Source organism: Esox lucius, chromosome 11, assembly GCF_011004845.1.
Source record: "Esox lucius isolate fEsoLuc1 chromosome 11, fEsoLuc1.pri, whole genome shotgun sequence".
NCBI classification, from domain to species: domain Eukaryota; kingdom Metazoa; phylum Chordata; class Actinopteri; order Esociformes; family Esocidae; genus Esox; species Esox lucius.
The window spans coordinates 4,160,788-4,232,876 of record NC_047579.1 but is presented as its reverse complement, the minus strand read 5'-3'; the positions used below and the strand labels follow the sequence as shown (position 1 = coordinate 4,232,876).

Genomic DNA, 72,089 nt, shown 5'->3' with positions numbered 1-72,089 from the left:
TGGTGTGCTTGAGAGGCAAGTTAGCTAAGTTAAAGTAGCTAGTAGGGGTGGAGCCGAACCCGAATACACAGGCTGGTCCACACATCTCCATTCTCCACACAGCAACAGAGAGCGCTCGGCTGAGCAAAAAAACATAACTGTGTCACAATTTTGTTTAATCGATTTTTGTACCTTAACTGGGTTCCAAAGACAATTTATAACTTTCAGGAAGCAGAGTTTGATCGGGATATTATTTCATTACGCTGCAATCGGGTGAACCAGCCCTAACGCAAAAAAACCCCCGAATTTTACTCCTATTTTGAATTTTATTCGAATACAAATACTTTCCCCCCCTTAACAAATACAAATACAGATACAAATACTGGCTGCTTTGCACACCCCTACTAGCTAGCATAAAAAGTAGCACAATCTAAGGTTTATTTAAACTTTCTTTAATAAAATTTAGATTTTTGGAAGCGATTTTTACTTTACCTGTTGTTTTTTAATGCACAATTGCTGAAGGAGGAGAAGAAATTGATTTGGTGGTGGAGTTACTTGTAAAGCATTTTTGAGAAGGACCTTTCAAAGAAATGCTGGACATTTTGAGGAAGGGTCAACCAACACCCCATCTAGCAGCCCTGTCCCAGTCAGGGAAAGGATTTATGCGTCACTTTTAATCCAGTAACTAAGAAAAGTACACCTGGCTTACAGCATCAAATGTAGTACCTTTTCATGTTTTGGGATTACATTATTAGCTAAATAGTATATAATTTCTATACATTCGACTGACTTGTGGTCCTCTATTCCTAATTTGTTAAGTTTGACTGATCGGGTTCAAATCTAACTTGGACATGTAAATGCTTACGCAATGTATGTTAGATTGAGTCGGATAAAACAGACATGCAGGTCTTTGACTTTGCATTCTTTCTTTTTTGGGTAATTTATGTGAATGTATTTTGAGTGCCGAATAGTCAGCTGTTGGATTGTGTGGCAATTAATGTTATATTATTCAACTTGTTGAATAAAGCAGAGTATGAAAGATTTAGGATTGTGTCAATATGAAATGTGCAGAACATTTGACTTTACTGAATGCAGACAACGACCACTTTAAAATGTTATAGTAATGTCTTATGGTGTATTATGTTGGTGTGATTAGACATTTTATCACTTTACCTAAAGCAATCAAAGATGACTTTATAGTGGCTTATAAATGTGCTATAACACACCATGAAAAAGATTATGCTGCACTAATAGTGCTGCTCATTTGCTGCTCATTGACCCCTTCATTTAGATGAATCACAGTGTTGATAATTATAATGCAGTATGATCCTTGAGGAAAGATTTCCCAGTTATTGTGAAGCACTATGCTTCTGTACATTATAGTTCATTATAATGAAACATATATTGCGTTATGTATATTTGTGTACAACATCACAAATCTTCATGAGTCTTTACGAGTGTCTGTAACTATGCTTATACTACATTATTACTGTATTATATTGCATTATGAGTACATGTATAATGCTGTATAATGCATTATGCATATGGCCTTTAAACAAAGTGTTACCTTGAATTTTTTTCTAACCATAACCCAAACCTTAACTCCACTGCTGTGATACCTAAACCTAACGAAACCTTAACCTAACCTTTTTCGTTTTCTAACCTTACCCCAAACTATAACCCTAACCTTTACCCCAGTGCTGTGATACCTAACCTTAATCCAAACCTTAAGCCTAACCTTAACACCAGTGTTGTTATACCTAACATGAACTGTAACCAGCACTTAAGATAAAAAAAGATTCTCACCAGCCACTGTGGCTAATGGCTTTCCAAAGTTACTAGCCACTCACCATTTTCACTAGCCACTATTTTGTTGTTGGGAAATTATGTTTCATTTCATTAAAGTTGACTATGATGTGGTACATCGTAGTCTATCTTGTTCACGCTGTCGGTCACTGGCACACAAGGCAATAGGCCTAGCACAAATAGACCAGAATCAAACACTGTATGCAGATAGTGCTCATGGGAGTTGTAGGGATGTAGCTCGTAGTAGCACTCACATTGCAGTGAGTTTGTTATTCCAGATATTTTTGAGAAGAAAATGTGAAAGTGTGTGTGTGTGTATATATATATATAAACACCGGACACCCCCCTCTGTGAAATACTCTATATAAAATGTGGCTACACACTTGAAAAACAACTATTTCAGTGTTAAATCTAACCTGTTGTCCATTTGAGCTAATGCACGCTACAATGTCCTCCCTAATAGCAACCAAAATATACAAGCAATACATTTATTCTTAACATAGGCCTATTAACATGTCATTTAAAAAGAAAAATGTCATCACTCGTCAGCTTTATACACTGAACAAAATTATAAACGCAACACTTTTGTTTTTGCCCCCATTTATCATGAGCTGAACTCAAAGATATAAGACTTTTTCTATGAACACAAAAGGCCTATTTCTCTCAAATATTGTTCACAAATCTGTCTAAATCTGTGTTAGTGAGCACTTCTCCTTTGCCGAGATAATCCATCCACCTCACAGGTGTGGCATATCATATATATATATATATATATATATAAACCAGCTGATTAGACAGCATGATTATTGCACAGGTGTGCCTTAGGCTGGCCACAATATAAGGCCACTCTAAAATGTGCAGTTTCATCACACAGCACAATGCCACAGATGTTGCAAGTGTTGAGGGAGCGTGCTGACTGCAGGAATGTCCACCAGAATATCCGAATATTTGTCAGCACAATATCCAGCAACTTCGCACAACCATTGAAGAGGAGTTGACCAACATTCCACAGGCCACAATCAACAACCTGATCAACTCTATGCGAAGGAGATGTGTTGCACTGCGTGAGGCAAATGGTGGTCACACCAGATACTGACTGGTTTTTGGAACCTCGCTGTAAAACTGCACATTTTAGAGTGGCCTTTTATTGTGGCCAGCCTGTGCAATAATTATGCTGTCTAATTAGCATCTTGATATGCCACACCTGTGAGGTGGATGGATTATCTCGGCAAAGGAGAAGTCCTCACTAAAACAGATTTAGACAGATTTGTGAACAATATTTGAGAGAAATAGGCCTTTTGTGTACATAGAAAAAGTTCAGCTCATGATAAATGGGGGCAAAAACAAAAGTAGTGCGTTTATAATTTTGTTCAGTGTAATTAATTGCAGTGAATTTTATTGTTGTCTATTTTCGTTGTCATGCTATGTTCTTGTTAAGATAGCGGTGCATGAAAAAGGAAACAGAGCTGTATATATTACTGTCACGGTCGTGGGGTGGAAAGGACACAGGCGCAGAGTAGAGGTAGGGAAGGTAATCCATGTTTAATCAAACAAAAGAAAGAAAGAAGGACTCCAACAAACAAAAAGGCAGCAACCAGTGACGTGGGTCTTCCTTACACAGGATACACAAAACCAAAATGAACCACGCCTTGGGGCCTAACAAACTAAACTTAAATAGGGTCCCCAATTGGAGGCAATAACTAACACCTGCCTCCAATTGGGGAAACCAAAAAAAGGAGTAGAGGTGGCTAAATGCCACCTCCTGTCCTGTCCCGGCTATGCCCCGAGCCCAGCGCAGAGATGGCTAGGGGCACAGCCGGGACGTGACAATTACAGCCTTGTCACGTTATTTATTTTCCCATCCTTGCCTTGATGTGACATGGTTTATCTCCCTCTCTCGACTTCCTTCAGCTGCACTTGGCTCTGCTGCTATTGCCGATCCAACGTCTTCAAGTTCATATATTTATATTGTTAGTGACTTAAATATGTTAATTGTATATTTCTTTACACAGTATATTGCATTAATAGCCTAATGTTTTTTGATGACATTACATACCCTGATCTGATGGTCTTTTTACCAGTCATCTTTATTTGTCTTATATCTATAATTCTAGGCTACTAGAAGTCACTTGAAATGGTAAAAAATTTTTTGCAGATTGGATGTAGTTTGAGGTTGTTACATTTTATCTTGGGTGCAAAAAAATAATAATCCATTTGTTTTTCCAACTTTACTCATCTCCGCGATCACCAGTGTGGTCCTGTATGCAAGGTTGACAGATTTCATTGTCAGTAAACTGCAGTTCTCCCATAGACTCCAGAGAAAATCGACCCGCCCAAGCCCACTAAAAAATCCCAATTGTGTGTTCAAAACCCCCCATCTGGCAACACTGCCGAAATGGAAAATGTTTCCTCCTACCAACAAATTAGCTGCAGTGTTATGCTGGTATTTTATTTATGAGCACAATGGTTTTACCTTGGCTGTGCCAGATTTTGGGAAGGCTGTCAGCTTTGAGTTTTGAATGCAGGAAAAACCCTGCTGTATAGATATATAGAATTCCACCCGCCAAAGTGGCTAGTAAGAGTGACTGCGTTACACGCCACAGCCAAATTCCACCCGTATTTGGTGGGTGGGCAGGTGCTAATGTCAAGCCATGACTGTAACCTTAAAATGCATTGGTAACATATTGTAGTGACCTTGGTAAGGCCATTAGTCATCCCTCTAAATCAGATATCCCTGTATGGAGAAGTGGGTAGGAAGCCTGTCTGCAGAGTGGTGCCGGTTTGAGACATGGCCTGCATATTTTCTTGCAAATTCTGAATATATTATACGTTTTGGTAGCATACGTAACATATGAAACGTTTGTCTAGCTTTCGTAACATATATGTTTTGCTAGCGTTTGTAACATATGGTATATTGCACATTGTATTGTAACCTAACGTATTGTAACATATCATACGATATCGGGTGCCATAGATTTACGTAAAATATATTCCATATTCCAATGAGCCCAGGTTGGTTCATCTGGGTATACACAGCCAACCAGAGCTAGAAAGTCCAGATGTGTTTGTTCGAGCCATGTCAGACAGTTGTTCACACAGAATTTGACTCCTGCTCTTGGGGTGAACTCAGTGACATTGTCCTGGTGAAGCTGAATCACAGTGCCTGCTTGTCCCAACTGATTATGCCTGTAAAACAACCTGGACCGGAAGATATCTTTGGCCATGAATCTGAGTGGTGGTTGACTGGCTGGGGTAATATCGACATGGATGGTAAAATATTGCATCAACAATACAGAGAGAATTTGAACAGAATATGATGGTCTCCAAACACAATTTTTTAATTCAATTTCAATGTCTGTAAATCTTAATATTACTCTTTTGGAATTATTGCTCATTATTTATAAACAGTCTGAGACAAATTTCTGAAGCAATCCAAAAGAACACAATCTGTATGAATTGAAGAAAAAGAACACACATAGTTAAATGAAAAGTTATTTCTTATCTATGCAACCATGGGTACAGCTATAAGACGCTGTGATAAGAGTGTCTGATAAATGACTAAAATGTCAATATAATTCAGAACAGCATGAATTGGGTAGGCTAAACAAATATCACTGAAGCTCGTTTGTTATGGCGTCACATCAGTCTCAAAACTCATGTGCACACAAAATAGAGTTGAGAGAGTAGAAACACAAGCTGCGCGTGCGGAGGACCATACTCGCACACACGCCGGTACCACTTCAAGAAGAAAGAAATCAGTAGAGAGAGCAGAAACACAAGCCGCGTGACCGAAGGACCAGTCACGCAAGACTTTAAACATTGTGAGAGCACAGACATGGTGGAGTGGAATTTCTCTGCGACTTCACCTGAGCCTTCTCGAAACCCCCTGCTCTCAAAACCCCCTGATTTCTTCATAATTCCCTCCAACCTCACAAGGGCCCGGGTCAAGCTGAAGAAAAACAGCCCCAAAGTATGATGCTGCCACCACCATGATTCACTGTGGGTATGGTGTTCTTTGGGTGATGTGCAGTGTTGTTTTTGCGCCAAACATACCTTTTGGAATTCTGGCCAAAATGTTCAACCTTAGTTTCATCAGACCATAACACATTTTCCCACATGCTTTTGGGGGACTTGATGTTTGTTGTTGCAAACTTTATCCGGGCTTGGATGTTTTTCTTTGTAAGAAAAGGCTTCTGTCTGGCCACCCGACCCCATAGCCCATTCATATGAAGAATATGGGAGATTGTTGTCACATGTAGCACACAGCCAGTACTTGCCAGAAATTCCTGCAGTTCCTTCAATGTTGCTGTAGGCCTCTTGGAAGCCTCCCTGACCAGTTTTCTTCTTGTCTTTTCATCAACTTTGGAGGGACGTCCAGTTCTTGGTAATGTCTCAGTGGTGGCATATTTTCTCCACTTGATGATGACTGTCTTCACTGTGTTCCATGGTATATCTAATGCTTTGGGAATTCTTTTTTACCCTTCTCCTGACTGATATCTTTCAACAACGAGATCCCTCTGATGCTTTAGAAGCTCTCTGAGGACCATGGCTTTTGCTCTGAGATGCAACTAAGAAAATGTCAGGAAAATCCTACTAGAACAGCTGTACTTTGTTTGTTATTAATCAGAGTCACTTTAAATGATGGCAGGTGTGTAATGACTTCAATTTCACATGAGTGTGAATGTTTTTGGTTAATTCTGAACACAGCCAGATCCCCAGTTTATAAGAGGGTGTGCGCACTTATGCAACCAGGTTATTGTAAGGGTTCCCCCTCAAAGATTTTTTTTTCAATTGAATTGTTCACATTATAGGTCACATAAAAAGTGGAAAAAAGTTCTGACATGATTTATCTTTGTCTCGTTCTTTTACAGCACAAAAACCTGGGGTGTGTAGACTTTTTATATCCACTGTAGCGAGCTCCACAACAAGTAAGCTACTTGTTATTATTTCTGCTGTGATGTGTCACACTGTGATTATTACCTAAAACCTACTGGTAACATACTGAAGCGTTCCAGCTTGCAGTGCAGCTGCAACTCTGCTTCAATCGAATTGACAGTGGGTGAGGCTCCAGCAGAGGGTGGTACATGAGGCTTAAGCCAGCTCTTGTCAATTAGGGTACGTTATAACTAGTTAAAGATGCATGATGCACATGTCACTCTATGCAAGAAGGCAAGATCCATTTATTTTGTAGCTTCATATACACTATGTTGTCATGATTTAGAAATGTAAACAACATAATAATTTGCCATGGCCATCGTCTATGCAGTGGTGTAAAAATAGTATTTGGCTGTGTTCACCAGTTTTGTGAAGTTGCTAAGGATGAGCTAAATTACCAAAACAGAGTTCATAACTAACCATTGACCTTAATTTACACTCTTCCTTTAATTGTATTGATCACTGGTTAGTTTTAAACTCCCTTTACCTGGTTACATTGATCTAAATTAGATATGTCCCTAAAGTGGTGAACACAGCCGAACCCAGTTGAGTACTTTTACTTTGTACTTTGTACACCTCTACTTTTATGTGATTGTTGTGATCTTTCATTTCAGTTCCCAAGATGTGTTGTTGACCTGGGGGATACTGTTCCCTGGGTTAATGCCAACATGGGCCACTTCTGAGACTGGGTCCTCACCCCTGAATGATGAGGAAATACAGGGTGCTGTGCAGATGCTCAGAAGAGGAACAATAAGCTCTCTCCCCATTCATGTTGTTGTTTGATAATTTTGAAGACATTCATGGACAAAATAGACAAAAGAGGACTTAGTGATGAGCTTCTTTGAGCTTCTTTGTTAATTATTTTTGTTGATGAGGATACCTATTAGTAATGTAATGTTTAGAATATTTAATGGGATAATAAAATGTTTGATTGTCTAAGTGGCATATCATTTAATTTAGTATTTTTAGGTAATGCCATTAACTTTAAGATTTTGGGCTACATTAATTGACTTTCAATAATATCTGTTGTGCTCTTTGGGACCTGCTCTACTTTTAATTTATCTTATTGAATCAGCTTTTAGGATAAGGGTTAAATTAGGCCTCAGGTAATCAATTCCAAGACATGTAACACTTATATTCCTCCCAACAATGTTTTTAAGTCCATAACAACGTCATTACTCAAGAAATATAAATGTGCTTGTTCCAGACATCCCTGGATTTTGTATTTTTTTTATGCAAACAGATGTTGACCTTAACTCTACATGATGCAAATTGAAACTTGCCACCTTTCTGCATCAGGCTACAGAAAATTCCACACTTCCAGTTAACAGTTAAATTGAACAGTGCAAGTCAAAGGAGGGAGAAACCATTACAATGATTTTCATGAAAATTGTTCAGATCTACACAACAGAACCCACAGGTCTCGGCATAGGACTTTCAGAACAGTTTAGCTGACCCTGAAGTTGCTCACAGGTCCACCGCACAATATAACTTACACAGCATGTTCACATTCGTCTAATACGTTGAATCATGGAAAATGCATGAATGGTAATCCTGTATAAACATTTGCAAAAGGGAGGCCTGGATTGGAAAATACCATTTCATTTTACATAATTAGTACAAGCATAATTAGCCTAGAGTGCTTTTTCAACATGTAGTCAAAGCAAATACACTGTTGTTTTCTATATCAGTGCTTAAACTGCTTGAACCTAGTGATATATCTTGACAAAGGATATTGAATGAAATCACATGGACTCTGAGATAAAGTTGTAACTTTAGTTTACATTTCTTCCTCTATTAGTACACTCAACCTAATGACATCATACCAGTACATGACACCTAGCACGTGTCAAAAACGTGTCAAACCAGGATGTCCAAAACTGACCAAGAATGTCCAAAACTAACTTGCATTTATGGATGCAGCGGCATACTGTGTTCACAAAAAATGATTTTCGAAGGTGTTCCTGAGCCCATGCAAGGATTTCCACTACAGAATTGTATCTGTTTGTAATGCAGTGGCCCAAGGATTTTTTATTCCATGAGGGCCCAATGACCATCCAATATTGGTTTTCGGCCTTGTCCATTGCGTAAAGAGGTTTCTCCAGATTCTCTGAATATTTTAATGATATTATGTATTGTAATTTATGAGATCCCCAAACTCTTCAAAACTGTACATTGAGAACATTTTTCTTAAATAACAGTCTTTCACATAGTTGTGAACCACTCCCCATATTTTCTTCTGAAACACTCATCTTCTCTGTTATGCTTTTTTAAAATTCCCAATCATGTTACTGAACTGTTGCCAATTGACCTAATTAATTGTGAGATGTTCCACCAGATTTCTTTTTTGCATTACACAACTTTTCCAGTCTTTTATTGCCCCGGTCCCAGCTTTTTTTAATGTGTTACTGGCATGAAATAGAAAGCATATATCTTTCAGGGAACAATAAAATTATTCAGTTTCAAAATAGTTTTCTATTGAATATAGGGTTTAAATGATTTGCACATCTTTGCATTTATTTTATTTGTTTTTATTTCATTTTACACAGCGTCCCAACATTTTGGGAAATGGGGTTGTAGTTTCAGATTGAAAATATTTTTGGTATTGAAGCTGTGCTGAATTCAGATGTATTGAAGATAATGTGATATGCATAAAGGCAGACATGGCATCTCTCTAAATAACCTTGGGTTGATGGGTTTCCAATAGAATATTATTAATGTTTAACAAAATCCTAGGCAGCACATCTCCAATTGAAACCCTTCATTTCAGACGCCAATTGCACAATTTCACTTTTACCAAAAGTCTACAATTAGAGTTAACAGTATAAAGACCTTCCCAGCACTGGGATTCAACTTAGCAATGCTTTGCCCACTTGCCGGATGCTGGTTACCACTAGACTACCTGCCCCTTGTGGAAGATTGTGTAAATGTCTGGTTTTGTTACTTTTCATACCAAATGTAATCTAACATTTGTGATTCATATTATACTAGCGAAATTGATTAATTCTGTGAATATACTTATCTAGGAATGAACAAAACAGCTACATACATGGGTCACCAATGTCTTTTTGATGTCTGCTGATGATGGCATGTGCTCAGTCCTAGGACTCCTGGACCTTAGCGCCACATTCGACACCATTGATCACAACATCCTGTTAGACAGACTGAGGCTCTGGGTGGGGATTTCTGTTACAGCCTACAGAATGGTTTTCATTGTACCTGTCCAACAGGAGGTTCTGTGTTTCTGTGAATAACTATGTTAAATATGGTGTGCCCCAGGGGTCAGTCTTGGGACATGTTTTATTTTCCTTATATATGCTTCCACTTGGACATGTTATTAAGAAACACGGTGTCTCTTTTCATGTTTACGCTGATGACACACAGATGCACCTCCCTGTCAGATGCACCTCCCTGTCAGATGCACCTCCCTGTCAGATGCACCTCCCTGTCAGATGCACATCCCTGTCAGATGCACCTCCCTGTAAGATGCACTGACCCTGGAATGCTGAGTACACATGCCTTTGTCATGTCAAAAATTGGATGTCAAATAATTTCCTCCAGCTGAACTCAATGGGTCATTGGGTCCCTGCAAAATGCAAATACTGCCATCTGCTGGTTCCGAAGTGGAACCCATCAAGCCTGTTGAAAAGAATCTTGGCGTCTGGTTTGACAGTAATTTAAGTTTCGAACAGCACACCACAAAACTTGTGCAAACGTGTTTTTACCATCTTAGAAATATATCAAAGATATGATCACAGTATTAACTTTTAAGGACACTGAGACCATTTTACATGCTTTTACCTCATCACACCTGGATTATTGCAACAGCCTTTTTACTTGTTTGACCCAAAATATATTGATGGACTCCAGACTGTACAGAAATCATCTGCCAGACTTTAACCAGAACCAAGAACCAGAACCATGATCCCATCACCCTTGTTTTTGCTTCGTTACACTAGCTCCCAGTATGTTTTAGAATAGACTTTAACATTTTATTGATAACTTCTAAGCCTCTTCATGGCCTCTCTCCATGTTATGTCTCTGACCTTTTAGTCCCATATGCACCGGCACGTACCTTGAGGTCCTCGGCAGAGGTCTGTTGTCTGTTCCAGAGTCTATCTGAAAACTAAGTCTTGACCTGGGCCCTGGAACAGCCTGCCCAAGGACATCAGGTCGGCTGAGTCAGTGAATCCTTTTAAGTCCCTTCTTAAAACATACTTTAATAGGAGAGGCTTCCTGATTTTAACTGACTTTGTATTTTTACAAAGTCAGTTATATATATATGTTTTTACATTCCTTAAGTCGTTTTTTTCTTTTATCATGTATAGTATCTTGTTATTGGCTTTATGTGTATTTCATTGTCCTTGCATTGTGAAGGACTTTGTAACATGATTTCGAAATGTGCTCTATAAATAAAGATGATTATTATTATTATATTATTATAACAGTTCTGTCATAAGCACATTGTGTGAGAGGATACATATTGATGTCTCATCAGTCAGGCTAGTTGGAGTTGGATTAATTCACCTCAGAATCACAAGACGGGTACTGTGTAGTCAATCAACTAGAGACAAATTCCAATCTATGCTTCGCGGCATTACATTGTAAGACAGAGTGATCTACTCATGGCTCAAGATGATGATTATGGCATGACCTTTGAACCTGTATGCAGACCCTACAGAAGCATCTGTGTAGACAGTTCAGTGGTGGCATGTGATCAGACACACATGGTGAAGGTTAGGCAGGTATGGGTGAGTTGAATTAGACTGGTCAGATAGGCCTCACCAACGAACACAAAAGAGCAGACACAGAGTTTTGTTTTTCATCACACTCAGCTCTGGGTAATACACACGTGCCACAGGTATTTGACCCTGTGCCACCCACATCGAATGTGTTGGCATTCTATTCTGACATCCATGATCACTGCACATTACCTGCAGAAAAGGTTCATAATATGGTAGCCAACAAAATGTAGTTAGTAAGTATCCTTTTTCCATGCAACAAAGCCCTTGAAGTGATGATGTTTCTCCAAAATGTCATGGAGCATAAGACACTAGATTGAAAAAAAACTCACACTGATAACTCATCTGACGTTGTGCCACAGAATTTATCTTATCTGCAAATCTTACTGCATGCATTAAGTACATTTCTACATTAGCTGAGAAAATGTATTAGTTAAACTGATAAGCTTCCTGCTGTTTGTAGGAAAGTGAGTCAGTAGTGCCTTCCCCAGAACTCCCCAGAAGTGCCACTAACCAAAACCATCTTTACGGTTCTGGCCTCACATTTTCAACAGCAATATGTGGTGTTCCTTCAGCTTTTAAGCACCAAAGTGTAACTGAATAAAAACATCAAATATGAGTTACAGTTGTGCTCAAAAGTGTGCATACCCTTGGAGAAATGATAATATATGTACCATTTGTGAAGAAAACATGAGTGAGCAGGCAAAACATGTCTTTCATTTCTTATGGGATTCACAGTCAACTGTAGTTCATAACAGAATGGCACAATCATAAAACAAAACATGGCATCAAAGAAAAAAAGGAATTGACCCCTGTTCAAAAGTCTGCATACCCTTAATTCTTAATATTGTGTATTTCCCCCTTTAGCATCACTTTGTTTTGGCAAAATGCCTCCAGGTCATGCAAAGTCTTTGGTCGTCTTTCATGAACTGCACGTTTGAGATCTCCCCAGAATGGCTTGGTGACATTAAGGTGAGGAAACTGTGATGACTACTCCAGAACCTTCACCTTTTTCTATTGTAACCACTGGAGGGTCAACTTGGCCTCGTGCTTAGGGTTATTGTTGTGCTGGAAAGTCCTAGATCAGGGGTGTCCAAACCGTTCCACGGAGGGCCGAGTGTCTGCATGTTTTTGGTTTTTCCTATAAATTTGTTCCCAGTTCACACCTAAACCACCAGCTGAGGGTAGAAACTAACCAATTAGTAACCTAATTAGTCAATCAAGTACAAGGAGAGAGCGAAAACCTGCAGACACACGGCCCTCCATGGATTAGTTTGGACACCCCTGTCCTAGAGTGTCCCATGCGCAGCTTTCGTGCTGAAAAATGCTAATTGTCTGCCCATATTTTCATGCTGCATTCATCTTGCCATTCATTTTCACAAGATTCCCTTTAGCACTCACACACCCCCAAAACATCAATGAGCCGCCACCATGCTTCACAGTGGGGATGGTATTCTGTTCAATATAGGCCTTGTTGACACCTCTCCAAACATAGCGCTTATGGTTGCGACCATAAAGCTTTAATTTGGTCTCTTCACTCCAAATTACAGTGTGCCAGATGTTGTGAGGCATGTCAAGGTGTTGTCGGGCATATTGTAACCAGGCTTTTTTGTGGCATTGGCGCAGTACAGGCTTCTTTCTGGCAACTTGACCATGCAGCTAACTTGTGTTCAAGTATCGTTGTATTGTGCTCCTTGAAACAACCGCACCATCTTGTTCCAGGGCAGCCTGTATTTCTCCTGAGGCTACCTTTTGGTTTTAATTTGTATTCCAAACAATTCTTCTGGCAGTTTTAGCTGAAATCTTTCATGGTCTACCTGACCTTGGCTTGGTATCAAGAGCTCCCTGAATTTTCCATTTCTTAATAAGTGATTGAACAGTACTGACTGGCATTTGCAAGGTTTGGATATCTTTTAATATCCTTTTCCATCATTTGGTATCAAGGAACCTAACATGCGTCAGGAAAGCGTTCCCTATACTATTACACCATGATGACACCAGGCAGGCTAGGTCCATGTATTCATGTTGCTTATGCCAAATCCTGGCCCGGTCATCAGCAGGATGCAACATGAACTGGGATTCCAGAGATCTGGTATCACATATGATTAGTCTTTTTCCAAAACATATGTGCTTTGCCCTTTAAACCTTCTACAAAAAGCAAGTTTATAAAGTTGTCTATTCCTACAGCCCCTTGTTTTAGCCTCCACACCTCCTGACCTGATTGGGACAGTCTTTTTATTGGCCACTATTTACATTGCCGATGTGCTTTGTTCGTGTTCATTTGTTCTCTTCGCTGAGTCAAGATGCCGTAGAAGGCGAAAAGATGTGTTCAACCTCCCCACATCTCTCGCATGCACCCCAATGTGTTCCACGACCTTCTGAGACCTCCCAAATGGAGCACTGAATGAGAGATTGCCTTTAGACCTCAGAAGATGCCTGAAAAGTGTTTCACTCATTTACAAAATATATATTTTAATCTCCGATGCAAGAACTGTAGCCTATAAACACTCTTAGTGCATTATAATATTCTGTGGGGTTACAGCAACACATAGCCTTCAAATATGTCAATAAGCTAGAAAGTCATACCTTGCCCAGGTTTTTTTTTACAATGCCCCATAACACAGTAAAACAAATCTACGGTTATTTACTCTGTATTCTATACAGTTTTACTGGACATAAAATACATGTCAGTAGTATAAAATTGTAACACTTGATTATAATATACCATCTGTAAAGGGTTTATAAAGGCTTTATAAAGACGCTATTAATGGTTATTTAAGCAATTGCTAATGTATTAAACATAATTTCTAAACCATTATAACACTTTGCTTGAAATAGTGTGAGAGCAGGTTAGTTCTTGGCAAATAGTGAGACAATATTTACTCTCAGTTATTAATCGTTTAAGCATTTACAACTGCTTCTATCACGAACGCCTTTAATCCTGACTGTGAATGTTTGTGGGTGGACTATGCAGTTCTTTGCTGTAATTTTCCTGACTTTTATGTAGGACATGATGGTGTCGTCCTATGGCTTGTTTTTCAACAATGGTCCACTGCACTGTTTTGAGCAATGTGTTACAATATATATGTATATATATATATATATATATATATATATTTTTTTTTTTTATGGTGTATAATACATTAACAAACGTTTAACTAACCATTAATAGTGTCATTATGAAGCCTTTACAAACCCTTTACAAATGGTACCTTATTATAAAGTGTTACCATACATTTACAATTAAAAAAGAGAATTATTACATTTAATTATACTGGGTAACTACACTAGTTCCCAAAAGTTTTACATTTGTTCAAAATCTGCAACACAATTTTATCAGCAATCCAGATAAGTAGCCTACTGTAAAAGGAAATGGTCATTACTTTTTCATGTAATCTGAGGCTTGGTGTGCTTATGAAGTAATTAGGGGGGAAATGTATGGGTGTGCTGGGCTGGATGAAATGATTTGAGCATGCAGTCCCACCAAGATGTATATGCTGTATATGTAAGCCATAATGTGGTCGGATATATGGCCAATATACCACAGCTAAGAGCTGATTTTAGACATGATGCATCGCAATATTTCAGCAATCAGGATTTAAACCACCCAGTTAATAATTATGTATATCCTCCATGGATCTATGCCCACCACTTACATTATCTATCCAAATTTTATTTTTGAGGGAATTGTTTTTATCATGCCTTGTAATCCCATCTAATAAAATTGTTTTGATTTTACTGTACATGCTGACAACGAAAGTGATGCCCTGGGAAACAAGGGTTGTTTGACTTTGCTCAGCAAGTATCAGGCCCAAACATAGCCATATATTAGACTTAGCCCTAACCTATGGTATTGATCTTTTAAAATAACCAATCTCAACTCATAATCCTGTACTCTCAGACCCCTCTTTTAATAATTTTTGAAATTGTGCCGTCAGTCTACGTAAGAGCTAAACCCAAAATGCACATTAGAATCCTCATGAAGTCCTTTCCACCCCAGACATACTGTATATACTATAAAACCCAACCAGCCTACTCCAATTTATGAAATGAGAGATCATTTCCACCATGCTCTAAGAACAGCCTAAATGCATAGATAAAATGGCACCATTTAGAAAACAAGGTGAAGCACTGTGCCTTTAAAACGCTTGGCATTACACCAAGCTTGAGTTATACAGGCTGCCATGGCAGATAGCATCGCAGAGTACAAGCAAGCCCTAGCTTCTGTATACCTTTCTAAAACAATAGATGACAATAAAGATATCCCTAGATCACTTCAACATTGTAGCCAGACTTATGCTTAAGCTGTATTGATTTCATTAGATTTGAAAAAAATCAAAAATTCTGACCAGAGCTTGAGTCTCAACTAACCTATGTCACACACCTTAAACCACTGAGTCAGAGGACAAATACATTAGAGTGTCTAGCCATTTAGGGCCTTAAAAACAAACAATAAAATCTTAAAATCTATTCTAAAACGTACAGGGAGCCAATGTAGGGTGTAAAGAACGGGAGTGATGTGTGCACGTCTAGCTGTGTTAGTTCAAAACCGAGCAGCAGCATTTTGCACAAGTTGAAGGCGTGAGATGGAGGTTTGATTCAAACCAACATAGAGAGCATTACAGTAATCCAACCTTGAACTAATAAAAGCATGGATCGCCTTTTGTAGATCATGCCTGTTAAGGAATGGCTTAACTTTAGCTAGGAGACGGAGCTGGAAAAAGCTCATTCTAACAACATTGCTAATTTGCTTGTCAAATCTCATATTGCATTCAAAAGTAACCCCCAAATTTCTGACAGATGGACCGTTTGTCGTGGCTGAAGTACTGAAGATGATACACTCTGTTTTATCTTCGTTCAAGTTAAGAAAGTTTTGTGACAGCCACATCTTAATATCATTAATACAATTAAGCAAGGAGTGTAGTGCGACACTGTCATTTGGTTTCATAGGCAAATACATTTGCAAATCATCTGCATAACAGTGAAAAGACAAGTTGTGCTTTCCTATAATAGCCCCTAAAGGCAACATATATAAAGAAAACAGGATTGGGCCAAGAATTGAACCCTGGGGTACCCCACAGGAGAGAGGAGCAGTTGACGAGGAGCAGTCACCAATCATAACAGAGAAACTCCTATTCGCCAAATAGGAGCTGAACCATTGAAGTGCCGCACCTCGGATGCCTACGCACTGATCAAGGCAAGAAAGGACGACTGCATGGTCTACCGTATCAAACGCCGCTGTGAGGTCCAGTAGCAATAAAACAGTAGGATTCCCTGCATCTACAGACAGGGCAATATCATTGTGCACTCTAAGCAGTGCAGACTCAGTGCTGTGACGTGATCTGAAGCCAGATTGAAATGTTTCAAGCACAGAGTTAATTTGCAAAAAGGCTTGTAACTGTATAAAACCAACTTTTTCCAAAACCTTTGACAGAAAAGGCAGATGAGAGACTGGTCTAAAATTGGAGAACAAGATTAGCCTTCTTAAGTAGGGGCCTGACCACAGCATGTGGTCAGCTGGGACAGAACCTAAACTAAGACAAGAATTTAAAAAAGCGAGTAGACTCGGCCCAATGGTGTCATTAAAAACCTCCTTCACTCTCCTGGGGGGAACAATGTCTAATGGACAGTGGGTAGGTTTCATGTGTTGCATCTCAGATAGCAATGTCAGAGAAACTGGCTGAAATTCCTCAAACACAGCACAATGCATAGGAGCAGCAGGTATAAACACATTAAAATTAACACTGGCGTATTGCCTGACAGATGCTACTTTGTCAATAAAATAAAAGAGAAACTTCTCACAGGTGCTAGTTGAAACCTCTGTCGGATAAGGTGTGCATGGATTCACAACAGAGTTATTAGTATTTAATAACACTCTAGGTTCATGGCAACTGCTAGCTATGACAGAAGAGAGATGTTGCATCTTCGCCACCTTCACAGCCTTCTGGTATGCTGTTAGAATGTCTCTTAATAAACAGTGATACTTGCAAAATGTCCTTCTTCCACCATCCTTCGTACACAGTTCACTAGGTACACCACCCCACAGGGAGGCCTCATGCAAGCAAATACAAGCAAAATGATGGGGCGTAGAATGACTTAACTGAAAGCACAACTTGCATAATCCGGCCCTCAAAAAGTCTCAAGAGTTTTGCAGATCTGGAATCAGCAACAAACCACACTACTCAATGAAAAAGAAAGGAAAAAAAACATCAGCTTAGAGAGATTACACTACTGAAGGAGATATTTATCTGCAGTATATACCACAGCCAACCTACGTCAGCCAACCCCAGACCCAATCACAAATACCCACACACCCCAGCCCTGTTACATGCACAATTTTCAAATATCAGCATTGAGAGAATACACTACTGAAGGAGACATTTCAGCTAAAGTGAGTAGATAAAATGTAGCGTTTCCAAAAATGGTGAAAAGTTCTCACTACTCAAACCAATATATATTTTACTAATTTATGTATCCAGATTCCATCTTTCAATGGTTATCGTTTTTTATTATCAATGCAAAAGAAACTTCAGAGCCCAGAGATTTCTTTGTAGGTTCCAACCTTACTAGAGAGTTTTTCCTTGCCACTCAGCTTCAATACCTTGTTGTTGTTTGCTTTTTGGGGTTTCAGGCTGGGTGTAAAACCACTTTGTGACCACTGTTTATGTAAAATGGGCTTTATAAAATACAGTAAATTGATTAATTGACTAGACCATCAGTCTGGCCCAGTGTAACCCCGAACACAAAATACTCAAAAGTAATAAATTCACTAACTTCAAACACATGTAACATCTCATATCACAGAACAGTAACCAAGCAGTTACAACGAAACCTGTTCTGGCAATGGGTTGTTAAGCAAGGCTGGATCAAAACCCAAAATGTGTTCAGTCCTCTTATTCAAATTGAGTGGTTTGTAACAAAGCACTTTCATCAGCAATCCAGATAAGCAGCCTGCTGGCACTGGAACTGGTAATCAGATTGAATGTGGCATTGATACCACATTGTATCGATATCATCTGAGCATGCACTCCAATAAAGGTGAACACCAGTCAGTCATTTTGTGTCTGTCTATAACAAAGCTGTCTGGTTGGCTGCGTGCTCACACGAATAGCTATGGGCTTTTTGGGACAACTGTTTTTAGTTCTGTTGGTTTGTGAGGCCGCAGGTGAGCTCAAGACAACTACAGTTTCATTAGTTAAGTAAATAATACATGTTTTGTATTGAAATGTATTTCTTTTGACGTGTAGAATGGTTCATGGTTATTGTATTATTTACATCGGATACAAAAAAAGGTTAATTCTTGATGTTCTCCACTGTTTTGTTCCCCAGGGTCATCTGTGCCCAGGGCTCGAAGAGCTATTGGGGGAGAGGATGCTCCCAAGGGCAGATGGCCATGGATGGCCTACCTGAAGATCGCAAGTCACATAAAGGCCTGTGGCGGTTCTCTCCTTAATGAGGAGTGGGTGCTCACTTCGGCACACTGTGTGAAGTAAGTTTCTTCATATGTGTGAAGGCAGTGGAACCCATGAACTTGTGTGGATTGCGACTGTTTTGGATGTGTCAAGATTAAAACAAAGTTCACAGAGTTGGAAGACATGCAGTAATGCGTAGGTCTAGCTGTATATGTTAATTATTCTCTCTCCTCGTTAAGGAGGAAAACACAATAGACAAATATGTTGAGTTTTAATAACAGAATTACATGGTACAATGAAATGTTTGTGAAACTTTATGTAATGTTAGGTGTTTCAAAATGTATTAAGGGGTGTATCACAAGAAATATTTATTTAATCCCTCATTCATGCTCTTGAAGCAAAGTAATGTTTTTCATTCCTTAATTAATGAGCATTTGATCCCTGAAAAAAATGTAAACCCTGAAATGAAAAGTATTCATAAACATGCAGGATGAACAGCATAAAAAACAGCCAAAAGATATCCTGAAAAGTACAAAATCCATTCAGTATTGGGGAGGGTGTAGTTGTAGATTGGTGGTTTAAATTTGCTAGATCAGCCAAAGGTTGTTGAGCCACCAATTTCTGGCAGTTTTGTGATAAGCTATGAAGGCAATTTGTGTGGAAGTGTCTGGGAATGAGGGCTGACCTGACAATAACTATAACAGGAATTGTCTCTCCTCCTCTTCCATTAGCAAAGATTAGTATTAACTACACTCCAAAAAAATGGCTCAAGTTGAACCAACACATCTTTTTTTATAACAAGACAAATTTGTGGTGCTTTATGACAGGCCATTAATAATGGTTCTTTATGAAATTGGTTTTACGTAGACTTCAATCAATCAATCAAATGTATTTATAAAGCCCTTTTTCCATCAGCAGTTTTACAAAATACCCAGCCTTAAACCCCAAGGAGCAAATGGACAAGGACAGGGACAACACGGGGGAGGGGGAGGTGTCAGCACAGTGGCAGCTAAAATCGTCAGGTATCATCTTGATCTGCAACACAACCAGGAGGACTTTGGACAGGGACAGCAATGGGTCTTTCAAGCCTGGTACTCCTCAGGTGTGGGCCAAGACCTCAAGTCCTCCTAAGTTTTAAATTTAGAAAATGCATTCCTTAGATCTACAGGGATTTGTAGTGGAGAAGGAAAACTGACCTGACATCCCCAGCACAATAATATAGCAGCGTAAGGCCTTGGGGCTGAGAGAGACTTGAATTTGAATGGTTGATCCTTTTAGAACCATTTCAATAGGTTCTAGGAAGATCCAATATTGGTTTTATGTACACCAGAGTTGTAAGGGTTCTAGCAAGATCTCATATTGTTTCTAGATAGACCTGGATTTGAATGGTTCCAGTGGGATCCCAAATAGATATCAGCAAATCCTAATATAAATAATTCTAGAGAAATCCAATATTCAGAATGGTAGTGGTTCTAGCAAGATCAAATACATTAAACAACTTTATTAGTGTCTAATTTGAGAAACAGACGCCTCACAGGTCCACAACTGGCAGCTTAATAAAAAGAAAAAATGTATACTGTTATTGTTTTCTAAAGATACAAACTAGCCATGGATTGATTGGAGTCATTGTTTCGTTACAGGTAGGCTGTATAGTTATTAGTTAGCCATCTACAGTAATCTTTGTACAAGAGTACACTTTAGTTCTGTTAATAAATGTTCATTGTAATTTCAGCATAAATTTAATGGCTGAGGTTAAAGTTGCATTCCTGCTGTTTAAATTGCGTAATGGTTAAAGAGACCCCTCCAAGAACTGCCACCTTAACGTGGTGGAGGGGTTTGAGTACCCGAGTGACCCTAGGAGCTATGTTGTCTGGGGCTATATGCCCCTGGTAGGGTCTCCCAAGGCAAACAGGTCTTAGGCGACGGGTCAGACTAAGAGCGGTTCAAAACCCCCTTAATGATGAATAAAATTTTGAGTACCGTGACGTCGCCCGGTATGGCGCAGCCGGGGCCCCACCCTGGAGCCAGGCCCGGGGTTGGGGCTCGTATGCGAGCGCCTGGTGGCCGGGCCTTCCCCCATGGGGCCCGGCCGGGCTCAGCCCGAACGGGCGACGTGGGGCCGCCCTCCCGTGGGCTCACCACCCACAGGAGGGACCATAAGGGGCCGGTGCGAAGAGGATCGGGCGGCAGTCGAAGGCAGGGGCCTAGACAACCCGATCTCTGGACACGGAAACTGGCTCTAGGGACGTGGAATGTCACCTCGCTGGCGGGGAAGGAGCCTGAGTTGGTGCGTGAGGTTGAGAGGTTCCGATTAGAGGTAGTCGGGATCACCTCTACGCACGGCTTGGGCTCTGGAACCACACTCCTTGAGAGAGGATGGACTCTTCACCACTCTGGAGTTGCCCATGGTGAGAGGCGGCGGGCTGGTGTGGGTTTGCTCATAGCTCCCCAGCTCTGCCGCCATGTGTTGGAGTTTACCCCGGTGAACGAGAGGGTCGTTTCCCTGCGCCTACGGGTCGGGGATAGGTCTCTCACTGTTGTTTGTGCCTACGGGCCGAACGGCAGTGTAGAGTACCCGACCTTCTTGGAGTCTCTGGGAGGGGTGCTGGAAAGTGCTCCGACTGGGGACTATCGTTCTACTGGGGACTTCAACGCCCACGTGGGCAACGACAGTGACACCTGGAGGGGTGTGATTGGGAGGAACGGCCCCCCTGATCTGAACCCGAGCGGTGTTCAGTTATTGGACTTCTGTGCTAGTCACAGTTTGTCCATAACGAACACCATGTTCAAGCATAAGGGTGTCCATCAGTGCACGTGGCACCAGGACACCCTAGGCCGCAGGTCGATGATTGACTTTGTTGTCGTCTCATCTGACCTGCGGCCGTATGTCTTGGACACTCGGGTGAAGAGAGGGGCGGAGCTGTCAACTGATCACCACCTGGTGGTGAGTTGGATCCGATGGCGGGGGAGGAAGCTGGACAGACTCGGCAGGCCCAAGAGTACTATAAGGGTCTGCTGGGAACGTCTGGCCGAGTCTCCTGTCAGAGAGATCTTTAACTCCCACCTCCGGCAGAGCTTCGACTGGATCCCGAGGGAGGCTGGAGATATTGAGTCCGAGTTGACCATGTTCTCCACCGCCATTGTCAAAGCGGCCGCTCGGAGCTGTGGCCGTAAGGTCTCCGGTGCCTGTCGAGGCGGCAATCCCCGAACCCGGTGGTGGACACCGGAAGTAAGGGATGCCGTCAAGCTGAAGAAGGAGTCCTATCAGGCGTGGTTGGCTTGTGGGACTCCTGACGCAGCTGACGGGTACCGACAGGCCAAGCGGGCTGCAGCCCGGGTGGTTGTGGAGGCAAAAACTCGGGCCTGGGAGGAGTTCTGGAGGCCATGGAGAAGGACTATCGGCTGGCCTCGAAGAGATTCTGGCAAACCATCCGGCGCCTCAGGAGAGGGAAACAGTGCCCTACCAACGCTGTTTAAAGTAGAGGTGAGCAGCTATTGACCTCAACTGAGGATGTCGTCAGGCGGTGGAAGGAGTACTTCGAGGATCTCCTCAATCCCGCTGTCACTTCTTCCATTGAGGAAGCAGAGGATGAGGGCTCAGAGGTGGACTCGTCCATCACCCGGGCTGAAGTCAATGAGGTGGTCAAGAAACTCCTCGGTGGCAAGGCACCGGGGGTGGACGAGATCCGCCCTGAGTACCTCAAGTCTCTGGATGTTGTGGGGCTGTCTTGGTTGACACGCCTGTGCAACATCGCGTGGCGGTCGGGGACAGTGCCTCTGGGATGGCAGACTGGGGTGGTGGTCCCTCTTTTTAAGAAAGGGGACCGGAGGGTGTGTTCCAACTATAGGGGGATCACACTTCTCAGCCTCCCCGGGAAAGTCTATGCCAGGGTTCTGGAGAGGGTTGGAGGGTTCATGGGAGTTTGCCCAACCAATCCACATGTGTTTTGTGGATTTGGAGAAGGCATTCAACTGTGTCCCTCGCGGCATCTTGTGGAGGGTGCTTGGGGAATATGGGGTCCTGGGTCCTTTGCTAAGGGCTGTCAGGTCCCTGTACAACCGAAGCAGGAGCTTGGTCCGCATTGCCGGCAGTAAGTCAGACTTGTTCCCAGTGCATGTTGGACTCCAGCAGGGCTGCCCTTTGTCACCGGTTCTGTTCGTAATTTTTATGGACAGAATTTCTAGGCGCAGCCAGGGGCCGGAGGGTGTCAGGTTTTTGGACCACACAATTTCGTCTCTGCTCTTTGCAGATGATGTTGTCGTGTTGGCCCCTTCTAACCAGGACCTTCAGCATGCACTGGGACGGTGTGCAGCCGAGTGTGAAGCGGTGGGGATGAAAATCAGTACCTCCAAATCCGAGGCCATGGTCCTCAGTCGGAAAAGGGTGGCTTGCCCACTTCAGGTTGGTGGAGAGTGCCTGCCTCAAGTGGAGGAGTTTAAGTATCTAGGGGTCTTGTTCACGAGTGAGGGAAGGATGGAACGGGAGATTGACAGACGGATCGGTGCAGCTTCTGCAGTAATGCAGTCGACGTATCGGTCTGTCGTGGTGAAGAAAGAGCTGAGCCGCAAGGCGAAGCTCTCGATTTACCAGTCAATCTACGTTCCTACTCTCACCTATGGTCATGAGCTTTGGGTCATGACCGAAAGGACAAGATCCCGGATACAGGTGGCCGAAATGAGCTTTCTCCGCAGGGTGGCCGGGCGATCCCTTAGAGATAGGGTGAGAAGCTCGGTCACCCGGGAGGAGCTCAGAGCAGAGCCGCTGCTCCTCCACATCGAGAGGGGTCAGCTGAGGTGGCTTGGGCATCTTTTTCGGATGCCTCCGGAACGCCTTCCTGGGAAGGTGTTCCGGTCCCGTCCCACCGGGAGGAGACCCCGGGGAAGACCTAGGACACGCTGGAGGGACTATGTCTCCCGGCTGGCCTGGGAACGTCTCGGTGTCCCCCCGTAAGAGCTAGAGGAAGTGTCTGGGGAGAGGGAAGTCTGGGCATCCCTGCTTGGACTGCTGCCCCCGCGACCCGGCCCCGGATAAGCGGAAGAAGATGGATGGATGGATGGTTAAAGACACATTCTGCCACATAGAAAACCACAGCTTGAAACCAGCCATGGACAATAACATTCATCCCTTCTAATTTTGGGCCGGCTGAACTAGGTTTGCCTGGTTTCTTTTCTGGTTCATATCCATGTTCACAACAGCTAGATATTGAGTTTCAGATACCATATATGGTTACCAGAATAGTATCTTTCTCAACTCCAAAATGAAGAAAAAGTATATGGCTACCATACCTTTAGATACATTTCATAGAATACATTTAAGTTCATGTAATTTTTTGTACTGTCCTGCTTGTGCAAATGCATACAGATTCAGATGACATGGTGGTTAACACAGTAGTGAGATTAGTTGAAACAATTGTTGAAACTTTCCATTTGTGAAAGTTTCAACAATTGATACCACTGTCAATTACCTCAGGTTTGGCTGCACTCAACCCAGCTGACTTCATTTTCACAACATGTGCAAGAACATGGTAAACTACTGTGTAAAAAACTAATTCGCGATCCATGTTTTTGGTGGCCTGTCCTGATTGGAGCCATCTAGGAAAACGTCCCTGGTTAGCTCTCTGGAATTAAAATGCAGAAAATATTTCAAGTATCAGAATTGCCAAATGGCTTCCAAAGATTTATTTATGAGCATCCTACAATACAGTGATGTATTGTAGGATAACCACTGGATAAACAACCATGCCCATGGTCAGAATGTGTTGCACTGCATAACGGAACTGTTCCGGCTACAACATGGCCTCCTATAGATGAATGTGAAATAAAGTTATGAAATGTCTTGTAAATGTTCCTTTACACATAAATGTCCTGTAATTATCCAGAGATGATCAACTACTAAGACGTTGAGAAAGATCTGTATGAAATTGACTGTTTTCTGTTTTTTTGTCTCTGAATGAAGAAACATTAATCGGGAGTCATCCTACGTTTATCTGGGCGTCCGCAGCGTAAAGTTCTTAAAGGAGCAACAAAAGTTTAATCGAACCATGTCACACATTGTTTTTCACCCTAATTTTGAACATTTCGACAATGACATCGCCCTTATAAAGCTGAATCCTCCTGTCAAATTTGAAGACCGGGTTGCACCAATTGATCTTCCTGAACCAAAGGACGTATTCAACGAAACATCTGAATGCTGGGTGACAGGCTGGGGTAATGTCGGAGAAAACAGTAAGTTATAGCATCTCATATATACATTATTTGATATATAAATGGTACTCAGGTGCATATATTTCTTAATCTCTGTTTTGATAATATTAAAAACATAATATTAAATAGATCAAATACCAAACACACGTTGATATGTCAGAGGCCGTGGAAGATGAGGCAGGACTGAGGGGCCCCTGCATAGGTTGTGGAGGGACCCTGGTATGGGTTGTTGAGGGACCCTGGTAGTCAGGGGCACTTGATGTGCTATGCGCTGCATTTTCAAGGGCTATTGCTCTATCTACATTTCACAGTAGATTGCCCTAAAGGCTTTGGACCTTTATCAGCCATCGGGGTGACTTGTAGCCTGAGGCCCCTAAAGGTCAGAGGCTCCCGGTCCCCGGCCTCATTTGCCTGGTCCACAATCCGGCCAGGTAATTTGCTTGCCCCATATATTGTTTCACTTAATGAAGAGAAATTGTTCACAAAAAAATTAAAAAACAGGCCTCATCACAGTCAACTGAAAATAAAGGAATTCTGGATTCATGTTCAAGACTGGTCATTAGAGAGAGTCATATTGTGCAATGCTCAATCAATTAAAAACATGATTCTTCTCCTAGGTAAAACATACATTTTCAAAACTGCATTGGTGGTTGCCTTGAGCTGATTCAGATTCAACAGATTCTAATATCTTGTAAAGAATCATCATAAGACTATAAATATACTGCTGCTGGTAATAAAAAAATGTTAGTTAAGTGGGAAAGATGGTTGCCTCTTTAGAATCGAGAGGAATGGAACTAAATATATTACCAGAATAAAATTAGGGTGCGTATAAATGAGTGTGTTTGTGTACATACATATGTGTGTATTCGTGAATGTCAATTATGGATTAAATCCCCCTGAGATTCCACAGGTAATCTCGGGAAGATACATCTTTTCATTATACAAGTGTTGTCACGTCCTGGCTGTGCCCCTAGCCATCTCTGCGCTGGGCTCGGGGCATAGCCAGGACAGGACAGGAGGTGGCCTTTAGCCACCTCTACTCCTTTTTTTGGTTTCCCCAATTGGAGGCAGGTGTTAGTCATTGCCTCCAATTGGGGACCCTATTTAAGTGTAGTTTGTAGGCCCCAAGGCGTGGTTCATTTTGGTTTTGTTTATCCTGTGTAAGGAATACCCACGTCACTGGTTGCTGCTTTTTGTTTTGTTGGAGTCCTGCATTCTTTATTTTGTATTAAATGGATTACCTTACCTACCTCTACTCTGCGCCTGTGTCCTCTTCATCCCACGACCGTGACAGAATGAACCACCACAAAGGGACACGGCAGAAATGGACGGTAGGGGAACTCCTCGGTTGGCCTGACAGCGACACTGAGGAGGAGGAGGAGAACCCCTACCGTCCCCTGCGGCACACCGGGCCAACACAGCGTCCACCCACAAGGAGACGTCGAAAGAGGCGACGGAAGCAAACCTCCGTGTGTCCGCCCCAAGAATTTCTTGGGGGGGTGCCGTGGAGGCAAGCGGAGTGGCAGGACGTGGCCGTGCCACCCGTGCTCACGTGTGGGGTAGTCCAGGTGCCCCAGCCCTGCCCGGTGCCAGCTCCTAGGCGTCGGGCAACAACGCCGGTGGGGCCTGTGAGGGCTTTCCCTGATGTAGGGAGGTGCGAGGACTGGTGGGGCTATTGGGACCCGCCGTACCGGTTCTCGCAGCCAGCGCCCCCTGCTGCCCGGGAGCCGCAGCCGGCGCCGCCAGCGCCCCACACTGCCCGGGAGCCGCAGCCAGCGCCCCCCGCTGCCCGGGAGCCGCAGCCAGCGCCCCCCGCTGCCCGGGAGCCGCAGCCAGCGCTCCCCGCTCCCTGGGAGCCGCAGCCAGCGCCGCCAGCGCCGCCAGCGCCCCCCGCTGCCTGGGAGCCGCAGCCAGCGCCCCCCGCTGCCTGGGAGCAGCAGCCAGCGCTCCCCGCTCCCTGGGAGCCGCAGCCAGCGCCGCCAGCAACCCCTGCTGCTTGGGAGCCGCAGCCAGCGCCCCCCGCTCCCTGGGAGCCGCAGCCAGCGCCGCCAGCGCCCCCCGCTGCCTGGGAGCCGCAGCCAGCGCCCCCCGCTGCTTGGGAGCTGCAGCCAGCGTCCCCCGCTGCCTGGGAGCCGCAGCCAGCGCCGCCAGCGCCCCCTGCTGCCCGGGAGCCGCAGCCAGCGCCCCCCGCTGCCTGGGAGCCGCAGCCAGCGCCGCCAGCGCCCCCTGCTGCCCGGGAGCCGCAGCCAGCGTCCCCCGCTGCCTGGGAACCGCAGCCAGCGTCCCCCGCTGCTTGGGAGCCGCAGCCAGCGCCCCCCGCTGCTTGGGAGCCGCAGCCAGCGTTCCCCGCTGCCTGGGAGCCGCAGTCAGCGCCGCCAGCGCCCCCCGCTGCCCAGTGGCCGCAGCCGCCAGCTCCTCCCGCTGCCCAGTGGCCGCAGCCGCCAGCTCCTCCCGCTGCCCAGTGGCCGCAGCCGCCAGCTCCTCCCGCTGCCCAGTGGCCTCCGCCGCCAGCTCCTCCCGCTGCCCAGTGGCCTCCGCCGCCAGCTCCACCCGCTGCCCAGTGGCCTCAGCCGCCAGCTCCTCCCGCTGCCCAGTGGCCTCAGCCGCCAGCTCCTCCCGCTGCCCAGTGGCCTCAGCCGCCAGCTCCTCCCGCTGCCCAGTGGCCTCAGCCGCCAGCTCCTCCCGCTGCCCAGTGGCCTCAGCCGCCAGCTCCACCCGCTGCCCAGTGGCCTCAGCCGCCAGCTCCTCCCGCTGCCCTGTTTTCGCCGCCGCCAGGACCCGCCGTGGACTGGCCGCCGCCCGGGCCCGCGGATGACTGGCCGCCGCCGCCCGGGCCCGCGGATGACTGGCCGCCGCCGCCCGGGCCCGCGGATGACTGGCCGCCCCCGCCCGGGCCCGCGGATGACTGGCCGCCGCCGCCCGGGCCCGCGGATGACTGGCCGCCGCCGCCCGAGCCAGCGGATGACTGGTCGCCGCCGCCCGGGGCCGTGGATGACTGGCCGCCGCCGCCCGAGCCAGCGGTTGACTGGCCGCCCGAGGCCGCGGAAGACTGGCCGCCGCCGCCCGAGGCCGCGGATGACTGGCCGCCGCCCGAGCCCGCGGTGGACTGGCCGCCTTGTCCCGCAGCGCCTTCACCTGCCCAGGAGCCCCCGCATCGTCCTACGGCGCCCTCGCCTGTCCCGGCCTCAGCGGCGCCCTCGCCTGTCCCGGCCTCAGCGGCGCCCTCGCCTGTCCCGGCTCTCCCTGACCCTCCGCCGGCTCTCCCTGACCCTCCGCCGGCTTCCCCGTCTCCGGCTCCTTCGCCGGCTCTCCCACAGGGTTCTGACCCTCCGCCGGCTCCCCCGGCTCCTGCTCCTCCACCGGCTCCTATTCCCCCGCCGGCTCCCCCGTCTCCTGCTCCTCCGCCGGCTCCTGCTCCCCCGCCGGCCGTCAACCCTCCGCCGGCTCCCCCGGCTCCTGCTCCTCCGCCGGCTGCCGACCTGCTGCCGGCTCCTATTCCTCCGCTGGCTCCCCTGTCTCCTATTCCTCCGCCGGCTCCCCCGGCTCCTACTCCTCCGCCGGCTCTTCCGCCGGCTCCGGACCCTCCGCCGGCTCCCCCGGCTCCTGCTCCTCCGCCGGCTGCCGACCTGCCGCCGGCTCCTATTCCTCCGCCGGCTCCCCCGTCTCCTATTCCTCGGCCGGCTCCTATTCCTCCGCCGGCTCCCCCGGCTCCTACTCCTCCGCCAGCTCTCCCGCCGGCTCCGGACCCTCCGCCGGCTCCCCCGGCTCCTGCTCCTCCACCGGCTCCTATTCCCCCGCCGGCTCCCCCGTCTCCTACTCCTCCGCCGGCTCTCCCGCCGGCTCCGGACCCTCCGCCGGCTCCCCCGGCTCCTGCTCCTCCACCGGCTCCTATTCCCCCGCCGGCTCCCCCGTCTCCTGCTCCTCCGCCGGCTCCTGACCCTCCGCCGGCTCCCCCGTCTCCTATTCCTCCGCCGGCTCCCCCGGCTCCTACTCCTCCGCCGGCTCCCCCGGCTCCTGCTCCTCCACCGGCTCCTATTCCCCCGCCGGCTCCCCCGTCTCCTGCTCCTCCGCCGGCTCCTACTCCTCCGCCGGCTCTTCCGCCGGCTACTGACCCTCCGCCGGTTTCCCCATCTCCTGCTCCTCCGCCGGCTCTTCCGCCGGCTCCGGACCCTCCGCCGGCTCCCCCGGCTCCTGCTCCTCCACCGGCTCCTATTCCCCCGCCGGCTCCCCCGTCTCCTGCTCCTCCGCCGGCTCCTGACCCTCCGCCGGCTCCCCCGTCTCCTATTCCTCCGCCGGCTCCCCCGGCTCCTACTCCTCCGCCGGCTCCGGACCCTCCGCCGCCTCCCCCGGCTCCTGCTCCTCCGCCGGCTCCTATTCCCCCGCCGGCTCCCCCGTCTCCTGCTCCTCCGCCGGCTCTTCCGCCGGCTCCTGACCCTCCGCCGGTTTCCCCGTCTCCTATTCCTCCACCGGCTCCCCCGGCTCCTGCTCCTCCGCCGGCTGTCGACCCTCCGCCGGTTCCCCCGGCTCCTGCTCCTCCTGACGACCCGCCGCCGGCTCTCCTGCCGGTTCCTGTCCCTCCACCGGCTCTCCCGTCTCCTGACCCTCTGCCTCCCTGGCCTGTCCCTGCGGCTCCGCCTCCCCGGCCTGTGCCGGCGGCTCCGGGCGCTGAGCCTCCGCCGGTCCGGGTGTGGTCGTCCCGGTCTTGCGGTCGGGAGCCCGCGCCTTTGGGGGGGGGTACTGTCACGTCCTGGCTGTGCCCCTAGCCATCTCTGCGCTGGGCTCGGGGCATAGCCAGGACAGGACAGGAGGTGGCCTTTAGCCACCTCTACTCCTTTTTTTGGTTTCCCCAATTGGAGGCAGGTGTTAGTCATTGCCTCCAATTGGGGACCCTATTTAAGTGTAGTTTGTAGGCCCCAAGGCGTGGTTCATTTTGGTTTTGTTTATCCTGTGTAAGGAATACCCACGTCACTGGTTGCTGCTTTTTGTTTTGTTGGAGTCCTGCATTCTTTATTTTGTATTAAATGGATTACCTTACCTACCTCTACTCTGCGCCTGTGTCCTCTTCATCCCACGACCGTGACAAGTGTGTCTGAACAGGCAACATGTTTTGTCGCTGCACACCTAGTTTTTGTAGTCCGGTGGTGGTTTTGACTCGTGCTCTGGGGGACTTTGGATGCTGAGGCATGTGGGGGGTGCACCGTTTTCTATTGTAACAGTAAATACAGGTTATGGAGCAACATATGCAACCATCCAGACGTCTTTTTCAGGGACGGCCTAGCTTATTTCAGCAAGACAATGCCAAACCACATTCTTTGCATGGCTCTGCTTGCAGTCCAGACATCACCTATTGAAAACAGAAAAATACAATAAAGGAGACCCTGAACTGTTGAGCAGCTGAAATCCTCTATCAAGCAAGAATGGAAAGCATTTGACTTTCAGAAAAACAGCAATTGATCTCATCATTTCACAAACGCTGAATTGAAAAACACTCAAAAATGCTTACAGAGTACTGTTAAAAGAAGAGGAGAGGCAACACAGTAGTAAACAAGCCCTTCCAGCGAAGGTGGTCAAAGTCACTGCACGAACACCAAACCCAACTCGTGGCCTCCAGCAGGAAACCGAAGAACCCTTGGTGACAGATCCCGATGGCAGCGCGACCCCTAGGCAGCAAAATGAAACTCCAGGAGGAAGACGAAAACCCCCATAACCCAACAGAAAAGCACGCCAGCCCATGCAATTCATGGACAACAGGGAAAATGACTACGCTAAGGAAGAGGTCTGGCAAACCCAAAACCAGAACAGAACCAGAAGACAAGTTTCTTAGAGTCAACAGCTTGCGTGATTGGGGACTCACAGGACAACAGCTTCAAGCTCAGCTTAACACTGTTCAAAGTAGGTCTTAGTTTCAGGTTAACACTGTTCAAAGTAGGCCTTAGTTTCAGGTTAACACTGGTCAAAGTAGGCCTTAGTTTCAGGTTAACACTGGTCAAAGTAGGTCTCAGTTTCAACTGTGAGGAGAAGACTTCCAGCTGCAGCTTTGACAGGTCAAGTGGAAGTAAGAAAGCAAAAATTAGAATATGTTGATACCTACCAATAACTTGGCATTTGATTTGCTCACTTCAGACCCACATCCGCCACCATTATACCATTACGCCATCCACTTTGTAACCAGTACAGCCTACAGCACTTATCACTGATCGTCACGCTGGTAAAATGGCCAGACTCACTTGTACCAGCAAGTCCCTCTTAGGCAAATCTCCCCTGTACCTCAGCTGGAACTGTGGAACATGCCTGGTAAAACCCAAATGTATTCTTCCTGCCTGCAAAAATCTCCCAAGGATCAATTTGCAGAATTTAGATGTACCTTTTGTTCACCAGCTCTCCTAATCTACAGTTAGACACAACGTCTATACCAGTGAGCTATTTTGATGTCTTACCAGATGAAAGCCTCAGTTCTAATGAAGACATAAACATTGGCATCCAGAGTTTGCTAAACATAATTGCAACTTTGATTGGAACTGGGTTGTATGGTCTGATAGATATGACAAAAGTCACATTTTGCCACCAGAAAAGTAGTCCCCACTGTGAGGTATGATGGCGAGGGCCAATGTCTCTGAAAGTCCTGGAGAGATGATGTATGTGTGAATGGTCTCAGATGCCTTGATGTGTTCTCCCTCCTCATCAAATATTCTAGTCAAAAACTACTGTTATCTTGGCAAGAGGTGGGTGAACTTTGTACTAATTGCAGGGGTACCAATAATTGGGCCATATATTCAATTACCATGCTTTGGTTAGAGCAGACCTTTACACAGAATGCCTATTCTGCCAGGGTTTCTCTGATTCTCTCCCTGTTTATATCTAGCCTTAATTAAAATGATTTTAATGAAAAAATTATAATTTGTGTTTGTCTAGGTCCTAACATACTTTCAGAGCATCTATTTGAACAAAAATAAATGTATTCTTTATCCTGAAATAAAATGTGGAATGTCATTTTTAAATCCCCCCTGTACTAATGACCCTGCTTTTTTTCTTTCTGCCATTCTCCAGTACCGTTGTCTGGTGAATCTTACCTACAGGAGCTCAAAGTGCCCATTCTCAACCAGACTGTCTGCCTGGACAAGTATCTTTGTCTAACCTCCAACATGATCTGCGCAGGATTGCAGGGAGGAAAGGACACCTGTCAGGTAATGCATCAATTCTACAAGCACGGTTTTCCCTACACATACCCTTTGGTAAATAGCCACTCCCTAAAACATAATGGAAAGGAGCTGTAGAGGTTTTAACTGTGATGAACAAAAAAAACAACAACAAAAAATCGATAATTCCACAACACAAAAGTAAACACTGCCATTGTATCCACTGACAATAGTAGGGGTGAGAGAAGATTGTGATGCACCTGACCATCTGGGCTGTGGCTCATAGTGGTTGGAGGAGAGAGAAAGAGAGAACTAAATAAATTGGTGATCAGACCAAATTGATCAATAGATAAGAAAAAAATTTAAATCCCCTATATTCATTACTTCAGATTTTGAATTGTTTAAATAGGGCATATTCTTTTTACCATTCCTAGCTTTGTGCTTTAGTTGATTACACCACCTCAGACAAGCCGCAGAAGTGAGTAAATTCCGTTTATTAGACAATGCCACAAGAGCTTCCATTGACTTTCATAAGTTCTGGCTATAATATCAGCCTGATATCTTACATAAACCTATTTCCTGTTAATGTACAAAAACATAATTGGGTCCTTTAAGTGAAAAAAACTTCCTAATTTTGTATGATGTTACTATCCTAGGCAGTGAAACACCATGCAAAAAATATTAACAGACATTCACATACAGTGGGGAAAACAAGTATTTGATACACTGCTGATTCGCAGGTTTTCCTACTTACAAAGCATGTAGAGGTCTTTTTATCATAGGTGTGAGAGACGGAATCTAAAACAAAAATCCAGAAAACGATTTTTAAATAATAAATGTTCATTGTATTGCATGACATAAGTATTTGATCACGTACCAACCAGTAAGAATTCCGTCTCTCACAGACCTGTAAGTTTTTCTTTAAGAAGCCCTCCTGTTCTCCACTCTTTACCTGTATTAACTGCATCTGTTTGAACTCGTTACCTGTATAAAAGACACCTGGCCACACACTCAATCAAACAGACTCCAACCTCTCCACAATGGCCAAGACCAGAGAGCTGTGTAAGGACATCAGGGATAAAAGTGTAGACCTGCACCAGGCTGGGATGGGCTACAGGACAATAGGCAAGCAGCTTGGTGAGAAGGCAACAACTGTTGGCGCAATTATTAGAAAATGAGCTGGGACCACAGTCTCAAAGAAAACCATTAGTAAGACACTACGCCATCATGGATTAAAATCCTGCAGCGCAAGCAAGGTCCCCCTGCTCAAGCCAGCGCATGTCCAGGCCCGTCAGAAGTTTGCCAGTGACCATCTGGATGATCCAGAGGAAAAATGGGAGAAGGTCATGTGGTCTGATGAGACAAAAATAGAGCTTTTTGGTCTAAACTCAGCTCGCCGTGTTTGGAGGAAGAAGAAGGATGAGTACAACCCCAAGAACACCATCCCAAGCGTGAAGCATGTAGGTGGAAACATCATTCTTTGGGGATGCTTTTCTGCAAAGGGGACAGGACGACTGCACCGTATTGAGGGGAGGATGGATGGGGCCATATATCGCAAGATCTTGGCCAACAACCTCATTCCCTCAGTAAGAGCATTGAAGATGGGTCGTGGCTGGGTCTTCCAGCATGAAAACGACCTGAAACACGCAGCCAGGGCAACTAAGGAGTGGCTCCGTAAGAAGTATCTCAAGGTCCTGGAGTGGCCTAGCCAGTCTCCAGACCTGAACCCAATAGAAAATCTTTGGAGGGAGCTGAAAGTCCATATTGCCCAGCGACAGCCCTGAAACCTGAAGGATCTGGAGAAGGTCTGTATGGAGGAGTGGGCCAAAATCCCTGCTGCAGTGTGTGCAAACCTGGTCAAGAACTATAGGAAACATATGATCTCTGTAATTGCAAACAAAGGTTTCTGTACCAAATATTAAGTTCTGCTTTTCTGATATATCAAATACTTATGTCATGCAATAAAATGCAAATGAATTACTTAAAAATCATACAATGTGATTTTTTGGATTCCATCACTCAAATTACAAATTACAGACTTCTACATGCTTTGTAAGTAGGAAAACCTGCAAAATCAGCAGAGTATAAAATACTTGTTCACCCCACTGTAGTATGTTAAGTGCCCAAGCTAATTCAACCAGGTACTCTGCAGGTGTGGACCAGGACCTCATCTCCTCCTAATGTTAAACCTGGAGGAGACTGAGAAAAGTTAGAAAGGGCATTCCTCATATCCCCCAGCACAATAATATAGCAGCGTAACACCTTGGAACTGAGACCAGGGGGGTCCGGCAACACTGTGGCCCTACCCGGGGGAGGCCCCGGACAGGGCCCAACAGGCAGGAAATCAATCCACCCACATTGCCAGGCACCAACCAAAGGGACACCCACCAACCGCAACCCCCCTGAATGAGGGCCGAGTATTGCCAGCAGCGTAAAGCCCAATTGCACAAGTGCGCAATAGAGAGTCAACAACAAGCCAGTGACTCTTCCCCCGAAAAGCATTGGTAGGAGGTCATCCCAGTGGCGACGAGAGCCCACCTGGCAAGACAGCAAGAGTGGATAGTATCAAGCCTACTGGTCACCTTCACGCCCCCGGGCCAGGCTACACCTAATTATAAACCATGCTGTAGAGATGAGGTTTTAGTGGAGCTCTATGAGAATTGTTTTGTTTTGTTTAATCTCCATATTATACCGATCACAATACAAGTCAATTATAGATGGAGCTGCAGAGGTTCCTTTCAGCAGATATATTGATAAATGTAAAAAAAAGTTACTTCCTGCTTTGCAACAGTCCTTCCCCTCTAATCAGCAGCAAATTCTTTCCAAAATTATCCCTCGGGAGACTGGATACTGCTAGGTAACTTTATGATAAGCAACACCATGCCTTGTCGTCATGATTTTAAAGAATTCATTTTTGAACTACTTGTTTGTTACTGTACAATTTACTGCTTATTTTGACTAGGTTAAATGTGAAATATGTATTTCAATGTGGAAGTGTTGATGAAAATGTTTATAGATGAATACATGATATTGTAAGTGAAATGCTACGTTATAGCCAAAGGGAAACTGTTTAGATGATTTTCACAATAGCGCTCCAATTCATGAAACATCTTGCAAGGTACAGTTTTAATAAAAAGAGCCTATTATTCCAGTATCAAGAAATTCAGTACTAAACCTGGCATCGGTATCAATGTCACACTGTTGGTATTGTGAAAACAGTACACTGTATCTCCGTCTTCATTATTTCCTTTCCAAAAGAGTTAAGGGTGCTGTCTCTGACAGACTATGCTGTTGACTCTTTCAGAAGGTCTCCTTCTCTTCTGTTCTTCTGTTCTTATATCTATCTAGTGCCTTCGAATCTATGGACTGTCAAATCCTCTGTTCCACCTTCTAAGGAGAGGTATTTTAGTCTTGTGATTCATGAGAGGATTACTGTTGACACCCACGGGTTGGTTCTATGCCGCCTACCCTTCTCTCTATAAACCAAGTCACTGTTCCCTGTAATATCCTAACATATATCCAATATCCTAACATATATCCGATATCCTAACATATATCCGATATCCTAACATATATCCGATATCCTAACTCTCACATAATTGCTATGTGGATGACATTCAACCATCCAGTCAGCGACATGCATGTCTGTGTGCCTAGCCGACATCTTGACATCCAGTCAGCGACATGCATGTCTGTGTGCCTAGCCAACATCTTGACAACAGTCAGCGACATGCATGTCTGTGTGCCTAGCCGACATCTTGACAACAGTCAGCGACATGCATTTCTGTGTGCCTAGCCGACATCTTGACAACAGTCAGCGACATGCATTTCTGTGTGCCTAGCCAACATCTTGACAACAGTCAGCGACATGCATGTCTGTGTGCCTAGCCAACATCTTGACAACAGTCAGCGACATGCATTTCTGTGTGCCTAGCCAACATCTTGACAACAGTCAGCGACATGCATGTCTGTGTGTCTAGCCAACATCTTGACATCCAGTCAGCGACATGCATGTCTGTGTGCCTAGCCGACATCTTGACATCCAGTCAGCGACATGCATGTCTGTGTGCCTAGCCAACATCTTGACATCCAGTCAGCGACATGTATGTCTGTGTGCCTAGCCGACATCTTGACAACAGTCAACGACATGCATGTCTGTGTGCCTAGCCAACATCTTGACATCCAGTCAGCGACATGTATGTCTGTGTGCCTAGCCAACATCTTGACAACAGTCAGCGACATGCATGTCTGTGTGCCTAGCCAACATCTTGACAACAGTCAACGACATGCATTTCTGTGTGCCTAGCCGACATCTTGACAACAGTCAGCGACATGCATGTCTGTGTGCCTAGCCAACATCTTGACATCCAGTCAGCGACATGCATGTCTGTGTGCCTAGCCAACATCTTGACAACAGTCAGCGACATGCATTTCTGTGTGCCTAGCCAACATCTTGACAACAATCTGTATTCGTAGACTATGAGCTTATCTCCCACAGGAAGTGGCACATGTACTAACGGAGGCACTTGCATTCTCATATTTACACTACTTCAACTTCAGTGAAGCGAAACAATTATATTTAAGTGTTCTATGTATGATTATCTACTATGATCAATTTATAAAATGTTGTACTGTTGATTAATACTGTAGATCTTCAGTTGTTATAAACACTATGTAGTATGAACAGTTAGTGTGGTCCAGTGCTTTAAGCAACTGGTTCTAGTGCAGATGTAAATCTGCAATATGGGTTTGAATCCGGCCCAATGTTTTTCAGCATATCTAACTCTGTCTTTTCTGTCAAATAAAACCTATACAATGGTTTGATCCACTGCTTTTCCAGCCCCCAGAAGTGGCACATCATGCAGGTAGAGTGCATGTGTGGTTATCTGACAGAGTCTGTCGTTGGTCGCTTACTATCAGTAAGATTTGATTCGATTAAATTTTATTGTCATTGAACAATACGAGTAGTACACCGAAATGCAGTTAGCATCTAACCAGAAGTGCAAATAGCAGAAGAGGGCGGAAAATGTACAAATATTAAGTATATGTATGTACAAATGGGAACTGAATAGTTGTGCAATGAGGCAAATGGTAATTCTGAATGTGCAAAAAATAATGCATGTAAAATGGCAATTCTAAATGTACAGTGCAAACTGAAGGGGCAAGGTGGTATGTGCAAATGAAATGCAGGGATAGCACCAATGAGGTTCTCGAGGTAGAAAAGTACAATTGAATGTTCAAACAAAGGATATGTTAGACATTTCTTTACTTTACCACTCAATACAATAAGACAGATTTATAACCGTCACCAGTCTTCATTTTCACTGCATTGAAATACAGGTCACACTTTGTTATATAGCGTTTTGCTGACATTTGCTTGCTAGCTACGGAAACATCAACCAGTGTTTGCAGCTGGCAAGTGTTTGTGTCTACCGTCTGAAAAGCACTCAATGCACGTAGCTAATGTGAGGTTAATCCAGTCAGTTTGTTTCATGTTGGTAGGGTTCACACACGCAATTGCTGAGTTTGCAGAGCTACAGTAGCGAGCAAACCGATGGCGTAAATTAAAACAATATTACAGCACTGCACTTGGTGTCCCCCTCAGGAATTGCTCTTGAGAAAATGTTATGTAACAGTCCCGTTTATCAGATTTGATTACTAGGCAGGGTCAGGTCTTGACTGAATCAGGTTAATTTCCTGTAAACAGACTATTTGTGGTTTTTCTTGTCCATCTTTTAGGGGGACTCTGGTGGGCCTTTAGTTTGTCCGTCTGATACGAAGTTTGTCCAGGTGGGAATCACAAGTTTTGGGAAACCTTGTGCTAAAGAAGGTTTCCCTGGATACTACACCCGTGTGGCCAGCTACTTGGACTTTATTAAAAAGACTATTAACTCCAATCCTGACTGTTTTGTTCAGCATATGAAAGCAGTCCAATTCTTTTTTTTCTGTTTCTCCTTTTTTTAAACCAAAATCCTGATTGTAAAGTATGTGAGACTATTGTTTTATGGTATTGTTCAACCAAATAACCATTTGTATTTAAACATAAACATAAACAATTACATGGGTTTTTATGCATTGTTTAGGTTTCTTTGGTTATCTTAATGAAGTTAATCAGTAAAGATTTGGACATGAAGTGCTAAAAACGACAATGTTGTCACTGTTGACTTGCATTGGATTTGAACCACAAATGCAAAAGCTTTGTGGTCAAAACCCAACCATGTATTCATATTGAAATGTGTCTAATAAAATATTTTGTATTTTGACAGAACTATCCTTTTAAAATCATGCACTGACAGGCTCACTTTTTGTAACTTTTCCTGCTCCAATACTCCTAGTAAATTCTCCAAGCATCAACTCTTGTATGTGTATTGTTTAAAATGCTGTTCTATTCAAATGTGTCCTTGAAAGTTGATTGTGGAGTTGTTTAAACTCTTCCCCTGCTTGGGAGATGGATGGGCTGGCTTCAAGGTTGTTACCAGGAATGATCAGACATACTATGTCTGGGACGAGGCCTCTGGGTAACACCTCCCCACGAACATCTGCCATCAGATGTGAAACTCTTGCTCCAGGAGTGGACATGAAGCCAAAAGCCATGGTAGGTCAACCAGTGGAATCAGCCTGATTTGGCATGGGGACAATGTTATCCACTTAGGCATGGAGATGAGAATCACCAATGACCAAGACAAACTATAAGGAAAGAAAGTTAGAGATTTATCCCAATAATAATATAATAATAATATAAATAATAATACTTTTTTTATACATATATTGTTTTGAAAATAGGTGTACATCCTAAAACCTTCATAGTAAATTCTGAATGTTGTGTTAGGTTAAATCTAAATACAACTAATATGGGGCATTACAACTCGTAACGTACATCAAACAACATGCAATATAAAAGAAGATGTACTCAATGATAACAGGACAGGGTACACAGTACTTAATCAAACCAGTTACTCACCTTTCTACTTGCCCTCCTTCCGCCTTGGCAGACTTAAAGTTTATGCCACTTAGGATGGGCACTGTATTCCAAATGTGGCCAATTATTTTACTGCATGGCCGGAGCTAAACTGGTGCAACATTCCTGTCATGACTGAAAAGTTTGTCTGCAAATGGGGTTGGTCCTACTAACCTGGTTGATGGCACAAACCCTCCCATATTACATATTATTCAAATGAGAGATTTGTGAACGAGATGCTACCTGGCAACTGAAAGGATGATTGGGATAACTATAGCACAAGTACATTTTATAATCAAATGTTGTATAAAAGTATAAAACTGATACAAAGTACAAAAGTCATCTGAATGTTTTGTATACACAGAACTGCAAACAGTTCTCTCTAAAGGTGGTACAACAGGCTAATGACCAGTTAATATATTGTCATTGACAACTACATTAGATCGTTGGCTGAATTGTTAAGTAATCACCAAGTGGTGATAATCACCTCCATTAACAAAAGGAGAAATGGATCTAAAGGCAATTCAGCAATTTGGAATGTGGCCAATGGTATGGGTAGAGTAAAATGCCAGCAACATTTGTAAATACACAGTGCCCCTTGATTTTTTTGTACATAATCACTCTATAGAGTCTCCTGAACATTTCCTACAATACATTTACTTTGGCATATAGAATAGTTTTTTCTGTATGAGTCAATATGTATTTCACATCCTTTGAATTACATTGTGGAAAAAGAGGATGTGGAAATATTGTGTTGCTAGATGTAGCACACCATTCCCCATGATTAGACAGGTTTGTCTTACTCTACACATTCTCCTGAACACTTCCAACATTGCTTTTTCTGTGGAATATTCAATAGTTTATGAGCTATGAGGCAATATGTATTCCATATTCTGTCATTGGCATTGTCTGAATTTTGCCCTTGGAATGTGTTTTAATACCCAAATTTTTCGAGATTAGTCATAAATATGATCATATTTGAATTGTTGTCAATGTTTTGAGAGATACATTTTCTTAAACAATTAATAAACTCAATTCATCTCAGTTTTGAAGTAATACATTGGTCGCTTTTATTTTGAAAAATTCCGGAGGTGTTTCTTTAATGTTGCTCACAAGACGCTGATCCACGAATCATGGCAATCATGTCATTGGTAGCTTGCAAATTCCAAGGGGATGTTCCGTGTGGTCAATAAAGTTACGTCAAAACTACAAAAAACACAGATTAATAACATTGTGAACAAAACTGACCAGTATACATCAGGAAGTATCAGTTCAGTTGAAAATGGGATTTATATAGCGAAAATTAAAACATTATTTTGAGGAACTGAACATTAACAGTGTTGTGACCTCTGAGGTAAACAACACCACTAGTCTTAGATTTGGAATCGGTTTCCTCTTGCAATGCAGAGGAAACAATGTTAATAATGCTAATTCCAGGCTTGGTCTGAGTTGGACAATGGCTTGTTGTGAAAAATGACTCCATTGGCCTTCAAGAAAAACTCAAGGTAAGCTTTATCTCAACCAAATCTGAATCAAGGTCAGATTATTCCTCTAAGAAACAAATTGTGTTGGTGAAAGGAACTGTTCATTTGGCTTCTTAATTCCCAAATGTTTCAATCTCAAACAACAAATATTTACCAATAAGGTAAAAGCGTATTCACTAAACATGTATATCCACACAGCAGAATCAATAAATAGTGGGGAGAGCGTGTCTTTTTGTTCCACGTGCATTTTTCCAGTAGGGTAATGTCAGTAAGAAAAAATGCAGGCAATCTAATAATTAGGTCTGATAAGATATAAACTATTTGAACTTGCATTTCATGCTCAAACTTAAATTTAGTCTACATTTTCAGGGGCATGATCATACCCCTGCTTTAAGAGCTTTCTGTGTGTTTTTCTCTTTTATTTCTACTGACCTCCTCGAAAGCAGTTCCAGTTACTTTTGGCTTTAAGCCTGTTTAGACTACAGCAATTGTCCGGTTGACAAATTGATTCAAATAGCACATTTTAATGTTAAATACAAATACAAAATTACAATATTCATTCTATAATACAAGGCAGTCTTGCTGGGCCAGAGGTGTGAGGTGAGGTTCAATAAATGCATGCAGTGCTTTGGCTAGACTCCTGTCCTGGAAGGCGTGTAAACTCACTGACTATATTGTGAGTTTATAAAAAAAATAGATATATTCTAAATAATTTGTTCATCTGCATTTTTTCCCAAATGACATAGATGCACTGCCCTCCACTCCAGCTCCATTTGGAATCTCATTTATAATGGAACCTCCCAGGTTAACCTAAGAGAACCACATTTAGTGTATTGGTAATGGACAGCAAAACCACATTTTTATACAATAATGAAATGATTATGGCAAAGTACTTCATACATAAACGCTGGAACTTGAAAACTACCCCTTTATTGATTATCTTTATTAATGAGATTGTATATAGAAGCTTTGAAATTGGGGAACTCCAAACACGCCCTACATCTATGTTAAAACTTGTGTAACTTGATTCCTGTTTAAACCTCTATTTATTAATTATGTACTATATTTTTATTTTTTATATTAACTATTTGCTATGGGTCAGGCTGGTGATCCAGATTGTATTGTACAGTTTTTCACAATTGCTAAGTCACATTTCTTGAAACCTTCACCCATTTTCTCAAAACGTTTAACACAGATCCAAATCTTCAAACTACATTCACAAAACCCCTGACTCTTCTGTCAAAATCAAACACTCGCCTCAAAACCATTCACAGTTTTTCTCAAACGATTTGACACATTTCTCTAAACTCAGGTAACTGCTCTCAAAACAGTTAACACAGTGATCTGAACACTGTAATTGTCCTAAACAGATTGTACATTTTCCTTCATTTAATATGTTTCAAATCACATGCATAATTTTCTCAAAACACAGTGCACACAATTCTCAAATGTTTTCAAAGTAGTTCATACATCCAACCAAAACTTTTATATATCAGGAAAAAACTATTGCAGCTCTTTTTATTGATCTTAACAAAAATCACAAGCATTGTACAATTTTTCAAACATAACAAACAAAACTCTGTTATTTCTTAAATTCTCAGTTGCAAATGGTTTGTTTCCAATCAGCCCCAAATTGATATCTGATGAGTTACCGTTTTTTACAATCACTTTGGCACTAATTTCAGAAACAAAACTCTAAACACAAAACTCTAAATGGTCATCACTTGTAACACAGACTGTCCTATGTTCAAAACATTACATTGTGGATTCATATCTTTAAAGAAATCTTGCACTTGCACAATCATTGGCTAAAAAAACCTAATATATTGTGAAATACAATTGAAACGTTAATTTAGATCACACACAACCGATAGTTTCACTGTGTCATTGTTCGTACAATCATTTACAATTTTTCTCAATCGATTTAGTACATTTCTCCAAACTCAGGTAACTGCTTTCAAAACATTTAACACAGTGATCTGTACACTTTGTAATTGTCCTAAACAGTTCCTTTCATACAAATTACAAATCAAAAGCATAATTTTCTCAAAACACTGTGCGCAGAATTCCCTATTTTTATCACAGCAGTTCATACAGCCAACCAAATCTATAATATATCAGGAAAGACATTTGGAGCTTTTTCATTGGTCTTCACAAAGATCACAAGCATTTCTGAACCATTTTCAAAACACAACAAACAAAACTCTGTGAATTGTGAAATAGTCAGTTGCACAACTGTCCTCAATTAACCCCAAATTGATATCTGATGAGTCAGTAATCCACTCAACATAGAAAAAGCCAATTTGAGCTGAAGATGCAGGAGAAGGAGCATGAAGAGCTGAAGATTCAGGAGAAGGAGCACGAAGAGCTGAAGATGCAGGAGAAGGAGCACGAAGAGCTGAAGATGCAGGAGAAGGAGCACGAAGAGCTGAAGATGCAGGAGAAGGAAAACGAAGAGCTGAAGATGCAGGAGAAGGAGCAAGAAGAGCTGAAGATGCAGGAGAAGGAGCAAGAAGAGCTGAGGATGCAGGAGAAGGAGCAAAAAGAGCTGAGGATGCAGGAGAAGGAGCAAGAAGAGCTGAGGATGCAGGAGCAAGAGCAAGAAGAGCTGAGGATGCAGGAGCAAGAGCAAGAAGAGCTGAGGATGCAGAAGCAAGAGCAAGAAGAGCTGAGGATGCAGGAGCAAGAAGAGCTGATGATGCAAGAGCAAGAAGAGCTGAGGATGCAAGAGCAAGAAGAGCTGAGGATGCAGGAGCAAGAGAAAGAAGGGCTGAGGATGCATGAGAAAGAGAAAGGAGCTGAGGATGTAGGAGCAAGAGAAAGGAGCTGAAGATGTAGGAAGAGGAGAAAACAGAGGAGTAGAGGGAGAAGAGATGGATAGATTGGAGGGCAATGGTATAGTGGAAAGAGAGAGTATAAAATATAAGAAGAGATGGATAGAGAGGAAGAGGAGGGCAAGGTGTAAGAGGAGGGACAAGAGGGAGAAGGATAGGGTAGACACTTGTTTCAAATTAAATCAGAGCCACACTTATTGACCATGTCATAAATCATAGTCTCTCACTGAGAGAAGCTGGGCAGAGAGTTCAGCCCAATATTATCCACTCATTTCAGAGGGAAAACCGGTAAGTAACTAAGTCATTCTACTTCTACAATGAGAGTCCATGTAGTCTTGCTTGACATAGGTCTACATTTGTACAGTAAATGTTCCTGCTTGTCCAAAAAAAAATCTGAATTGAAGTTAAAGAACATTCAGGTGGACGAAAAAGACTTCTTTCAATTGAACAAGATCATGCCATTGTTGACAATGTTCTTCACAAACTGCATTGTGGGATTGTTGAGATTGCGGATTGTTGACGTGCTGTATGCTGCCTGCTGTTACCTACCAAACTTTTTTTGAATTTACTCTATATGAACTAATTGGTCAAAATTCTATTTTAAGAGTTTTACCAACGCAATATTTTTATCTATTGACCTCTTACCCAACTTTACTACACCGGGACTCTTTTTGGACATAATTAACGGAACTACTCACCCCTGAACACCCGAGGCTAAGTATCATTAAAATGCCTTATCACTGTAATTGTTGTAGCAACAACATGGAGGAGAACTATCTTCTTCAGTTAAAGATAGCAGAGTTAGAGGCTCGGCTTCTGACGCAAATGTCAGGCAAGGATTATGCTAGTGTAGAAATAGAAAAAACTGCGTCAGTGCCACCAGGAAGAAACAATAGTTCTGTTAGCCACCCGTCACAGCTCCTGCAGCCGGGCAAGAACTTTCTCTTGGTCACTGGGAGAAACGCCGTCGACCAGTTAAACCTGAATCGTTGCTAAATCCAACTGAGACTTTAAACAGGTTTTCCCCACTGGAGTCGGAGTCAAGGCCCGAGCCGTCTACGGAGGGGAATGATCGGCAGGCATTTATCTACCGGTGGCCTTGAAAAACTGAAAACTTTAGTCATTGGCAATTCCATTACCCACATTATTAGATTAAAGAATCAGCCAGCGATCGTACACTGTTTACCGGGGGGCAGAGCCACCGATGTAGCCGCAAATCTGGGGTTGGTGCTACCGAAATCTACAACTGGCAAATACAGAGTACAGAGAGATTGTTATTCACGTTGGCACCAACAACGTTAGGATGAAACAGTCAGAGGTTAAGAAGCAGAACATAGCATCAGCGTGTAAACTAGCTAGAAAGATGTGTCGGCATCGAGTAATTTTCTCTGGCCCCCTCCCAGCTAGGGGTGGTGATGAGCTCTACAGCAGACTTGCGCAACTCAATCGCTGGCTGAAAACGAAGTTCTGCCCGTCGCAGGAGGTAGAGTTTGTAGATAACTGGCTTTCTTTTTGGGACTCTCCCAGAAATAGGGCCAGGCCTGATTTGCTGAGGGGCGACGGATTCCATCCTAGCTGGAGTGGTGCTCTTCTTTTATCTAGGAACATTGACAGGAGTCTCACTCCTATAGCCTTAACATGAGAAAGGGTGCAGGTCAGGCCGCAGGCTGTTAGCCACCCTGCTAGCATAGTGGAGTCTGTCGATTGCATAGCCAGAGTAGTTAGTACAGCTTTACCTATTGCCACTGTGACTCGTTCCAGGCTGAGAAAAGTTAAACAAGGTAGTGTTAACAAAAACAACCTTATTAAAATAAAGCCTTCCTCCGCCTCGGTCACAAATAAAAATAAAAATGACTGTATCACCTCGCATCTCAAAATGGGACTCCTAAATGTTAGATCCCTTGCTCCAAAGGCAGTTGCGGTAAATGAATTAATCTCTGATCATAAACTAGATGTTATTGGTTTATGTGAAACGTGGCCAAAGCCTAATGAATTCACTGCCTTAAATGAGGCCTCTCCTCCTAGTTATACTAGTGATCATATCCCTCGTGCATCCCGAAAAGGAGGGGGTGTCGCTAATATTTATGACAGTAAATATAAAGGTACTCTCAAACATATCACCGAGTTTCATTCTTTTGAAGTTTTACTAATGAAAGTTAACCAGGCCGATAAATCATTTTACATAGCTACTATTTATAGCCCCATACACAATGTTCCTCACTGAGTTTCCAGAATTCTTTCAATATTCATATGGAAAGGTCCAATGATCCTCTTCAAAAAGCCTTTGAAGCCATAATTGACTCAATGGGTTTTATCCAACATGTCTCAGGTCCAACACATTGCCACAATCACACCTTAGATTTAGTCCTGTCACAAGAAATAGATATTGTAGATCTAATAATTTCCCCCCAAAATCCTGGATTATCGGATCACTGTCTCATTACATTTACCGTTAAAACAAGAAATCCACTTGCTCCACAAACAATGAGTTTCAAAAGCCGTACTATAAATTCTCGGACTACAAATAAATTCCTTAATATTCTTACAAGTTTGCTTATTAACGACAGAGTAAATAAATCTGTAAACGATCAAATCGAGGATCTAAACTCAACACTGCGAAATACATTTGACACAGTTGCACCACTAAAATCTAAAGAAATACGCAACAAGAAACTTGCTCCCTGGTACACAGACAATACTAGAGCACTTAAGCAAGCCTCCAGAAAATTGGAGCGAAGGTGGCGCTCCACCAAGTTGGAAGTATTTAGACTAGTCTGAATAGACAGTACACTACAATACCGAAAATCACTCACGTCTGCTCGATCAGCTTATTTCTCCAACCTGATTGAGGTGAACAAAAACAATCCAAAATTTCTCTTTGATACAGTTGCAAAGTTAACAAAAGAGCAAAGCTTAGCAAGTGAAGTGGGTCTTCACTTTAGTTGTAATGATTACATGAACTACTTTGATGAAAAGTTCATCACCATTAGAAAACAAATAACTGACTCCTCCTTAAATAGTTATGGTCCTCAAAATCTCAGTTGTCCTAAAAATGTCCTGAACCTCCCTGACCAGGTGTCAATGGGGACACTTGAATTTTTTGAAACCGTAGCGCTCGACACATTTTACTAAATTTGTAATGAGTTCTAAACCCACAAACTCTCACCTAGACCCAATTCCAACAAAATTACTTAAGGAGCTATTTCCTGTGCTAGGTTAGCCAATGCTGAACATAATAAATTGCTCCCTTTCCTCTGAATGTGTACCAAACTCACTAAAAATTGCAGAAATGAAGCCTCTTCTAAAAAAATCTTATCTGGATCCCGACATATTAAACAATTATAGGCCAATATCGGACCTCCCGTTCCTCTCAAAAATCTTGAAAAAATTTGTTTCCCAACAACTGAATGCCTTCCTAAAGACAAATAACATTTATGAAATACTCCAGTCCAGTTTCACATCCCATCATAGTACTGAGACTGCACTCGTGAAGGTAACAAATGACCTTCTAATGGCTTTAGACAAAGGTTCCGCATCCGTCCTGTTGCTTCTTGATCTTAGTGCTGCTTTTGACACTATTGATCACTCCCTTCTCTTAGAGAGACTGGAAACCCATATTGGGCTACGTGGGCATGTTTTAGCCTGGTTTAAATCTTATTCATCTGAAAGATATCAGTTTGTTAGTGTGGATGGCATATCCTCTGACAAGTCAAAGATATGCTTTGGTGTTCCTCAAGGCTCGGTTCTGGGCCCATTATTGTTCTCACTATATATGCTCCCTCTGGGCCATGTAATCATAAATCACAATGTAAACTTGATGACACACAGTTATACATTTCAATGAAACATGGAGAAGCCCCTAAATTAGCTACTTTGGAAGCATGCGTTTCAGATATTAGGAAGTGGATGACAGAGAATTTCTTGCTCTTAAACTCAAGGATAACAGAAATGCTTGTTTTAGGACCCAAGAAACAAAGAGTGTTTTTAGCAGATCTCACTGTGAACCTCGACGGCTGCATGGTCGTGTCCCAACAAAATGTAAAAAACCTTGGCTTTACCCTTGACCCTGACCTCTCCTTTGAAGAACATATAAAATATGTCTCAAGAGTTGCTTATTTTAATCTTCGAAACATTGCAAAAATTATGAATTACTATCAAAAACTGATGCAGAAAAATGTATCCATGCTTTCGTTACTTCTAGACTAGATTACTGCAATGCTCTTCTCCCTGGTTATCAAAACACTTATATCATAAAAGAAAGTGATGAATATTATATATTACTTAATGAAAACAGGTTGCATGCTAAAGAGCCAAAACATTGAAATCCTGAATAGATAAATATATACTGCAGATCTTAGATTGAAACTCAGTAAGCCAGTATGCAAGTATGTGACTCAAATTATCAAAATGTGTAATGTTTACTATTGACACAAAATGTTGTTCATAAGTAAACTCATCAAATTTTTGTTGATGATTACAGGAGTGTGATTTACTGATTGAATTCTCTGAAAGTTGTCATGCGGCTCATGTGAAAGATTGATCAGAGTTTCCTCCAATTTCGTGTTGAGTGTACATTTTTGCACTGTCCATGACACACACTAGTTTTTCAAAAAGATTATACTCTGGAAATCGTATGCCATTACTAAGCACAACAAGCAATCCATGTACGTTTTTAATGGACATTGCTTTTCAGAATTTCTGGACCATTTGCAAAGATGAACCGAAGTTATATGAAAAAACTTTCACTGTTGTTTATTATTTTGATCTTACACTAAAAACATGTGAGAAATCTATCCTTTCATTGACGTAAAATTGTCCTACGAAAAAAGTGATTGTAGGAGCACTAATTAATACATAAAAATTAATAAATACGTACACTATATGGACAAAAGTATGTAAACACCCGACCATCACACCTATATGAGCTTGTTGAACATCCCATTCCAAAATCATAGGCGTTAATATGGAATTGGCCCCGACTGTGCTGCTGTGACAGCTGCCACGCTTTGATGAAAGGCCTGGCTTGCAGTTGCCATTCCAATTAATTCCATAGGAGGTCCATGGTGTTGAGGTCAGGGCTCTGTGCAGGTCACTTGAGTTCCTTCACACTAATCTCAATGCTTTGCATTAAGGGGCACAGTCATGCTGGAACAAGAAAGGGTCAAACTGTTGCTACAAAGCTGGAAGCACCCAATTGTTTAAAATGTCTTTGTATCCTGTTGCATTAAGATTAAGACCCTTCTCTGTAAATAATGGTTCCAGCCCTGTAACACAACCCCAGACTATTTTCCCTCCACCAAGCGTTAGAGTAGGCACTATGCATTCCAGTAGGTGGGTATGCTTCTGCCAACTTCGGGATTGTGCTCACTCCTTACAAAACTCAACCAATTGACAGAGGTTTGAGGGGTGCCTGGCATGTACTGCCCGCTTCAGGTCATGCCACCGCATCTCGACTGGATTAAGGTCAGGACTTTGACTAGGCCAATCCAAAACACAAATGTTCTTTCTGCGGAACCTGATTTGCTTTGGGTTGTTGTCTTGTTGCAAGACCTATGTTCAGCCCAGCGTTTGCTCCTTGACAGATGATTTCCTGACATTTGGTTCAAGAATCTGCTGTTATACCTCAGAATTGTGTAGCCTTCCCCAGACCAATGTGCTCTTTCTATCTCCTTTCCTTTCGGCATGGTGTGTTTGTCATTCACCTGTATCAGTTTCTTGTTTCTATCAGAATTCCACCTGAACTCCATCCTTCAGATGTGTTTCATTTGGTAGCTAACAATGTACCCACTTGATTCTACTCACCAACTTGATTTGACCAATGCAACTTGGGGTTCACTTATTTTTTCACTTATTCTAATTCCCTTTTAATTTATTTTTCTACTACACGCATTATTTCCTTGAAAACAAAATTTTCATGGTAACTATAAACCTGTTATGTAAGATAAAACAAGCTGGTTAAATATTTTGTGGTGAACAATAAGAAAAATCGACAATTGCACAAGGGGTTCACATAGTGTAACACAGAGATAATCAATAATCACTTAAAATATGTACTTCAAATACATCAAAGAGAAATACTGTTAATCTCTGACTGTAGCTCTGTAAACCAGCATCAATGTTCCATAATACTCTGGCAATGGGTCAAAATAAAATGTATTTGATTCACTTCACCAAATATAGTTGCTGGTAACCCAGTACATTTTTAGAATGTATTTAATCAGTAATACAGAAACTAAGCCTGCTATCTTCGGTGCTGGTAATCAGATTGCATGTGGGATTGATATCATATTATACTGATGCTATCTGCACATATACTTGTATATATGTGGACCACTGTCAGTCATTTTGTACCTGTCTGTCAAAGAGCTGTTTAGTTGTCTGTGTGCAGACTGCAATAGCTATGGGCTTTTTGGGAATGCTGTGTGTAGTTCTTTTGGTCTTTGATGCTGCAGGTAAGGTCAAGACAACTTTATTTTTCAAAAGTTCATTAAATATTATTTTGAGTCATAATTTATTTACACTTGTTGTTTGTTTGATAAAAGTGGAAATATAAAATCTGTTTGAAAAGTACATTGACGACTTCTTTCCTCCCCCTTCCTCCAAAGGCTCGTCTGTGTCCGTGGCTCGAAGTTTTATTGTGGGTGGAGAGGATGCTTCCAAGGGCAGCTGGCCGTGGATGGCCTACCTGGAAATCGTTGCTTTCAACATGACTTTTTCCTGTGGCGGTTCCCTCATCAACGAGGAGTGGGTGCTCACTGCTGCACACTGTGTGGACCCGTAAGTGTCTTCTAATACAATATGTGGAGGTTTCAACATTTGATAATATTATGTTAACACTTAGAAAATCAATACTTTTACTTAAAGATCTGGTAACAGAAATTAAATTGTAATTCCTTAATAATGAAAATGTACTTATTTCAGTGGGAACACTAAAGAATTGGTAGGTGTTATTTGTTACTTCTGTGAAATTTAACTATCCTTCTCCCACATGGCAAAATACCAAAAAAAAAAGTATGGGGTTCTGCTAATGGATTGTTTGTGAAACTGTACCTACAACCCCGTTTCCAAAATGTTTGGGTTGTTGTGTGAAATGCAAATAAAAACAGAAGGTGATGATGTGCAAATAATTTCATTCCAATATTTAATTGAAAATAGTACAAAGACAAGATTTGAATTTCATGCCAACAAAAAGTTGAGACAGGGGTATGTTTACTACTGTGTTGCATCTCCTCTTTTTTTAGAAATACTCTGCAAGCATTTGGGAACTGAGGAGACTAATTTCTATAGGTTTGAAAGTGAAATGTTTCCCTGTTCTTGTTTGATAAAGGATTTCTGCTGCTCAGCAGTTTGGGATCACCTTTGTCACATTTGTTCTTTCATAATATGACAAATATTTCCAATTGATAACAGGTCTGGACTGCAGGCAGGCCAATTTAGCACCAGGACTCTTACTACACAGCCATGCTGTTGTGATACATGCAGAATGTGGTTTGTCAATGTCTTGCTGAAATAAGCAAGGCCTTCCCTGAAAAACCCGCTGTCTGGATGGCAGCATATGTTGCTCCAAAACCTGTATATACACTCACCTAAAGGATTATTAGGAACACCTGTTTAATTTCTCATTAATGCAATTATCTAATCAACCGATCACATGGCAGTTGCTTCAATGCATTTAGGGGTGTGGTCCTGGTCAAGACAATCTCCTGAACTCCAAACTGAAAGTCAGAATGGGAAAGAAAGGTGATTTAAGCAATTTTGAGTGTGCCATGGTCTTTGGTGCCAGACTGGCCGGTCTGAGTATTTCACAATCTGCTCAGTTACTGGGATTTTCACACACAACCATTTCTAGGGTTTACAAAGAATGGTGTTAAAAGGGAAAAACATCCAGTATGCGGTGAAAATGCCTTGTTGATGCTAGAGGTCAGAGGAGAATGGGCCAACTGATTCAAGCTGATAGAAGAGCAACTTTGACTGAAATAACCACTCGTTACAACCGAGGTATGCAGCAAAGCATTTGTGAAGCCACAACATGCACAACCTTGAGGTGGATGGGCTACAACAGCAGAAGACCCCACCGGGTACCACTCATCTCCACTACAAATAGGAAAAAGAGGCTACAATTTGCACGAGCTCACCAAAATTGGACAGTTGAAGACTGGAAGAATGTTGCCTGGTCTGATGAGTTTTCGATTTGAGAACATGGATCCATCATGCCTTGTTACCACTATGCAGGCTGGTGGTGGTGGTGTAATGGTGTGGGGGATGTTTTCTTGGCACACTTTAGGCCCCTTAGTGCCAAATGCCACGGCCTACCTGATCATTGTTTCTGACCATGTCCATCCTTTTATGACCACCATGTACCCATCCTCTGATGGCTACTTCCAGCAGGATAATGCACCATGTCACAAAGCTCGAATCATTTCAAATTGGTTTCTTGAACATGACAATGAGTTCACTGTCCTGAAATGGCCCCCACAGTCACCAGATCTCAACCCAATAGAGCATCTTTGGGATGTGGTGGAACGGGAGCTTCGTGCCCTAGATCCCACAAATCCCACAAATCCCACAAATCCCACAAATCTCCATCAACTGCAAGATGCTATTCTATCAATATGGGCCAACATTTCTAAAGAATGCTTTCAGCACCTTGTTGAATCAATGCCACGTAGAATTAAGGCAGTTCTGAAGGCGAAAGGGGGTCAAACACAGTATTAGTATGGTGTTCCTAATAATCCTTTAGGTGAGTGTATTGTTCAATATTAATGGTGCCTTCACAGATATGCAAGTCACACATGCTATGTGCACAAATACAATCCTGTACCATTATAGATGTTGGCTTTTGAACTGTGTACTGATAAGAAGCCAGATGGTCCCTCTCCTCTTTAGTCTTGAAAACACTGTGTCCATGATTCACAAAAATAATTTCTATTTTGATTTGTCAGACCACATGACAGTTTTGTACTTCGCCTGAGTCCATCTTAAGAATGAGCTTAGGGTCCAGAGACCACTGTTGTGTTTCTGGATTTGTTTGTATCTGGTTCTTTCTTTGCATGGTAGAGATTTTACTTGCATTTGTGGATGCAGCGACAAACTGTGTTCACAGAAAATTATTTTCAGAAGTGTTCCTGAGCCAATGCAGTGATTTCCACTACATAATAATGTCTTAACAATCTGAGCCCCCTTTTCCGCTTTGCCATTAGCCTGTGAAAAGTGTGGGCTTACAGGCACATGTTGAAACTCATACTGCTGGGAAAACAGGGAAAACTCCTGGTTAGCATATTAGGGGCCATTGTCACTAACCACTGTGCGTGGTATCCCGTGCCTTGCAAAGATGGACTTCATATGCTTAATCACCCCTGTAGCAGTGGGGCATGTGAGGAGCACCATTTCAGGATAGTTTGAATAATAGTTGTGCCTTTTGCCATGACTTGTCATTTTTGGATTGCAATAACTCCCTAAGATCCACAGTCTTTGAGGAAACTTGCCCATAGAGTTCACCATTCCTAGCACTCTCTGCAATGCTTTTTGCCGGGCCGCGTAAAATCTACATTATAGTAGGCCTGAAATAAAACAGTTTATGGTTATATCGCGACTGTTTCTGGTGGATTTTCGAAGTACGCATCCGTGCATGCATTTTGGGTCAGGATAGACAAACACTTGAAACATGTAATGCTGTGGAGTAGTGGTTAAAGACAGTGATTCTCATGTGGAAAACCTACGTTTGAATCTATTGAGAGGATTTTTTTTTTACATTATTTCTGGTAGATTCCACAATTGTCTCGTCTTTTCATTTGATGAAAAAGTTAGTTATCGTCGCTTTCATTGATAGTTACTGTATAAATGTAAATGACGAAGGAAAGAAAAAAATAAGTGCTTTGGCAGACTCGCAAGCAATTGCTCAATTCCTATGACTATTCCAGTAAGTAAGTAGATACCAGTAAAGCTTATTACTGGCTAATACGCTGTTAAAACGGCCAGTGGCAAACAGCATACATAAACACTATTTTTGGTGGAGGTAAACTTAGTAAGAAACATTAGTCAGTTTAACTGTTTAGCTGTTCACGAATGGCCAATTAACTATTAAAACGGCCAGTGGCAAAGAAATTTGACCACATCTTGCTATACTCCAGCAGGCGTCACTCAGTCCCCCAGAAATGTTACCTCTTGTGAGGCAAACTGTGTTTCTGAAATATTTAATTATATTTGAAAGGGCAAAAGATGTGATTTCATTCAAAAACAAGGACATTTCTGAGTGACCACCACATTTTGAACAGTAGTGTATATTAAAAATATAAGACTTAATTTGGCACTGAATGTAATACAGTATGCTTATATGAACTTCCTATGGTAATTGTAATGGGTCTGTTTACAGGGAAATCTCCCGTAACCATCACACTTGTATTACATTGACAAAAAGGTTGATCAACCTCACAGATCTGCAGTATTTTAATGAAATTAACAATTTGTATGTGTTTTGTTTGTCTCATGTTTGAAAAGTGAAGACAACATTATAATGGAGCAGTCGTATGTTCATCTGGGAGTACACAGCCTGCAGGAGATGGGAGATCCAGACGTGGTTGTTCGAGCCATGTCAGACATAGTTGTTCACCCAGAATATGACTCACGCTTTTGGGGTGAACTCAATGACATCGCCCTGGTGAAGCTGAATCACAGTGCCTGCTTGTCCCATCTGATTATGCCTGTAAAGCTGCCTGGACCGGAAGATATCTTTGGCCATGAATCTGAGTGCTGGTTGACTGGCTGGGGTGATATCGACATGGAGGGTAAGCTATAGAATCACCTGTACACACAAAATTTGTCCTGATTATAATATATCCAACCAGTTAGTATTTATTTTTTTATCCACTTTCTGTCCTTTATATCCCCTTACAAAAAACTTAGGTTTCTGGAAAACGGTTGTGGTTAACCTTTGGCAATGTCGCTGCAAATTTGCAGCAAAGTCATATTTTCATATGCAAATTAGGTTTGTGGCAAACTTGTGGTGGATTTGCAGCAAAGTTGTGGTAGACTTCTGGCTAACTTTGTGGAAAAAGTATGGAAAACAATTACATTTTAATCATTTAACAGTCCCTTTTAAAGTGTCTTCCAGTAAAAAAGTACAGGGACATTTTTCCCTGGAGCAACGTAGGGTAAAGTGCCTAGCCCAGGGACACAACAAGAATTTGGCCTAGTCAAGAATTGGCCCAGTCAAACCAATTACAAACCTAGCTCCCTAACCACTTAGCCACTGATGCCCAATTAATTTGTAATTCTATTTTCTTGCTGCAGGTATGCAAGAATATTTACGGTTTGCAGCAAGTTTTCTTCTGTTTGTTAGCAGAAGTTTACTAGAAGTTTGGCACTATTTGCAACTTGTGGCGAACGAGCAGTGATCATGTTTTCCAGTAGTGGCAAACTTTTCATTATTTCCAGAATGTTGCTGGAAGTTTGGCACTAGTGGCCAACATTGGCAAACTTGTGGCAACAATATTTGGCAAACTAATTTCTTCACTGCAAATCAGCCACAAGTTTGCCCGCAAATCGTTTTGTTTTTGTAAGGGTCACTCTTTTGGAATTATTGCTTATTATTTATAAACTGTCTAGCTAATAAATTATTAATTTATTTGTTAATGCCAAATTAATCAATAAGAGGGACTTACTAACCAATAAGAGGGGATCACATATTATGACAAAGACCTGTGATTTGTGACCACGGGCCACAATCCTACCCAAGGACCAACTAAATCTTTTTTGGGTTTCTATGTCCTGTTCATAACATCCTGTCTGGTCATTTGTTAGAACTGTTCCCTGTCCAGGAAAAGGGTTTAGAAGGAAAGTCATAAAACACCTAGTATCCCCTCCCTTTTTCTTTCTGTTACTCATGTTCTCCAGTACCATTGTCTGGCCGTGAGATCCTGCAGCAGGTGAAAGTGCCCCTTATTAGGCAGTGTGCCTGCCTGGAAGCTTACCCTCTTCTCAATTCCGGCATGGTGTGTGCAGGGTTCTGGGAGGGTGGAAAGGATACGTGTCAGGTACTGCATTACCCGAACATGCATTTAGATCAATGTATTGTGTCTCTCAGCTAATACCATTCTGGTCTCATTTGGTAAGGGAAGAAGATAAGACAGCTTGTGTAAAAAAATGTATTCAGTATTTTAAATGTTAGAGGCAGGATTCTACACATTAGCCCAATTCTCATTTTGCTCAAATATCCACAAAACACTTTGAACGAAAGAGTAGCAAAAGCGCGTCAGGTATTCCAGAAATATGAAACTACCACAGGTGCACTTGGAGTGGAGATGACGGACAAAAAGCAAGGCAAGATGTGCACTGGATAGTAGTGGCCAAATGTTATAACTAATTGTAATTGTTAGACACTCGTATTTCAATGCTATAAAACTGCCCATTCTCGACTTTGTAATTGACACCCTGACTACCACAACGTGTAGTTTGTTTTTTATCATCATCTAGCCAGCACATTAAAGGCTTTTTAACTTTAAATCTACATGAGTGCCTAGAATTGCATTTTTTATATTACCCAGTATACATTTTTGCTTGCTTTTTATCCACGATAGGCTATTCGATACTTTATGGAACTAAAACATAAATAGGGTACCGGAAGTTGAACAGAATTCTCACAATATTGAAGTTTCTGATCAAGGGAGCAGACATTTGCATTTGGAATAATAGGGAACATTGGTATGGGGGAATCTACATAAAAAAGGTTCTTTGTCTTGTCCATTTTTCAGGGGGACTCTGGTGGGCCATTAGTTTGTCTATCTGGTGGTAAGTTTGTCCAGGTGGGAATCACAAGTTTTGGGAATGGCTGTGCTAAGGAAGGTTTCCCTGGAGTTTACACCCGTGTGGTCCGCTACATGGACTTCATCCTGGACACCGTTAACCCCAACATTGATGCTTCTTAATCCCTTCAGACTGTTCACCATTGGAAATTAGTCCATCTCTCTTTTTTGTTTAAAAGCAATAAAAATGATGAATTTACAATAATTTCCTCTCACTGTATGCAGTTTATGGACATGGTATTACAGCAACTGGTGCATTATGTATATGTTGCATTGCTTACGTGACTCTTAAATTATATTGACATTCTGATGCATTTTTATATTTTGAGAATTATTGGCTTACATTTTTGGGACACAACAGCATAAAAGATAACATTTTAAAAGAGTAGGGGGTTAAATAAAACCAATGCATGAATTAATGGCCTACTCTGGTAAATTCAGCAAGTATCGATCTTTGTGTGTGTGTTAGCATAATACTGAAGAGAAAATTGTACTCTGTATTTGGCCTTGTGCATTCTTACTCTGATGAGGTGTGCAGTTGCACACCATGCATTGCCAGGGAACAACCGCACACCTCATTGGCAACACACAGTGTGTTGTGTGTTAGTGCTAACTTATGAATCAGCTTGCCTCACACAGATCAGTGTTTAAGGGGTCAAAATATGTATTGCATAAAAATGGGATAGAAATTTAAAAGCACATTAGCCGTAGAAGTATGGCTTTTGGCTAACTTACTGGCTACTTGGAAGCCATGCAATTGAGTGACATGATACAATATTTTTATTAAACAGAGTTTTTTTTCTTCAAACATCTAGACCTCTAGTCTGTAATTCAGCAAGGTGAGAAACACTCCTTCATTTGTTTTTTCAATCTTTCCCTAACCCTAAATATGCACTCTAAATAAAACCAACAGAATAATGCAATAAATCCATAGAATAAATTCATCATCAATAGCAACTTTTCTCTCCTTTCTCCACTTCTTCTCTCCAGTTGAGTGTGGAGCGAGGACTAATAAGCTGCTCTATAAACCTTTCTCCATTACATTCCAAAATAATATATTTTTAGATTGTAATAATGCCCAGAATCTAATATAAGGAGAACATTTTTATTTATTTATTATGCTATTGCCGACAAAAAATTTACTTGTGCGAAATAAAAAATATCAAATTTTCTCCCATTTACTCAGGCAAGTTATACTGTATGCTAGCCAGCATTTCACAGCTTGTTATCAAAAAACTTGATTATCTGATATTTTGCCCCTCAAAAACACTTTTCTGAAGACATTTGATATTTTTAGCGTGTCCAGACTGCAAAAAAAAGTTACATTTTCCCAAACAAAAACCCAAAAAAATACTTAAAGGTGCCAAATGTAAGATTTATATTGTACTACTAGCATAAAAACAAGCAAATATTACCAGAACACATTTTTAGTTACATTGGTTACACAGTTACATATTTTAAGCGACCTAGTTTAAATAAACATATACATTAATTCAACATTCACATCAGTGCAATTTGTGTTAGTTAAATTAAGTTATCTAAACAATTTTGACTTGTACGTAATGCAGTTGACTATGCTTTTTTTAATATATACAATTCAGATCTTGAACGGCAAATATTGAAGTTGTATTTGGCAGGTTAAGACATCTTACATGAGCATATTTGCCAAAATTCCACCCAACACTCCAAAATAAGTCAAGTGTGAGAAATCCAGAATAATTGTCTTTACACCTCCCAATTTGTCATCAGAGTAGGATAGTCTCAGTTCTGTGCAACAAAGGGTAACTTGATTAATACTTTTTTATTCAACTCATGGTATAACTGAAGGAATGTTCAGGAAATGTTTTAATAACAGATATCGATTATCTATATCATTTTTAATATAGAAATGGAAACTGTAAACAACAAGGGAGCCTACCAATTGGTGAAGTGGTCTAAACTAAGTGTTTCTGCACTGTTATGACCTCAACTCAATCCCAGGCTGTACCATAGCAGACTGTGGTTATGAGTTCCAATGGATGGCACATATTGGCCCACCTCTGTCCAAGTGGAGGGGTAGGGAGTCAGCAAGGGACCATCACGCATTAATGATTCCTGGCAAGGTTGGATGTCTGCAAACTGTTTTTGGTGTGTCAGTGTGGTCTAGTGATCAAGAGCTTTGGGCCCGTAAAACAAAAGGTCACTGGTTCTGCAGCCTCTAAAATCTGTCATTCTGTCTGTGAGAAATGGAGTTAACACAATTCTCCCATGTCGTTGCAGTCATACTTACCTAGTAAAATGAAGGTTACAAAAAAATCTATCAAGCATGACACACAATGAGTTGACTTCTTGTTTAAGCTAGCGTGGAAAACTATCTATCAGCATGTGCTGATATCTTAATCTCCTAAACTTTCCAGCAGGCTCAGGTAAGTCAAAGATTAGGACATATTAGGTTTTCAATTTCCTCCTACTATCACACTATACATTTCTCCATCCATTATTGAATAATTATTGTACTTCTGATACTTGGTTATAGTGTAGAATCCCCTATTATCTGTATTTCCAACAGCAGTTTTGAAATATCTTATTTTACAAAGTAACCATTTGAGCAAGTCGTCAGTGTTTTCTGATTTTTAGTGAGATTTAAAGTTCGATAGCATGTCATTAATTACCATTTCTGAATATCAGTGTGAAAACAAATATTTAGCTAGTTGGTTTGCCATGTAGCTAAAAAAGATTCCCTATTATCGACCACCATCTATCAGACACTGTGTTTTTTCAGTGCATTTAAATAAAAAATGTATGATGATTTAGTTCCCCAGCCGACAGAAACTGCTGATAATATGGGGGCGTTAGCTTGTTTTAAACAAAATAGTTTGTGTAGGCCTACATAATAGACTAGGCATACTGAACAAATTCTTAATAAATGATTTCTGATTATGAAATGAGAGGTGCAATGCATATATGCACTCTCAGAGGAATCTTCCTGATCCCAACAAAGCTCCCTTGTTGATTAGTGTGTGGAGAAAATCACTTGGGAAGCAAGTCATTGAAAATATTACTTATTGAACTTTAATTTCGTGTTTATTGTTCTGTTGTATAAGTTCCAGAATGCATGGAAAACCTGGATAACACCACCCTAATAAGATGATGATCTGAGAATACAATATTATTTCTAATAAGACCAAAAGCCACATTTTAAAACAATAGTAATTTCTGGTGTTCTGTGCCTGAATGACTTAATTTCAAGAAAATGCTGAAAAGTGCTCCTTTGCTAGATTTTTCAGATCTCACATACCTTTTTTTCCAAACTAAAGTAATACTGTGGGATTTTTGGTGTGAAAAATTCTGACTTCTGACTAATTATATGTGAAACAAATCTCACAGCCCTATAAATCTCTCAGACTAGATTCCATTCCTTTAAATTACATTTTTTAAATGAATAAATAAATAATAATAATAATAATGTTGTAGCATGGCGTACCTGGCGTAGCATGGCCTGGTCTTACAGGTTAACCAACTGTTGTTAGCAGCTATGTCACAAATCTGATGCAAGTCAATTGTGCCAATATTAAAACATTTCTGGCATGTGGATTGCTATCATACTGTGAACATAGACAGCAAACAACCCCCCAAAAAATTGTTAATGTATCATTCATGTGTCAATTATTATAAACAAAAAATTATATTAATTATATTAAAAATACACAATTTTTAAATCTGCAAAAAACGGTCTAGGTCAAAGCATGAGCCTGGATGTCGGAGTTAATGGTCTTCTCGATGAAGTCGGTAAAGCGGACCAAACGGGCGTAGACTCCAGGGAAGCCTTCTTTAGCACAGCCTTTGCCAAAACTTGTGATTCCCACCTGGATAAACCCTTCCCCAGAGAGACAAACTAATGGCCCACCAGAGTCCCCCTAAAAGAAATTGGACAAAACAAACCATTGAGAAAGTTCCATTTAAGTCAGCTGGAAATTTGCTATAAACTTACTGCCATAATACATTTGTGTTGACAGATTTCGGTATAGCCAATTGTTTTTCATGGGTGTATTTTTAACAGTGTAGACTAATGTTTTTTTTGCCAGCCAAAATGTACTTTATGTATGCTTATTTTAAATGTGTTTACTGTACTCTATTCGATTGGCATGGCTTAATTGATTACATGGGTCAAATTTTATGCTAACGTGTTGTTCATCATGAGTTGTCTTTTCCATGTCAGAATTGAGCATAAACCTATTCATTAACCATGACAAATGTGCATGGCTGTAAGCTAATTTGGTTAATTGGATCTCCAGTCTCATTCCTTATAACTGTTATCTGACTGTTAATGCCAGAGAATATTTTTTTATGCTTCCGTCTACTAGCATTGGGGTAATCTATCGTCTTGGGGTAACCTACTGTATTGATTGCCAACAGTATCTATTGCTTTTATTAAAAGTCCTCAGTTAATTTGGAGTTATTAAACAACAACGATTTTTAAATCCTTTTTTAATTAGATTTTAGTTGGGTTTAAGGGTCTTCATATAGAATGAAATGGTTCTAAAAATACATTGATTTATAATGTCAGTAACATTCTGGCATGGGAACACCCTCTCTCCCTTATTTGGATCACTGTCACCTGTTTCTCGTTGTTGCCCACACCTGTGTTCCTGATCACTGTTCCTATTTACGTTCTTCCTTGCAATTTAGTTTCTTTTTTGTTTTGTTTAAGTTCTTTTACAATCAATCTCTGTTCTCCCAGTGCAAGAGTCCTACCTCTATGTCCGCAGTGTTACAACACATCTCAGTTTTTAGTAGTGTATAAATCAATGTTTATATTTTACGTCCATTTTAATTAAACACTGTAAAATTATGCACATGTGGATGTTATGTAGTACCTTACAGGTGTCCTTTCCTCCATTCCAGAACCCAGCACAAATCATCTCAGAGTTTAGTTTAGGATACGCTTCCAGGCACTCACACTGATTAATAAGGGGCACTCTGAGCTGCTGCAGTATCTCTTCGCCAGACAACGATACTGGAGAATATGAGTAACAGAGAGACAGAAGGTTTACCATTAGAGCTTGTCTTTCTTACCAAACCCTATTCCTGGACAGAGAACAGAACTAGTACTGAAATAAGTCTGTTTGGTATCCTGACCTTCGCCTGCCTACAGACAGACCCTCTGGACCCCACCTGTAACTATTTTTCAAGTCGTTGTAAATGAGAATGTGTTCTTATTGCTATTATGATAAATTAAACCTCTGATCCTGGGTCAGATCAAACTCAGATTATACACTCACCTAAACGATTATTAGGAACACCATACTAATACTGTGTTTGACCCCCTTTCGCCTTCAGAACTGCCTTAATTCTACGTGGCATTGATTCAACAAGGTGCTGAAAGCATTCTTTAGAAATGTTGGCCCATATTGATAGGATAGCATCTTGCAGGTGATGGAGATTTGTGGGATGCACATCCAGGGCACAAAGCTCCCGTTCCACCACATCCCAAAGATGCTCTATTGGGTTGAGATCTGGTGAATGTGGGGGCCATTTCAGTACAGTGAACTCATTGTCATGTTCAAGAAACCAATTTGAAATGATTCGAGCTTTGTGACATGGTGCATTATCCTGCTGGAAGTAGCCATCAGAGGATGGGTACATGGTGGTCATAAAGGGATGGACATGGTCAGAAAAAATGCTCAGGTAGGCCGTGGCATTTAAACGATGCCCAATTGGCACTAAGGGGCCTAAAGTGTGCCAAGAAAACATCCCCCACACCATTACACCACCACCAGCAGCCTGCACAGTGGTAACAAGGCATGATGGATCCATTTTCTCATTCTGTTTATGCCAAATTCTGACTCTACCATCTGAATGTCTCAACAGAAATCGAGACTCATCAGACCAGGCAACATTCTTCCAGGCTTCAACTGTCCAATTTTGGTGAGCTCATGGAAATTGTAGCCTCTTTTTCCTATTTGTAGTGGAGATGAGTGGTACCCGGTGGGTTCTTCTGCTGTTGTAGCCCATCCGCCTCAAGGTTGTGCGTGTTGTGGCTTCACAAATGCTTTGTTGCATACCTCGGTTGTAACGAGTGGTTATTTCAGTCAAAGTTGCTCTTCTATCAGCTTGAATCAGTCGGCCCATTCTCCTCTGACCTCTAGCATCAACAAGGCATTTTCGCCCACAGGACTGCCGCATACTGGATGTTTTTCCCTTTTCACACCATTCTTTGTAAATCCTAGAAATGGTTGTGCGTGAAAATCCCAGTAACTGAGCAGATTGTGAAATACTCAGACCGGCCCGTCTGGCACCAACAACCATGCCACGCTCAAAATTGCTTAAATCACCTTTCTTTCCCATTCTGACATTCAGTTTGGAGTTCAGGACCACACCCCTAAATGCATTGAAGCAACTGCCATGTGATTGGTTGATTAGATAATTGCATTAATGAGAAATTGAACAGGTGTTCCTAATAATCCTTTAGGTGAGTGTATATATCTCTGAAGTTTGTGAAATACCCACTGAATCTGAAATTATGTTTAAAAAAATATCCTTTAGTGATTATACAGGTATCAAAAATACATTTGCTACACATTGCAGTTATTTTAGGACTGGTTTGACTCTAGACAAAGCCCACATGCATTTATTTATTATTACAACTGGTACTCTTAAAATGTTTAGCCAGCACAGCCAGAAGAGGACTGGCCACACCTCAGAGCGTGCTTCCCCTCTAGGTTTCAACCCTATTTGGAAGTTTTTCCTTGACACTGTGCATCAACTCTGGTGTTGTTTGTTCTTAGGAGTTTCAGGCTGGGGGTTTGTAGAACCACTCTGTGAAAACTGCTGATGTTAAAAGGGCTTTAGAAAATACATTTGATAGGCTACCTGAATTAATCAATTTCAAGACTTTTTTCCACTGAAAATACTATGTGATAAGAAGTTTTTTATACCAAGGCTCAAGTGGTTAGGATTATATAGAAGAACTGTTGCAAAGAAAATGGAAATATTGTTCTGAGTATTGTCATTCGTTATGGCAATGAATATCACCTCAAACACACTTCTGACTGTGTTTGAGGTGATATAAAATACTTTTAAAGAAGCGCCACAGCTTTGTTAAAACATTTACTAGCCAACTATCAGATATCTTGAAATGTGCCTATATAGAACTACATTTGTGGACATTTGACATATAACTGTATGTAATAATGATAAAAAAAACAACATATAACCTGTAAAAATAAACAAATTATGTTGTTTGGTAACCCTATTGTCTAGTAGGAGGTAGTGGTATAATCTACAAAGGGGGGTAGAGGATGCTTAGAGCTTAAGTGATGAACTTTAAATGAGTGTAAGATGTTGTTGACATTGTCTTGTACACCGTTTGAGTAAGTTACATTTTGTGTGCTCAAGAAATATGCTGTTTAATAGCTCCCGCGTAAGCAGAGCCGGCTAAGAAGAGCAAATGTCACAGAGTGAGTGACTGACTACCCTTTTACCTTTACGCGGGCTCCCGAACAACAGGTCCTGCGTTCACCTCAAAACAATCAAAACACATTATGCTTGAGGTTCAGGACAGAAACAACTTAACAACTGCATAATAGAAAGCCTAAAATAAAATAGTTCTGTTGGATATTAGGATTTGTTCAGGATAGACAAACACTTCAATGGCTTCACGATTCTCTAGTCTTTTGACTTGGCCAAAAAGTCATTTATCGTTAGTGATGGCCATTCGAGCCTTAATTACCGTTCTTCTAGCAGCAGGATATTATGCTAGCAGTGCTAACTCAGGTTTTCTTTTTCAAAATAAAAACCATAGTTGAACTATATAAGTTAATATAGTTAACAATCTTGTCTGTACATTTTATGTTTAATGTCCGTTCCAATGTTATTCTTGTCTGTTCTTATTCACAGACTAGATTGTTAACTATACTGCCTTGCACATTTCAATTATGGCTTTTATTGTGATAAAGAAAATCTGAGTGCTGCCTGCATAATATCCTACAGCTAAAATAACGCTAATGAAGCCTCGAATGGCCATCACTAGTTATCGTCACCTATATTGATGGATACTGTATCTATGTCATTCACAAATGGCTAATTAGCTGTTAAATCGGCCAGTGGCAAAAGAGGATTTGTTCAGGATAGACAAAAACCTCGCTGGCTGCAACCTTGAGTAGAAACGTTATGGGAAGCTTAAAATGAAACTGTTTACTGTTATATTGCGACTATTTCTGGTGGATTTTCACTTGATGAAAATGTCTGTTATCGTTACCTCCATTAATACAGTATTTATTGTATCATTGTCATTCACAAATGGCTAATAAGCTGTTAAAATGGTCAGTGGCAAAAGCCATAAAGTTCATATATGCTAATTGTGGTGGAGGTAAACTTAATAAGAAACGTTACTCAGTTTAACACAATATAATGGCATCTAGCGACATATTACTTGCTAATAAGCTTTTTAAACGGCCAGTAAGCTTTTTAAACGTCCAAAATGGCTAATAAGCTGTTAAAATGGTCAGTGGCAAAAGCCATAAAGTTCATAGATACTATTTGTGGTGGAGGTGAACTTAATAAGAAACGTTGCTCAAAATATTCAAACTTGGCGTGATGTTAATGAGTGAAATTATATAATGCGAACAGGCTATACTAATGCCTAGCGTGTGTGCAGTTTGGTGGCGTAGTGGTTAACAACAATGCCTTTCTTGTGGGCGACCTGGGTTTGGTTCTTGAAGAGGGCAGCTGATTAATAAAAAATGTTGTGGGCCGGCTGAACTAGGCTTGCCTGGTTTTTGTTTGTTTTTATAATTAAACTGTGGAGGGTAGTTGTGGGGGCCTACAGTGGTAGGTCACATTATGATTTTGAAAACCTAATTACCGAGTTTGTCTTTCTGTGAAGAAACGTGCTTGGGTGTTGGTTTTTATACTATTGTATTATATATATACTATATATTGTGGGAGTTATACTCCCACAATTTGATTAGAAAAACTTCTGCTTTCTATGCTCTCATTCTTCTCAAGTCAGAAAAACATGGCACAATATCCCTTTCGCTCTAAACGTTTTGTGTGATTCAGAATCCAATCCTAATCATAGTTAGCTAGTTGTTACAGCTATCAATTAAGTTGTGCCATTTATTGATAAAGTATAAAAAAGACATACAGGAGAGCAGTACATGTGCACATGAGTCAGCATCTTAAACTAATGACCACTCAATTTAGTTCTAGTTAATTTCCTGTCAAATAATCTTCAGTGTTTTTTTCAGAAGGGGTGCTCCTCTCAATTGTGAAACTTTTTGTGAGGAAAATAAAATGAAGTTAATGTGTCTGATTGATATGTATAGATAGTAGCCATAATCTTGGTTGATATGATTTGTTTTTGATAGGAGGACTCAAACAGACTCCCATACAAACATTCTAAAGCCTCAAATCCATTTGACCTCTCGCCATGACAGCAGCATTGTGTGTAGTGCTTTAAACTTAGCACTGCTGAATAATTATAGACGTCATGTCTGGAAACAATATCCATTAAGAATCTGCAATCTCCCTAAATAACTCCCTTTTCTCAACCCCCTGGTTTTGAAACATGTAGGTCCTCTCAACTCACCACTGATAAGATTTTGTTAGCCTACCCAATCCATGCTGTTCTAAATTACATTTACATTTTAGACATATCCAGAGTTCCTTACAGCTATTTGCCTTAAATATATTTTTGCCTACATTATTAATCACTTGATAATTTAAATATTTGTGTGTCCTGTCTCTTCAATGCAAAAATATGGTTTGCAGATGAAATTATTCAAATTATTTGAGATCTTACATTTTGTTAAATGTATACATAAATGAATAGAGGTACATTACAGAGTTGAACTAGATATCTTTTAGGGCTCCCTAGATGTTAATTTGGATTAAATATATATATATATATATATATATATATATATATACCCCTGGCCGGGATGCTAAATCAGGAGCCGGAGTCAGAGGTAAAGAATGCCAGGTAGAATTTATTAACCCTAACAAGACAGCTGTGTGGCCACTGTCTACGCCCAACAATACCTGTTAACACACAGGCTCTTTACAAACTCTCTTAGATCTGTAGCTAGCTAAGACAAGTACACCTGTCACGGTCCTCTATCACACACAGGAGTGGAGCCACAAGAGAGAGAGAGCTTCCCCAAAACCCCACCTTATATAAGCTATGGCCTGAGACCCCTGGACCCGCCCCTGCTGTCCCCAAGCCCCCCAGAGATGCTCTCCTCACTGCGGGACGTCCCACCAGGTAAACCAGCCCCACCTAACTGTCAGGCCCCGCCCCCTAATGAAGCATAACTGACCAACTTAGAACTTTAAATGAACACAGGGTCGCTACAATATATATATACAAACATATATGGACATTTTTAACTAAGGTACATTGGAGAAATGTCTGTCTTTCTATTCCCTGGTATGTACATCTTTACTTTGATTGTGACACACATGTCTGTATGATATCAGAGGATTATTAGGTACTCTGACCATGTTTTATCTGCTTAAATCAAGAAGGGTATCAGTCCTTTGTTCCTTAGGAATGCGGTCCTTGGGGTGAAGTAAGGTCAGTTGGCCTGTTTAGTTAAACACAACAATAAACATTATGGCAGGAAGGATAAGGAGGGGGGACAGCCCGCCCTTTGGGTAAAACCTGTGTGACACAAGACAAATGGGCAGCATCTTACGACAACCCTTTTTCCACAATAAGTACTGATGATTGTCATGTATTAATTCAGAGACTCTTCAGATTATTATTTTGTGTTTGACACGTCTCTCTATTTGAAAATAAACTTTTAATTGTTCCAAGAGCATTTTGTCTTGTACTTCCTCCTTTAAGAGTGTCTATCGATGGAATTACCATCACAACACACAGTATACACTACCATTCAAAGGTTTGGGGTCACTTAGAAATGTCCTTGTAGAAATAACAAAAATTAAATAGATATAGATATTATTATATCATAGTCTTAATAATTGATAGGCAATACATTTCAACATAGACATAAAGACAGGCAGATAAGTTAAAAGAATAGACAAAATTACAAATCTTGCAGCAACTATCATGTTTCTGTCAGTGTGTGTATATGAAAAGCTACAGCTTACCATTATTGTCGATTTTACCCCAGCCAGTTACCCAGCATTCAGTTTCACAGCCAAAGATATCCTCTGGTCCAGGCAGTTTTACAGGTTGAATCCGATGGGACATGCAGACAATTTGACTCAGCTTCACCAGGGCAATGTCATTGACTAAAACCAGATTCTGGTCCTCATACTCTGGATGAACCACTATCTGTGATATGGCTCGAACAACCACATCTGGATCCTTTAGATGCTGCAGACTGTGTACTCCCAGAAAAACATACGACTCGTCCAGAATAATGATATCGCTTTTTCGATCACAGACAAAGAAAACACATAAATATTGTCAATTTCATGCCAAAAAATTCTCCACTTGAATTTTCCAAATCAACTTTGTATAGTTACGCATTTCCCCTTGAAAGAACCCATAAGCATGTGAAGTATGTGAAGGAGGATTTGTATTGAACTGTGAAGTGTTAATAGTCTACATGTTTTAGAAAAACATAGAATTTCATAAACTTTCTATCCCCCAAGTCCTAAAGTTTTTTGGTCAAACAGATGGAGAGGGAATGTTTTTTGCGTAAATCAGTCAGGCACAAATTACAATTTTAAAATATATTTACAACATTTCTTGAAAACAAGTGTATCAAAAATGCAGTCCCCTTAGAGGAATTGTTTGACCTAGATTCATACAGTATTTGGGTAAAGTAACGCTTACCTTAAGTTGTACTTTAAATGCTCATGAAGTCATTTTTCACAACAAGCCATTATTCAACTCTACAATAATAATGCATCATATTTATATAGCACTTTTCAGGGACCCAAAGACGCTGCCCCAGACTGTAATTTGTATTATTAGCATTGTCCAAATTCATGAATTGAAACTATGCGCCCCGAGCAACAAAAGCTGCATTGCAAGTGGAAACCTATTTCAAAACACTTCCAACTAAGACTAGTGATGTTGTTTATATCAAATAACTTGTGAATGTTGTATTCATTGAAATAATGTTTTCCTTTTTGCTATATAAATCTCATTTTTAACTGAATTGATGAGTCCTATTACCTAGTTGGTGCCACAGATGGCCACCTTGGTTCGCTGGTGCGCAATTGTCTGTCTTATTTTGTGTGTTAAATCAGTGTTCTGCGACAATTCTCTGATTGTTTTCACGAGAGAAGAGATCATGAACATCAGGAGAAAAACTCCTGTGGATTTAGACCCAGATTATTTCGCTACATCCGTTGATTACAGGACATTCCGATCACAGCTACAACTACACTTTGTACAACAGATGCCAATGGCAAGGTAGACAGGCTGGGGTGCTTTTATGCTCTAGGCGCTGTGGACTACAGATTTCGTTAACAGGAATAATCCACGCCAACGTGCGATCACTTAGCAATAAACCTGACAAACTTCACTTACTGCTGGGGAAAAATAGAAATCTCTCCTTATCTTCTGCTTTGTGTTTCACGGAAACATGGCTATGTTGATCTATACTGGACTCAGCGCAGTAATTGCCTGGTTCCTCAATCTTTCTGGGCGGATTGTGACCACGACTGGGTCAACGATGTGACAGTCATACTACAGAACTGTACTCCTGGCCTGGAATCATCTTTTATCACCCTTTCTACAGCCCAGGGAATTGTCCTCATTTATCCTGTTCAGTGTTTACATTCCTCCATCAGCAAACGTGCATGAGACGAACTGCCACCTTAACATGGTGGAGGGGTTTGAGTACCCAAGTGTCCCTAGGAGCTATGTTGTCTGGGGCTATATGCCCTTGGTAGGGTCTCCCAAGGCAAATAGGTCCTGGGCGACGGGTCAGACTAAGAGCAGTTCAAAAACCCTTTATGATGGAAAACATTTTGAGGAGTGTGACATTGCCCGGTATGGCACAGCCAGGGCCCCACCCTGGAGCCAGGCCCGGGGTTGGGGCTTGTATGCGAGCGCCTGGTAGCCGGGTCTTTCCCCACGGGGTCCGGCCGGGCTCAGCTCGAAGGAGCGACATGGGGCCGCCTTCACATGGGCTCACCACCTGCAGGAGGGACCATAAGGGGATGGTGCGTAGAGGATCGGGCGACAGTCGAAGGCGGGGGCCTCGACAACCCGATCCCTGGACACAGAAACTAATTCTAGGGACGTGGAACGTCACCTCGCTGGCCTGTGCGTGAGGTTGAGAGGTTCCGACTAGAGATGGTCAGGATCACCTCTACGCACGACTTGGGCTCTGGAACCACACTCCTTGAGAGAGGATGGACTCTTCACCACTCTGGAGTTGCCCATGGTGAGAGGCGGCGGGCTGGTGTGGGTTTGCTTATAGCCCCCCAGCTCTGCCGCCATGTGTTGGAGTTTACCCCGGTGAACGAGAGGGTCGTTTCCCTGTGCCTACAGGCCAAACGGCAGTGCAGAGTACCCGACTATCTTGGAATCTCTGGGAGGGGTGCTGGAAAGTGCTCCGACTGGGAACTCCATCGTTCTACTGGGGGACTTCAACGGGCAACGACAGTGACACCTGGAGGGCCGTGATTGGGAGGAACGACCCCCTGATCTGAACCCGAGCGGTGTTCAGTTATTGGACTTCTGTGCTAGTCACAGTTTGTCCATAACGAACACCATGTTCAAGCATAAGGGTGTCCATCAGTGCACGTGACACCAGGACACCCTAGGCCGTAGGTCAATGATCGACTTTGTTGTCGTTTCATCTGACCTGCGGCCGTATGTCTTGGACACTCGGGTAAAGAGAGGGGCGGAGCTGTCAACTGATCACCACCTGGTGGTGAGTTGGATCCGATGGCGGGGGAGGAAGCTGGACAGACTTGTACTTAAGCGTACTGTAAGGGTCTGCTGGGAACGTCTGGCTGAGTCTCTAGGAACAGTGTGGTTTTTGTCCAGGCCGTGGAACACTGGACCAGCTCTATATCCTCTACAGGGTAGTTTGCCCAACCAATCCACATGTGTTTTGTGGATTTGGAGAAGGCATTCGACTGTGTCCTTTGCGGCATCCTGTGGAGGGTGCTTCGGGAGTATGGGGTCCTGGGTCCTTTGCTAAGGGCTGTCAAGTCCCTGTACGACCGAAGCAGGAGCTTGTTTCGCATTGCCGGCAGTAAGTCAGACTTGTTCCCAGTGCATGTTGGACTCCGGCAGGGCTGCCCTTTGTCGCCGGTTCTGTTCGTAATTTTTATGGACAGAATTTCTAGGCGCAGCCAGGGGCCGGAAGGTGTCAGGTTTGGGGACCACACGATTCCGTCTCTGCTCTTTGCGGATGATGTTGTCATGTTGGCCCCTTCAACCAGGACCTTCAGCATGCACTGGGACGGTTTGCAGCCGAGTGTGAAGCGGTGGGGATGAGAATCAGTACCTCCAAATCCAAGGCCATGGTCCTCAGTCGGAAAAGGGTGGCTTGCCCACTTCAGGTTGGTGGAGAGTGCCTGCCTCAAGTGGAGGAGTTTAAGTAGGGGTCTTGTTCACGAGTGAGGGAAGGATGGAACGGGAGATTGACAGACGGATCGGTGCAGCTTCTGCAGTAATGCGGTCGATGTATCAGTCTGTCGTGGTGAAGATTTACCGGTCAATCTACGTTCCTACTCTCACCTATGGTCATGAGCTTTGGGTCATGACCGAAAGGACAAGATCCCGGATACAGGCGGCCAAAATGAGCTTTCTCCGCAGGGTGGCTCTTAGAGATAGGGTGAGAAGCTCAGTCACCCGGGAGGAGCTCAGAGTAGAGCCGCTGCTCCTCCACATTGAGAGGGGTCAGCTGAGGTGGCTTGGGCACCTGTTTTGGATGCTTCCGGAATGCCTTCCTGGGAACGCCTCGGTGTCCCCCCGGAAGAGCTGGAGGAAATGTCTGGGGAGGGGGAAGTCTGGGCATCTCTGCTTAGACTGCTGCCCCCGCGACTCGGCCTCAGATAAGCGGAAAAAGATGGATGGATATATCACCCTTTCTACAGCCCAGGGAATTGTCCTCATTTATCCTGTTCAGTGTTTACATTCCTCCATCAGCAAACGTGCACGAGACACAACGGCAGCTGGCCAAACAGATTGTCCATGCGGAGCAGTCATACCTGGACTCCTTAGTGATTGTTTTCGGCGACTTAAACAATGTTAACCTAAACCACAAACTCCAGAAATATAAACAGTTTATTAAAGTTGTGACCCGAGAGGCAAACACTGCTACACTACCATCAACAACACCTATCACGCTGTGCCCCGCGCTGCTCTAGGACTCTCAGACCACATCATTGTCCATCTAATACCCACATATAGGCAAAAACTAAAGCCTGTTGTGCGAAGGTCAAATATGTAGAGCAGTGAAGCAATAGAGGATCTGCGTGCATGTCTGGAATGTACTGATTGGGACATTTTTAGGTCTACTGGTCTAATGGTCTGGATGACTTCATACATCAGCTTCTGTGAGGACAGCTTCATACCAACATGGACCAGGGTGAGGTACAACATTGACAAACCCTGGTTCACAGCCAAACTCAGACAGCTGCGTTTGAAAAAGGAGGAGGCGTTAAGGAGCGGGAACAGAGACTGGTACAGAGTGGCTAAATACAGCTTTGTTAAGACATTGAAGGAATCCAAGCACCTGTATGAAGAGAAATTAAAACAACCATTCTCTACCAACAACTTTGCTTCTGTTTGAAGAGGCCTCCAACAGATTACCAAATACAAGCCTAAATCCCCCCACTCCTTTAATGTCCTGCAACTTGCCAACGACCTGAT

General features: G+C 42.3%; 3 protein-coding genes across 3 annotated transcripts; all 3 read left to right on the top strand.

Moving 5' to 3' along the window:
- Positions 1-28,251: 28,251 nt before the first annotated feature.
- LOC114839765 (vegetative cell wall protein gp1-like) lies at positions 28,252-29,082 on the top strand (the record flags this gene model as incomplete). The annotated part of the gene is made up of 1 exon (XM_034295552.1): positions 28,252-29,082. A coding segment is annotated over one exon (831 nt), but the record flags the coding sequence as incomplete, so codon positions are not given.
- A 13,888-nt stretch (positions 29,083-42,970) lies between these two features.
- LOC117595334 (UPF0746 protein DDB_G0281095-like) lies at positions 42,971-43,486 on the top strand. The gene has a single exon (XM_034295596.1). It carries the CDS (start codon positions 42,971-42,973, stop codon positions 43,484-43,486), a length of 516 nt encoding a protein of 171 aa, XP_034151487.1.
- Positions 43,487-49,804: 6,318 nt separating this feature from the next.
- On the top strand, positions 49,805-56,688 carry LOC105030400 (tryptase-2). The gene is made up of 5 exons (XM_020050864.3): positions 49,805-49,942; positions 50,096-50,267; positions 53,988-54,274; positions 55,383-55,522; positions 56,240-56,688. Exons 1-5 carry the CDS (start codon positions 49,891-49,893, stop codon positions 56,411-56,413), a joined length of 825 nt encoding a protein of 274 aa, XP_019906423.1. The 5' UTR covers positions 49,805-49,890; the 3' UTR covers positions 56,414-56,688.
- Positions 56,689-72,089: the final 15,401 nt, after the last annotated feature.

Bases quoted from the DNA above. Each gene is read 5' to 3' on its own strand.
- LOC105030400 (XM_020050864.3), top strand. From the start codon at position 49,891: ATGGGCTTTTTGGGAATGCTGTGTGTAGTTCTTTTGGTCTTTGATGCT. The intron at 49,943-50,095 runs GTAAGGTCAAGA...CTTCCTCCAAAG, and splicing joins TTTGGTCTTTGATGCTGCAG to GCTCGTCTGTGTCCGTGGCT. The intron at 55,523-56,239 runs GTACTGCATTAC...TCCATTTTTCAG, and splicing joins GTGGAAAGGATACGTGTCAG to GGGGACTCTGGTGGGCCATT.
- LOC117595334 (XM_034295596.1), top strand. From the start codon at position 42,971: ATGCAGGAGAAGGAGCATGAAGAGCTGAAGATTCAGGAGAAGGAGCAC.